The sequence below is a fragment of the Eublepharis macularius genome, chromosome 12 (genome assembly GCF_028583425.1).
Source record: "Eublepharis macularius isolate TG4126 chromosome 12, MPM_Emac_v1.0, whole genome shotgun sequence".
Classification (NCBI taxonomy): domain Eukaryota; kingdom Metazoa; phylum Chordata; class Lepidosauria; order Squamata; family Eublepharidae; genus Eublepharis; species Eublepharis macularius.
In genome coordinates, this window is record NC_072801.1 from 76,983,863 (window position 1) to 77,047,216 (window position 63,354).

Below are 63,354 nucleotides of genomic sequence, written 5' to 3' on the forward strand. Positions count from 1 at the left end.
CATGGAGGGTCTGTGGCTCATTAGTAACGTGCTTGCTTTGCATGCAGAAGGCTCCAGGTTTGAACCCTGACATCAGCGGAAAAATGTCAGGTAGCCAGTGCCGGGAAAGACCTTTCTTGGCCTGAGATGCTGGAAGGCTACTGCAAGGCAGATGTAACAGTAGTGATTAATGGCTCTATGGAAGGCAGAGCAAATATTTTGTCCCAGGCATGTCCCTTAAGAAGGTCTCAGATGCTGAGAAATACCCTTCTCAGTCATTGCAGGGCACAGCTAGCAGAGCTAGAGAATGGCCTTGAAAGCAAGTAGTCATGAAACGCCACAACAGCATGCCCTGAACAGCTGTCAAAATTTGAAATTTAATGACATTCTAGAAGTTCAACCATTTCCAAATTTTCCTTATGAAAATTTCACAGTTGAGGGGCAGGGAATGCTTTAAAATTGTGGCTTTTAAAAATTGTAAAACATTGCCATTTTAATTTTTCTGGACAGATTTTTGGACGTAAGAAAGCAAAAAGAGTCAATTTCTGGTGGGCAGCTGTGTTGGTCTGCAGTAGAATGGCAAGTTTCGGGTCCAGTAGCATCTTAAAGACCAACAAGAGTTTCCGAGTATAAGCTTTTGTGAGTCAAAGCTCAGATACAAAAAGAGTCAGCATGCGTACTTCAATATTTTGACACACTCCATTCTAAAATGCTTAAATGTTAGCAATGAAGTGAAGTTTGCTCAGGCCAGCAAAAACTTCTGTCTCAGTAAGTGTGTTAGTGTTCAAGGTGTCACAAGACCCTTATTTGTCAATCTTAACTGTAATAGAACCCATAATTAGCCATAGTAGAGAAAAATGTGTGTGTGTGTGTGTGTGTGTGTAATTTTGCATATTTTTTGCAAATTCGTGATAGGAGATTCTCTGACTGGCTAAATCACCAGCTCTATTTTGAACCCATTCTGCACTGAAACAGAGGGATGCTCAGAATGTTGCATTCTTTGGAAGGTACCACTTGCTGTATAAAATTGACGTAGTCAAGGATGGGAAGGTATCTGCTTTCCTTGAAAGATTAAACATAATACTGTCCTGATACAGGACAGTAACCACCAGGTGGCAGTAGTGGATCAAGAAGGAGAATGGCCACTAGCCAAGTCAAAAAATTGGGGCCAAAAATGCTTGTTTTGGACAAAATGAAACTTGTTCCCCTAAACTTGGTGCTTGGGGGTGGAAATACTGGGTTAAATGGAGAGAAAGTCAGCTAATAATCGCTCAGCTGGGGTGTTGTCCTAAAGGGAGAAGGACCGTAAATGGCATCCGAACATGGACCCTGCTATCAGTTCAAGATTCTGGCCATTTCCACATGCCCTTAAAGGAATGGCCCACTCACGGAATGCTGCTGACGTTTCCATTTATAAAATGTTTGCAGGCTGTTTGGCTTCCTTTTTTTGGCACCTTTTCTGTGACTGTGGAAAGTGCGTTCCCAGAAAAGGTGCTGAAACAAGGAAGCCAAATGGCTCGCAAACATTTTGCAAACAGAGACTTCTGGATTCCTGGGGGAAAGCAGCCAGCATTCGGTGAGCGGGCTGTCCCTTTAAGAGCGTGTGGAAACGGTCTGTCTAGTCCAACCAACATCCTGTTTCTGATGGGGGACAGCCAGTGGCCCAGAAGCACCACAAAGAGGCACCAGCCCTCACATTTTGGTGTGTCTGCTTCCCATGGTATTCAGCAGCACAAGCCAGAGGCCCATAAGGAATGAATTGGGGGTGGGGGTGGGGGTGGGGGCGAGGATAAAGTACTGGTCAATCTCCCCCTCTCCCAACCCAGGTCTCCCCTTCTAGGGAACTATAAGAACCTTGAACAGGCCATCTCTCTGGTCTCCCCCTCCTTTAATTAAATCTCAAAGTTCTGAACGTGCACAGTTCTCATCGGTTCCTGGATTGGGGGGGGCAGTTAAAATGTTTTTTTCCCTGCATATCTAGGTAAACAGAAACACTGCCAGTGTCTGTGGGTGGGCCCCTTTCTCTGCCTTCACGCTGTTAGAAAAACAAGCTGGGGGCCTGCCAGATTCAGGAGAATAAACTATTTGGAATTCTCACACATATACCGACATGTGTCATCCTCTCTGGGGCTATATTGGGGGCTTAAGCTAGGCCGCTGTTCCACATTCATCTGGTTTAGTGCTTTTTACTGACATTTTGTGCCTCGTGGAGCACGCTTGGTCAGGGTGTCCCCCCAGGGTGTCCCCCCTTTTTCCTTTGCTGTGTAGAGCTAAGTACCCTTGTCTGTGGGTAGCCTGATCTGGCTGCTTTCATCTGCAATCTAAACTCCCCATAAAGTCAATGAATACCATTGCCCCTGAACATGGATAGTTTCAGGTAGGCAGCCATATTGGTCTGCAATAGAACAGCAGGATTTGAGTCCAGTGGCACCTTAGAGACCAGCAAGATTTTCAGGATATGAGCTTTTGAGAGTCAAAGCTTCAGATACCTTTCAGCAGGGCTCATTTCGAGGGGGAATGCGCAGAACGCAGTTCTGGTAGTTCCCCAAAGAGGTCATATGTCAGGTGGCCCCGCCCACTTGACTCTCAGCCATTTTGGGCCTGTTTCAGCCTGGATTGGGGCTGAAATGGCCCAGATCAGACTTCTGACAGGTGGTGGATCACTCTCCCACTCAGCAGTGGCCCGATCCTGAACATTTTCAGCCCCTTTTTGCCATTTTGGGCCCAATTTCGGCACTGAATGGCTAGGATTGGGTCCAAAATAGCCAGGATAGGTGATGTCAGGGGGTGTGGCATAGGCAAATCAGTTATGCCAATGACACACTTCTGGTGATGGCAAGAGGTGTGGCATATGCTAATGAGCTATGCTAATGAGCTATGCTAATGAGTTCCTCCAGCTCTTTTTCTACGAAATGACCCCTGCCCTTCAGATATCCTGAAAATCTTGTCAGTGTCTAAGGTGACACTGGACTCAAATCTTTCTGACCATGAATGTTTCCTTTTACACTTATGGTTCTTGGCCACTGAAAAACCTACATCCACATCTATCCATCTGTGCATGCATGCATGCACACACATGTGAACACACATACACATACAAACAAGTGAATAGCTTGCTGTTTGATGGTCTTTATTTTATGTTTGGGGAGTGGTTCTGATATACAGAGCGAGGGAAGTAAGGAAAGATCTCTCCACTGCCTTTAAGGTATGGAGGTAGGGGCAGGGGGAAGGCGAGGGCATGCGATCTTCCAAGGAGTTACTCCTCATTCAGACCTTTCTGCAAAAGAAGAAAAAGAGAAAGAGAGAGTCAGTGAGTGATGGATGGAAAGGACAGGGCCGTTTCCACACGGCTTACCTTATTCTGCAAAACAGTGAAATCTCGCGCGAAATCTTGCAAGAAGATGCTGTTATTGCACGAGAAGACGCGATTACAGTGTCTTCTCATGAGATTTTGCGTGAGATTTTGCTATTTTGCAGAATAAGGTAAGCCGTGTGGAAACGGCCCGGGAGTGTGACTGGGCTGAAGGAGCAGCCCCCTTACATCGCATTCTCACCTTTGCCCCAATATCGCGGCTCTTGGCCCTCAGCTTGTTGACTTGGGACTCGGCAATGTCTGCCCGTTCCTCGGCCTCATCCAGCTCGTGTTGAACCTTCCGGAACTTGGCCAGGTTGGAGTTGGCCTGCTCCTCCTAGGGGAGAGAAAATGGAAACCAAAGAGGTGGTCTATATTCACACCACCAGGATGTCTCTGTGGGTTGGGTGAAGGGTTTGGGTACACCTCAGGTAGGGCAGGAGCAGGTCCTTGGAGCAGGGGCGAGATAAAAATGTGAGAGGTCACCATTCAACAGCCTTCATAATTTTAAGTATGTGTAGGATGAGGGGAAAATACTAAACAAGAAATACTCCCTATGGTTACCAAGAGACGGGAAGGATGCTGAGGGGAGGCCTTGTATGGGTCTTCTCAAATCTCAGAGCCAGATTATTATGTGTTCCCTAGAATGCAGGGGAAGTGGTGGTGGGGCGTATATTTTAGGTATGTGTGAGGAGAAATTCCAGGTGGATAAAATACCAAACAGGAAGTCCTCCCTATGGTTACCAAGAGATGGGAAGGATGCTGAGGGGAGGCCTTGTCTGGGCCTTCTTGAATTGCACAGCCAGGTTATTATGTGTTCCCGAGGATACAGGGGAAGTGGTGGTGGGGCACATAGAGTGTATTGGTTAAAGTGCAGGACCTGAAGCCCAGGTTCAAATTCCCAATAGAAGAAGTTCTTTGAGCCAGTTTCTCTCTCAGCTTAAATCACCCCACAGGGTTGCTGTGAGGGGGAGAATGTGTGATGTCCTGAACTCTTTGTAGGAAAAGTGGGATATAAGCAAATCTTAGGGTTGGAGCCAACCAGCTTTTCCATCTGTGAAAAAGGGAGGAGGGAACCCCTCAAAAATCCACCCCAAAAGACTGTGTTGGGTTCATGGGACAAAAGCCACATGGGATGCGGGCTGTAGTAAGGAAAAGAATTGGGCAAAACTGAGCTGTCTGGATCCGACCTGTATTTAATAAGAGATCTTCTGGCCACTCACCGCTTCTTCTGCCTGCCTCTTGTATGCTTTCACTTTCAGCTGGAGTTTATCCACCAGGTCCTGGAGGCGGACAAGGTTCTTCCGATCTTCCTCAGTCTAGAGAGACAGTGAGAGAGCAGGTTTTTAATCTGGCTGAGCTCACATTTGACTCACAGCACTGGCTCAGCAGACGCGCTCTCCTGCTGTCACAACTCTGATTCCCATTTCTTTTGCGCTCCATTTTTTTGGCCTCTCACCTCCCTTGGAGTTGTTGTCGAGATTTTAAAAGACAGGGATGATATTCTAAAATGTCTCCCTGAGTAATTGCTTCCCATTTGTGTATGCAGGCTGTATAAGCTACTGGAGACCTCACTATTCTAATCTGGAAATGGGGTGGGGGTAGGGAAGAGAATACCATGCTGGGTTTGTATTCTCTAGCAAATTTCTTGGTAGAATTTGCTTGGAATACAATGTGTGCTTTAGCAATCTTCCATAAAGACAGTAAACCAGACATCTGTTTCCTGCAGCATTTGATTTATGATTGTATATCTCATATCCCGTGGTGGCCTCCCCCATTCAGTTTAAAAACTTTTCAAGAGGAGCTGCACAGAGATATAATTCAGATTTCTGCAAACCTGGAGAATCTTCCTATTTTTCCAGGAAATCTGAAACGTGGATGTTTCTCCAAGTTTGCAGAAATCTCTATTAATCTCTGAGTGTCTCTACACAACACATCTTACACCGGTAGGATCAAGTGAAAGATCTTACACTTGTTCTCCCATTGTGAATACACATGTACCACTAGAGAGACAGAGTACACTCGAATATAAGACCACACAACTTGAGTGTTCCCATGTAAGAAGTCTTGTGTAGAGAGACTCTCTGTTACTAAAAAAAGTGTGTAGAAAAAGAAAATAACAAACAAGCACATGAACAAAAAATTCTCATGGCTGTGCATGTACTAATGTATACTTTATAATGCATTAAGAGGGACACCCTTGTAGGTCACTGTTTGGAGCAATGCGTTCTTGACTAGAGATGGGCACGAACAGAAATATGAATCAAAATTAAGCACGAACCAGGCTGGTTTGTGGTTTGCGAACCACGGTTTGTCAAATCCCATTTCTGATGAACCGCCACGAACGTTTAGGCTGGTTTGTTTGGTTTGTTTTTTGGTTCGTGACTGCAGACAGCCTGGTGTCAATCAATCAGTTTCCTAGGCAACAGGGGATGGACTTCCTGCAGACCTTCTGCTGACCCGGAAGTGACTTTCTGCTGGCCTGGAAGTGACCTTCTGCTGACCCAGAAGTGATTATTTTCTGACCTGGATGTGCCGTTTTCACGAACCAAACGAACCAGTTCGCGAACCAGGGGCAGGTTCGTGAAAGTTCGTGGTTCGTGAAATTTGACGAACCATGAACCGCACGGTTTGGGTTTTTCCCAGTTCATGCCCATCTCTATTCTTGACCAGTTCTATTGAATGTGCCGTAATATTTCAACATGACAATATGATGTATCGTTTGGATTTTGGAGCAGACAATTTTATGCTGTAGGCGCGATATAATTTTAGCTAATGCAAGATCCTTCTGATGGTAGGTAACTCTAGAATAGAAAAAGCCCATTCCATCTCTAGAGACCTTGCCTGATGGATGAACTTGTGATGCAACCATCCTTGTGTTCTGGGTGCAGCTGGCCTAATATGAAAATTCCTTGAGGACAGGTTGGTTCATACTCAAATGAAATTGAATGAGATACATTCTAAAATATTTTTAGGCTGTGTTGGTCTGCAGTAGAAGAGCAAGATGTGGGTCCGGTACCACCTTCAAGACAAACTGGACTTCAACAGCATAAGCTTTTTGAGAGTCAAAGCTCCCTTCATCACATATGAGAAAAGACGAAGGGAGCTTTGACTCTTGAAATCTCATACCATAGTCTTTAAGGTGCTACTGGATCCAAATCCTGCCATTCTAAAATGTGCAATTCAGCACTGAAACAGAGGTGAACATGAGGCCTGTATTCCTGATGAACCCTCAGCAATCTTCCATAAAGGCATCCATCCAGAGCCAAGACTGGGGTAGAGAATTAGGGCATCCAAGCCACCACACCTGGTAAGTGAGCTCCTTGATGCGCCGCTCGCACTTCCGCATGCCTTTGACGTTCTCCGCATTGCGCTTCTGCTCCAACTCCAGCTCGTTCTCCAGCTCCCGCACCCGCGCCTCCAGTTTCTGGAGCTGCTTCTTGCCGCCCTTCAGGGCCAGCTGCTCGGCCTCATCCAGCCGCATCTGCAGGTCCTTGATGGTCTGCTCCATGTTCTTCTTCATCCGCTCCAGATGTGCGCTGGTGTCCTGCTCCTTCTTCAACTCCTCCGCCATCATGGCCGCCTGCCCCATTCAGGACATAACACAGAGACAAGGGGCAAGGTTCACTCGGGGAGAATTCTTTCAATCTGACAACCTCCTGAGTGTCCTTTAAGTCCAGCTTTCAGTGGGAAGAGAAGGAGTTTGTGCTCCCCTTTATACAAATGAACATATCCCGTTTAACATCTCAGCTGCTTGCTCTTGTGAATATTACCCTCTTCACATCCCAGAATGTCCCTGCCGACCATAGAGAGGATTAATACTTCCTCACAGTTTGCAAAATGAAAGGGAGAATTCTCAGCTAGGTTTGTATTAATTCAACTGAACATAATTTACCTTGTGGGGAAAAAATGGTACTTTTGTACTACAGAAGCAAGGCAACGATCCTTACAGAAGTACGTAACCCCTTCTTTCACATTTGCTTGAGTCAATGCAAACAGAACTGGTCCTTTCAGGTTTCTCCTGAATTAGAGACGGATCTTCCTTAGAAAGAAGCAAACCAGCCTCCCAGTACACTCACATCAGTGATGGCTTTCTTGGCCTTCTCCTCTGCGTTCCGGCACTCCTGTACGGCTTCCTCCACCTCTGTCTGCAGTTGGGACAGGTCGGACTCCATTTTCTTTTTCTGGTTGATGAGGCTGGTATTCTGTGCAAAAAGAGAAAGGGGGCAGGGATTATTATGGAAACGATTTCAAATTTTTAGATTTGTGCAGGACTGTAGCACTCAAGGTTAAGATCAAGAGAAGGCCTCTGGACTAGGGTTGCCAGCTCCAAGTTGGGAAATTCCTGGAGATCTGGGGGGTGAAACCTGGAGAAACCTGGAGAAAGTGAGGTTTGGGGAGGGAAAGGACCTTGGCATGGCATAATTCCATAGAGTCCACCCCCAAAAGTAGCCATTTTCTCCAGGTGAATTGATCTCTGTGGCCTGGAGACCAGTTGTAATTCCGGGAGATCTCCAGCCACTACCTGGAGGCTGGCAACCCTACTCTGGACTCACCAAAGTATGACCTTGGAATGGGTGGTGAGTTCTCTCTGCTTCCCTCAGCTTCCTAGCCTGAGGTGGAGGTAGAGTTGCCAACCTCCAGGTGGTGGCTGGAGAGCTCCTGGAATTACAACTGATCTCCAGACAGCTCCCTTGGAGAAAATGGCTGCTTTGGAGAGTGGACTCTATGGCATTATAACCCCCTGAGGTCCCTCCCTCCCCTCTCTAAACCCCATCTTCTTCAGGCTCTGCCCACCCAAAGCTCCAGGAATTTCCCAACCTGGAGCTGGCAACCCTAGGTGGAGGATGATTCTCCATGGACTACTCTTTCTAACTTCTTGCTGGTCAGCCAGTCTTCCACCCCAAATGATTCAACCATCTCACCAAATCTCACACATCTCTAGCCCCTCACCTTCTGGTAATCCCTCCCTGTGCCACAGGTATAAGCAGTGTGGTAGGAATTCCTCACCAAGGAATCACCTTTTCTGAGGGCTCGTACCTGCCTTCCCCACAATCCACATTTCTTTGCATGGCAGTGCTACACTCTAACGGGCAAAGTAGTTTCCTCACTGTGGTTCTCAATTGACACTCTCTGCACCCCAGTTATATTGAAATTCAGCCCACCCCAGATACCAGTCAATCTGCACGTCAGGCAAGTTGTGAGAGGGACTGCCTCTCCCATTATGCCCCCTGTAGGGCCTTGTGCCCAGCAGCAGATAAGCAGCTCTTGGTGATCTGGCCTCAACCAAGTCCAGGGCCTTCTCTGCTCTGGCTCCGGCCTGGTGGAGAACTGGGCCATGCAGGACCTGTTACAGTTCCACAGGGCCTGTAAAACAGAGACGTTCCGCCAGGCCTTTGGCTGAGAGCCAGCAAATTATCCCCTTCCCTGGCTGCCACTTCCCACCTGCGACTGCCCTTGGCTTCTTATTATGGCTGTGCTCGTGGTTTTTATGGTAGTTTTATAGTAGCCATGTACTGTCAGAGGCCCCTGGATTTGGTTTGTTAAATTAGTTTTATATTTTTTACAATGTTTTAATGTATATTTTATATTGTAAGCTGCCCTGAGCCTGTTCGCATGGAGGGCAGGGTATAAATCAAATAAAACAAACAAACAAATGCTGGTCTCTGGTCAGAATGCTCTAAAAAGTCACCATTTTCTGGAAAGCATAGGGCTGTGATGCTCTAGATAATCCCCCAAGAGGATGTTTGAGGATAGCATACAATGCACAAGGTTCAGGAGCACTGACTGTCTTGCAACTGAGGCTCCTCTTGCCTGAGAGTGGAGAAGCTGAACCCTTTCGCTGGCTTCAATCAACTCCTGTTCCGCCAGTTTCCGTGCTCTTTCCGTCTGCTCCACCACCGCACGCAATTCCTCCAGCTCTGACTGCAACAGATTGTTCCTCCGTTCTACAATGGCAATGTTTTCTTTCAGGTCCTCGTTGGCTCGGACAACATCGTCCAGTTGTATCTGGGTGTCCTGGAAAGAAAGAAGAAAGGGATGGGTGAGGTAAAACTGACCTGTGCAAGGACAGAGGAAGGGTAGATTAAGAGCTGAGGGAGAATGAGCCAAGTCTTCTGGAGCAAACTCGCTGGTGGTACCTTGAGGTATCCCTGTAGAGTTTTGACTTGCTTCTGGGCCTCAGCTGCTATGCGGTTGGCATGGCTCAGCTGGATCTCCATCTCGTTGAGGTCGCCCTCCATCTTCTTCTTCACCCTCAGCGCCTCATTGCGGCTGCGGGTCTCGGCATCCAGAGAGGTCTGAAGCGAGTCTACCATGCGCAGGTGATTTCTCTTGGCCTGCTCCATCTCCTCGTCCTTCTCGGCCAGCTTGCGTTCAATTTCAGCCTTGATTTGGTTGAACTCCAGCTGCGCCCGGAGGATCTTGCCTTCCTCATGTTCTAGAGAGGCCTGAGGAGTGTGTATGTATGTGTGAGGAGATAGTATTGGGTACAGAGAGAGAACAAAATGGTTGCATGAGAGAATGGTTCTATGAGGGAAACATGGGCTATACAAAGAAGCTTACTTTTGAGAGAGTGTGTTAAGTATTATTTACCTCATACGAACACATATAAACATCCCTCTTTTCTCTTACAGAACCCAGAGCCTCAATAAACTACTTTCTTAGAGGAAAACCCTTTTTGGTTGAGTGAAGCGTTCTCTGTTTTAAAATGACTGCTGGGTTCGGTGTTCACTCATGTCTGATTCCATTGATTGATTAAAAAAATTACTCCATGTTTGTAAAAAAAATAACTATCTGTTAACTGGTATGTTACTTGAGTGCTTACGAGGCTACTGTTAGGCAAGAACTTTTGCTGTCTGTGTAGCGGAGAATATTTCACTCAAGAAGGGGAACTTTCAACTAGTCAGTGGTATGTGTGGAACTGCAGGGCATTTCTCCCCTTGGAGAAGTAAAAGTATGTGGAGGAAGGAAAAAGGGAATGTGAGACTGAAGAGAGAAAAGAAGGAGAGGGAAAATTGTGTGCAGGGAGAGGGACGCATTCTGACAATGAGGCACAGCATTCAGTCAGCGGGAGCTGTAGGTGCTTCGTGACCCAAGGCCCTCCTTACCTCAGCCTCTACCAGGGCCGACGACTGCAGCTCCAGCGGGAGCTGTACGAGCTCCATGACCCAAGGCCCTCCTCACCTCAGCCTCTTCAGGCCGACTGCAGCTCCAGCGGGAGCTGTAGGAGCTCCGTGACCCAAGGCCCTCCTCACCTCAGCCTCCTCGGGCCGACTGCAGCTCCAGCGGGAGCTGTAGGAGCTCCGTGACCCAAGGCTCTCCTCACCTCAGCTTCCTCCAGGGCCGACTGCAGCTCCAGCTTCTCGGCCTCCAGCTGCTTCCGGATCTTCTCAAGCTCATGGATGTTCTTGCCACTGGCTCCAAGCTGCTCTGTGAGATCTGAGATCTCCTCTGCACGGAGGAATGGGAAAGCAAATCAGCTTCCCTCCAGACTTGGTCAGGGCACCAGAGCACCGCTGTCTTGCCCTCACCTGTTCCGCCAAGAGGGAGCCGGGGGTGGGCTTGTGGGGGGAGATGGCTAAGGGGCTCACCTTGCAAGTTCTTATTCTCCCTCTTGAAGGTCTCCAGGTGCTCCAACGACTCTTCGTAGGCATTCTTCAGCTTGAAGAGTTCGGTGCTGAGCGAACGGGCCTCCTTTTGCGATGACTCGAGCTCCATCTGGGACTCCTCAAACTTCTGCTTCCACTCGGACAAGAGCTGCGGTTGTCAGTGAGAAAGGAGAAGAGAATAAGGTCTGAAGCTGCTGCTCCTATGGGGCTCCGTGGCCATTATTTGCAAATTGGGTCTCCCTGAAGAGGTGTGAGTAGTCGCTAAGGATTCGCTCTGTGTTCTGAGTCTGACAGGTCTGGAAAGTGGGACGGGCACCTCCCTCCCTTCTTGAAGTCACTCTCCTCCTTCTCTTTTGCTCATTCTTGTGCTAGAATGAGAGATGCAGGGGAATTCCATATAAAGATCTGGAATTCATATGGTTGAGATCCATACCGGATCAAAGCTGTCTGAGATGTCAGTAGACCTTTTTAATCAGACTTACTTCCCAACATTCTTCAAACTGGGGAAGGTGGTAATTGAACCCATGAGTGCCCCACTCAGAGCAGTAAACAAAATCAGTGTTGATATTATCCCCACAATACAACTGGGGAGCTGGGGCTGAGAAGAAGGACTGACCCGAGGCCACCTGCTGAGCTCGTGGCAGTAGTGGGATTCAAACTGGCAGAGTGCTGATTTGCAACCCAACCACTATGCTACAGCAGCTCTCGTGATGTAGCAACACACATTGCCCATGCTCTCTCTTCCACTATGCGACTTGGTGTTCATTTATTTAAGAAGTTTAGCCCATCATCTTTCCCTATGAACGAACTGGCCACAGTAATCCATGCAACAGTCACCTCCAGGCTAGACTACTGCAACTCACTCTACACCGGACTGCCCTTGGACCTGACCCGGAAGTTTCAGCTGGTCCAGAATGCAGCAGCACACGTCCTTACCGGAACGCCAGTCCAAGCGCACATTCATCCTGTACTGTGCCAGCTGCACTGGCTCCCAGTGAAGTTCCGGATCCGGTTCAAGGTGTTAACCTTGGTGTTTAAAGCCCTTCACGGACTGGGACCTGCATACCCGCGGGACCGCCTCTTCCATTACATCCCCTGCAGGGTGTTGCACTCTGCAGACAAGCAACTCCTGGTGGTCCCCAGCCCGAAGGACATCCGTCTGGCCTCAACCAGGACCAGGGCTTTTTCTGCCCTGGCCCGGGCCTGGTGGAACGCTCTCCCGCTGGAGATCCGGGCCCTGCAGGACCTGTCACAGTTTCGCAGGGCCTGTAAAACGGAGATGTTCCGCCGGGCCTTCAGCTGAGTGCCAGCGGGTGTCCTCCTTCTTCCATCTAAGACCACCACTTCTTCTGGGGCTGCCCTCAACCATCTGCTATGCCCGTATACGGACTCCCAATATTTGTTTAAACAGCCTGCTCCTGGACTTTTTTAATGACTTTTTAAAAATTATTGTTGATTTTATGTTTTTGTGACTTTTAATGTATTTTTGAATGTTGTTAGCCGCCCTGAGCCCATCTGTGGGGAAGGCGGGGTATAAATCAAATAAATAAATAAATAAATAAATAAATAAATAAATAAAGGCAGCTAAGTTCCAGTGTGCGTGGGACATCAAGTCGCAGCCTACTTATGGAGACCCCTAAAGTTTTCAAGGCAAGAGATGGTGAGAGGTGGTTTAAGGGAGCTCAAAATGTCTTTGAGGAAGTTCAGAAAGGGTTCCATATCACTAGGCGGAGCTGAAGTGCCCTCAACGGTTGTGTGCTGTGTGCCTTCCCCACTGTATCACACCCACTTCCTCCTTTCCATACTTTGTCGAAGTTCCTCTGCTTCTTGTCCAGGGCGGCTGCGGCGGCATTTGAACGCTCCACGTCCACCATGAGGTCTTCGATCTCATTCTGCAGACGGTGCTTGGTCTTCTCCAGTGAGGAGCACTTGGCGTTCACGGCCTCCACGGCCTCCTCAGCATCTTGCAGCCGCTGCGCCAGCTTCTTCCTGACACACCAGGGGCAACAAAGAGTCAGTAACCAATGCCCATGGCCATTAAGCAGGGCTTTTTTTCAGGGGGAACACAGGGGAACGGAGTTCCGGAACCTCTTGAAAATGGTCACATGTCTGGTGGCCCCGCCCCCTGATCTCCAGACAGAGGGGAGTTGAGATTGCCCTCCGCGCCATGTAGCGCGGAGGGCAATCTCAACTCCCCTCTGTCTGGAGATCAGGGGGCGGGGCCACCAGACATGTGACCATTTTCTCCGAGGGCAACCCACTGAGTTCCACCACCTCTTTTCCCAGAAAAAAAGCCCTGCCACTAAGTATGCCTCTAACGCTTTTCCTTATAGAGATATAAGGGAAAACACATAATTCTGTTCCATGGTTTAGTTGGTAAGATGCAACCATGGCCTCTGCCTTCTACTTTTCCATCCAGTGGATGCAAAGACACTGGGATAATTTTTATTTATTTATTTATTTATTTATTTATTTATTTATTTATTTATTTATTTATTTATTTATTTATTTATTTATATTTATAATCTTCTCTCCCTGCAATGAGCTCAGAGCGGAGCACAACATAAAATATGATAGCATAAAACATAGATAAAATGCTCCAATACAAAATTACTTAAAACAGCAGCGCACATAACCACACAACCCACCGACAACAGTAAAATGACAAAAAAGGTATAGAAATTGAATTTGTACAAGCTGGGAGCCCACAAGGAATTATGGGAGCAGGGTTGACCACTAGGGTAAACTGTTTCAGGTTGGTCTGTAGTAGAAGAGCAAGAATCTGGTCCAGTACCACCTTAAAGACCAACTAGATTTCAAGGATACGAGCTTTCGAGAGTCAGAGTTCCCTTCATCAGATGCCTTCCGTCAGCTACACTTTTAAACTGATCTATCTAGCGGTCCCTTTCCTATCAGTTTGATAGGAAAGCAATTGCTGGGAGAATTCATTTAACTTCATGCCGTGAAAAACTTCAACTGCCCATTTTCAGTCATCAAAACTGTATTAAAGGGACCGGGAAACTTTCCGTAAAGAGAGGAAAGGCAGGCATATTCTGCTTCGGCGGGGAGATGAAGCGTAGCGCTATCTCTTGCGGCTGATATGAATGGGAAAGAGATTAGAGGAATGAAGATGAATCATGTGGAGGAAAGATGAGAGAGGTAAGAAAGAGAGGAGAGATAAAACAATAGATAACAGGCACGGGAAAGGAAAGGAACGAACCTACAAAACTGGCGAGTGAAAAAAGCAAAGAACAAACTGTATAAACAAGAAGGTTTGAGGTGAGGGTAGCAACAGGCAAGGGGTTAATCTAATTAATAATAGTAACAGCAACAACATTCGATTTATATACAGTCCTTCAGAACAACTTAACCCACTCAGAGTGGTTTACCTGGACCATTTCCACACAGCTTACCTTGTTGTGGAAAATAGTGAAATCTTGCATGAAATCACGCGAGAAGACGCTGTTATTGCATCTTCTTGTGCGATAAAAACGTCTTCTTGCGTGATAACAGCATCTTCTCGCGAGATTTCGCTATTTTCCACAACAAGGTAAGATGTGTGGAAACGGCCGAAGTGTGTTATTATTATCCTTACGACAATCACCCTGTGAGGTGGGTGGGTGTGCGAGAGCTCTGAAGGAGTGTGGAGCTAAGAGAGTTCTGGAAGAGCTGTGACTGACCCAAGGTCACCCAGCTGGCTTCAAGCGGAGGAGTGGGGAATCAAACCTGGCTCTCCAGATTAGAGTCCTGCTGCTCTTAACCACTACACCAAATGGCTCTGGATGGGATGAGGGGCAGGGGAATGCTCAAGCCTCCTCACTTACTTGGCCTCCTCCAGCTCCTCCGTCCTCTGGATGGCGTCTGTCTCGTACTTGGTTCTCCACTGAGCCACCTCAGAGTTGGCCTTGGAGAGCGATCGTTGAAGTTCTGCTTTGGCCTCCGTTTCTTCCTCATACTGCTCCCTCAGCAGGTCGCAGTCATGGCGGGCCGACTGGAGCGCATGCGCCAGAGCATTCTTGGCCTATGGGGAGGGAGAGACGTCATCTCTCAGTGGCTCTTAATCCCTACCTAATTTCCATCTGCTTCTCCAAGCTCTGTTGATTCACCCATCCTGACCAACAATCTCTACGCATTCCTTGCCTTGGCTTCTTCCTCCAGTTGCCTCTTCAGATCTTCCAGTTGTTGGGTATAAGTCAGCTTCCCTCGTGTGAGCTGATTTATCAGAGCTTCCTTTTCATCCAGCTGGCGGGACAGTTCCCCTAAGAAGAAAAACAATGATTTTCTTTGGAGTGGAGGAATCTATTTCTTCAGATGGATACCGTTCCTTCTATAGTAAAGAGTCCAGTAGCACCTTTAAGACTAACCCACTTTACTGTAGCATAAGCTTTTGAGAACCACAGTTCTCTTCATCAGATGCATGCAGACTACTACAGACGAACACGGCTAACTCCTCTGGATTCATTCCTTCTATGGATTTCATGTTTGCCACCACCCTGGAGAGGCCCTGGAGGGATTCAGCTGGCAACCTGTCCGATCTATCAGCTTAAATTCCAAAACGGCACCACCGAAGACCCACACAAGATTCTCTAGACCAGATTTCAAAATAATAGATTTTATTTTTCATCTTGAGTCAGGAAGGTGGGTTCAGGCCATGCGCATATTTAGTTTTTTGGAAAGCAACACAGTACTATTTCCACTTTTGAATTAACTGAAATCTATTGTTTTGAAAGATAAAAAAGGAGAGATGGACAGAGGAAATTGGGTGGGACAGACAGACAGAATGAATTAATGTAACTGAATGGAGTTTGGGGTGCACGGGTGAGGATGGAGGCAAAAAACTGATGAGCTAAAAACTTCTAAGAATAAAAGCAGGAAGAGCAGTAGGAAGAAGGCAGCACTCCTGACTCGGGAACTCACCATTCTCGGTCTGGAGTTTGGCCCGCTGTGTGGTGAGGTCGTTGGCCATCCGTTGAGTCTCTTCGGACTTGGCCCGGTGTTCATTCATTTGGTCTTCAAACGTGCGGCACATCTTCTCCAGGTTGACCTGGAATTCACCAAAAAGAAGAGTTGGTGAAAAAATTAAAATGGTAGAAAGAGGATTAAGGAAAAAAAACAACCAAGGATGGCTGGATGGGCAATCTGGCAGATACTCAGATGGAAAGAGATAAATAGAAAACTACATGATGGAGAAAGGAAGATGAATGAAGAACAAGAAAACAAAGTGGGAAGGGATACAGTCAAGGAAAGACAAGCAAAGGGAAACAGTCAAGAATGGAGCAAATGGGAGCATGTACCAAGTCAGGGGTGGAATGTTTTCATTTTGGAATGAAGGATGCTGGCTCCAAAATTTACCCGCTTCCCAATTTTGTATCCTGACAAATGTACTCTGAAAGCTTCCTGGTTCCTCCTCCAAATCTCAGTCCCTCCAATAATTTTAGTTCCTCCTCCTATCTTGACATCACCATATTTTTTTGCTCCACCCCAAATATACCCTTGTCTCTCCCTCCTCTATGCACAACCTTGGCTTTCAGCAGCTGCTCCATGTTGGAAGTGACATCGTCCAGCTCCAGTTTGAACTCGCTCTTCTCCTTCTCCAACTTCTGCTTCACCCGCTGCAGGTTGTCGATTTGCTCGCCCAGCTCTGCCACCGAATCGGCGTGCTTCTTGCGCAGGGCTGCTGCCGTGGCCTCGTGCTGCAGCGTTGCCTCCTCTAGGTCACGCCGCATCTTCTGGAACTCGGCCTCCCGCTTCTTGTTCAGCTCAATCTGCACCGAAGTGGCACCGCCCGCCTCCTCCAGCCGCTCGCTGATCTCCTCCAGCTCCCGGGAGAGGTCAGAACGCTGCTTCTCCACCTTGGCCCGGGCTGTGCGCTCGGCCTCCAGCTCTTCTTCCAGCTCCTCGATTCTTGCCTGCACCAGGGAGTAAGAAGCCATTGAATTGGAAGTTCTAGATTAAATTGTTTTAAAAAGGTCTGATCCTAAAAGCCAACATGATGACATGAAGATTCATAATATTTCAACAAGCAATAAATATTTTAGGCCGGGCAACCAAACCATGTGTTCTACAACAGGATTTGAGTCTGGTGGTACATTAGAGACCAACAAGATTTTTACTGTATAAGCTTTCGAAAGTCAAAGCTCCTCAGACAGCTCTGACTCTCAAAAGTTTACAGAGTTTTACGTAGTTCCCGAGTTTTGCTACTACTACTAATAATATTCAATTTATATACCGCCCTTCAGGATGACTTAACACCCACTCAGAGCGGTTTACAAAGTTTGTCATTATTATCCCCACAACACATCACCCTGTGAAGTAGGTGGGACTGAGAGAGCTCCTAGAAGCTGTGACTGAGCCAAGGTCACCCAGCTGGCTTCAAGCGGAGGAGTGGGGAATCAAACCCGATTCTCCAGATTAGAGTCCTGCTGCTCTTAACCACTACACCAAACTGGCTCTCTAAAGTTGGCCTGAAGGCCTACGGCCCTGCCATCCATCTTTTACCTGTAGCTCTTTGAGCTTCTTCTGCAGCTGGATTCCCAACGCTTGCTCATCTTCAATTCTTGCGTTCAGTGCATTGAGCTCAAAGTCTTTCCTGGGAAAGACAAGGACCAAGGCTTTCATGCAGCGAAAGAGGCATGGTGCCACTCAAATCAAGGGGAGTGGGTAATGCACGAGGACACCTTACTTTTTCAGCTTCTCATCCAGTTGTTGTTTGTCGTTCTCTAAATCCATGATGCTCTCTTGCGTCAGCTTCAAATCACCTTCCAGCTTCCTCTTCGCCCGTTCCAGGTCCATCCGGATCTTCTTCTCTTGCTCCAGGGAGCCTTCCAGCTGCGGAGCAAAAGAAACTGAGCAAGAAGAAATGGCGACTCCTAACAGCAACAAGGTTCCTTTACCGCCAGAGACCAGAGCCCTTCCCCTCCGATCCCACTGCTAAGACTGGTGTACTTACATCGTCCACCTGTTGTTCCAGCTTGACCTTGGCTTTTGTTAGGGTGTTGACCTTGTCCTCCTCTGCCTGTAGGTCATCCAGGGCCTGCTGGTGGGCTTCCTGGAGGGCCTTCTTTTCCTTGGTTAGTTTGACAATGATTTCATCCAGACCTGCCATCTCTTCTGTGAGGTTCTTAACCTGTAATATATTGAGGCTTGCAGTAGTAGCTACTGACGCAAGCAACATTTGGGATGGGCAACATAGGAACTTGTTCAACTGAAGCCACTTGGAGCCAACCAGACCTGAAATAATGTGTACAGTTCCTTATGGTTTTTTGTATGGTGTTGAATCCAATGTACTTGTTTTTCAACCGATCCTCCCCTGGGGAGGGGCTATTATTAGCCCTCAATATGAGCCGGGGGGAAAAGATATTGTCTCCTTTTCCCAGGATTAATAACTGCAACAGTTTTGATGGATGAAACTGCACGGAGGAGAGGAAAAAATTAAACCCCCTTTTGCCCTTCCTACACACCGTAGGCCTCGTTGGTTCCTGTATCTGCTATTTCTCTTTTTAAAATACTCGGAATGTTCATTCATGGATCGCCCATCTGGTTTGGCCCTTGGTGACAGAAGTGGTTTGGACCCATCCTGTCTTGTCATAATGCAACTCAGCCCTATTCAGTGAATCCCAATAGTCAGTTAGTCTCAATGCTGAGGCATCTTTCAACCCCTCCTGAAGACAGTCATCCAAACTCAATAACTCACGGGGATGACCCATTCATCTTCTCCAATTTTGGGTGTCTTTCAAACGGTGACCAATAAAACCACAACGGCTTCAAATTCAGCTCAGAATCTCTAACTCGGTATGACAGGCATACAGCCAAGTTTGTTTAAACAACTCTGTGTAACCCAATCAGACTAACTTTAGCCTTGGACATTTCGCCCAAAATGTCAGTGTCCATAAAGGCCGATCTAAGACTACATGCTGAAATTCTGCATTTCAGTCCACAAGAAAGAAACGCATGTAATTGGCACTAAAACCACTTAACTAAACTCAGTGACTACTGGAGGTTTTCCAAAACATTCATTTCTGCAACTCCAAGGACAGTCCACCAGTCCACCTCCACTCAATCTGATTGATGTCAACAAAGCTCCTTGGGCGATGAAGTGCAGACAATTTTGGACTCAGCTCAAACAGCCCCTTCCTTTCTCCATCTCTCACCTTGTTCTCCGTTGCGTGCTTCTCTTTCTCCACCTTGGCCAAGGTCAGTTCCAAGTCATCAATGTCCTTCTTGAGCTCTGAGCATTCGTCTTCAAGTTTCCGCTTCTTGGCCGTCAGTTCAGCATTCATCTCCTCTTCGTCCTCCAGACGTTCCGTCTGTTCCTTCACCTTGGCTTCCAGCTGGATCTTGTTCTTGATCAGCTGGTCGCAGCGTTCTTCGGCATCTGCAAGATTGTCTTGCTCCTGATGAGGAAATAAGAGAAAGGAGAGATTCATGTGCAAAAGCATCTTCACCTCCAAAAGTATTTTGCTTTTGGACGGCTTATTTATCACCAACCAATGTTTTTCTTGCCTGTATGAGCAAACTTGATGTCTTAACTCGCGGAGCTCCAAGGGCACCCCACAACTCACCGCCTGAACTTGCAGCTGAAGGTCATTCTTCTCCTGCAGCAGAGAGACCATCTTCTCCTCCAGTTCCTTCCGACGTCCCTCTGTCTTCTCTAGAGCCTCCTTCAGCCTGGCCAGTTCCTCCTTGAGAGCCAACAACTCCTTCTCGGTTTCTGCACTTTTCAACAGTGGCTTGATCTTGAAGAAGAGCCTCATCCATGGCCAATTCTTCACCACCATGAAAGCTCGGATGTTGTACTGGATTACCAGCAGAGATTCCCTGGGGTGGGGGAGAACAAGAATGGACTCAAATGTGAGCATGCAAAAACTCCAAAATTCCCCCCAGTGCAGTGGAATATCCTGTATCCTTGAGCAGAAGAATTGCATTCCACCAGAAGGCAGCTCACCCACAGAGATTCCTATAAGGGCTGTTTCCAGACGGCTTACCTGCACCTGGGACGTCGCGCCACGTTTCGGATCGTGCTGGGGAAAACGTGAAATATTGCGTTTTCTCGTGCGAGTTTTGCGCGACATCACGCAAAACTCGTGTGAGAAAACGCGATATTTTGCCGGCATTTTGATCTGAAACGTGGCGCGACGTCCCGGGTGCAGGTAAGCTGTCTGGAAACGGCCAAGCAAGGCCATGTTTCTCCTTGGTTACTCAGTTGTACAACTCAAGCAAAGAAAGCTGGATGCAAAATTCAACATCCTGATAATCTCAGCTTCTAATCTTTAAACTGGACTGTGTGGGGGCAACCTCAGAACACGCGAAGCTGCTTTGTACCAAATCAGACCAATAAACCCTCTAGCTTGAATTGACCACTTTGGGTCTCTACTTGAGAAAGGTCTTTTCCTTACGATCTGTTAAGAACCTGTGGGGAAAGGAGAGGGGGTGGGGAGAACTTTTCCAACACTTGCAACCAGAGTTTCTCTCATGATGGATGCCAGAATTGAACCTGGAATATTCTGCATGCAAGTAGGCCCTGTATTTGTAAGCAATGGGCTCTTGCTAGAAGCCAGTACAAGATATGGATTTTCTGTAATTGGGGCTGGGGCTTTGGTGCACTTTGCACCTAGCAGAAATGACAGTATTGCGAAACAAACAAATGTGTTGGATTCAGACTAAAATTTCCACTAACAGAAGAGAAGATGTAATTTCTGCCAATTCCCTCTGCCTGCTGCAGCTCCTGAATTGCCCGTCCTCCATTCCTGAGGGTCTCCTGCCCCCCAGAAGCAGCATTTCAGAGAGATCAGTGGGAGAGAGCGAGGCAGAAAAGTTCTGTTCTGCTAACAGACACACTTTCTGTTAGTGGAGTTTTTTTTCTGCTTCCAATCCATTCTCTGCAGATTTACTTAGTTTACCTAAAAGTAAAAGTCACAGAATTTGGAGCTGCTTAATGCAAAGTTTGGTGCAAGCTTTTGAATTATTAGTATTATATTTTTAGTTGCCACCTCGGGGAACCTTATTTGGCTAGAAAGGCGGCATGCCAATGTTTTAAAATAAACAAATAAAAAGAAATACGCAGTCTGTTACATAATTGTTGGGCAATGGCTGAGATACAGTGTCCCCAAATTCATACTTGGAACTCATCTTCCCACTTCCCCATCACTATACGCCCTCATGCACTCCTAGCAGCCATTTTCTAACAGAGAGAGCGTATTTATGGCTAAGTCCCAAAACGTTGAGGAGAGGAAAGGAACTTAAATATATCAGTGGATGAAGTATCCCCCAATTCCTCCTCCCCCCACCCGCAGTAATGATATCTGTAAATAGCAGAGTATTCTCCACCAGGGCCCTTACTTTCGTTCCATGATCTTCTTGAATTCCAGCCTAGAGAGGACGCCACGGGACTGGGCTTGGATGCGGGTGATAATGCGGGACAGGCGTTCGTCCCTCATCTCCTCCAGCAGCCCCAGAAGACCAGCCTTGAAGAACACCTGAACAGAATGACAGGTGGGTAGACTCAGACTGAAGGAATTGGCACAGACCAGCCCTTGACAGGAGATAAGGCGTAGGAGCCAAGAAACGAGAGTCCTTTTCCTGTTGCAGCGGTTTATGCCAGCTCTACCCCCTCACCTTGGTGTGCCCAAATTTGTACTGGTTATGGTCAATGTCCAGAGAGCCCAAGAGCTTCTCAGCTCCCTTCCTGCTGTCAATGAACTGACCCTCAGGTATAGCAGCTGGATTCAGGATACGGTATCTAGGAAGAAGAAAGGTAAATATCTCTGTCAGCTTCGTAGCGCTTCTCAGCTACTGACACCAACACCTGGCCTTGGGTGTATTCCACAGTTTCACTGTGCAAGAATGGAACTGGGTCTTTAGGAAAAACTGAGCATCCTGACTGCTTAAGCTGTCTCCCATACTTTAGGAAACAACCTAAAGTTTCTCGGCTTTACAGAGGTGACGCTAAAGCTTGGAAGTGTATATGGGCAAATCCCCACATCAGAGAGGGGTTGGGCATGAATGCCCAGGTGGAAAGGAGTGGGATTTCTCATCCCTTGCTGTGGATTTCAGCAGAATAAATTATGGGAAAAGAATGTATGCATATTTGGGTCGCAGCTGAGTTTGTTTATTTCTGAGCAGATTAAACAGAACCCTTGCAATGCTTTGCCGTCTGTTCGGGCCTTTTTCCAGCGTTGCCCGGTAATGTGAAGACCTTCCTCAATGTTATGCTGAGCAAAACATCTTCAGACCTCCACACACACCCCGTCCCGCTTCCCTGCTTACTCATTTGAAGGATAAGCTCACCTTTGCCTGAAGTCCCCGTAGAGGATTCGGTTGGGAAATCCCTTCCGGCAGATCCGGATTCCCTCCAGAACTCCGTTACAGCGTAGCTGGTGCATGACCAGAGGATTGTCTATCACACCTGAGAGAGAGAAGAAACAGAAGAGGATGTTGTAAAAAGACGAGACTGGCTGTTTCCACATGGGGACAAGAAGAGTATAAGGAGCTCTCCTTGTCAGACCGCTGGTTCCCTTGCCCTGTACTCTGGCAGGCAAAAGATGACTAGGCTCGCAAGATGGGGTCTTTTCCAACGCCTATAATCCTTTTGATCAGGGACATTAGGGAAAGAGGGACGGGATCTATGCAGGGCATTTTTTCTGGGGAAAGCAGTGGTGGAATTCAGTGATGGAACTCAGGACCGCACAATGATGTCACTTTGGGTCAGCTGGAACAAGGGGGGAATTTTTTAAAGTTTAAATTGCCCTTGGTGAAAATGGTCACATGGCTGGTGGCCCCACCCCCTGATCTCCAGGCAGAGGGGAGTTTAGATTGCCCTTCACGCCGCTGCGCGAAGGGCAATCTAAACGCCCCTCAGGGGGTGGGGCCACCGGGCATGTGCCATTTTCAAGAGGTGCCGGAACTCCATTCCACCGCGTTCCAGCTGAAAAAAAGCCCTGGATCTATGTAAAGAATCTCCAGTAGGCAATGGGCTCTCTGCAAGGCACATCACCAAAGTAGGAACTGGGGTCTCACCTGGAGACTTTGTCTCATTGGGGATGATGCACCGCACAAAGTGGGGATGGGTGGAGCGCAGGTTGGTCATCAGCTTATTGAGGTTCTCCTGGGGAAGGAAGGAAAAGTAGGTGGATGGGAGGATGGTGAGGAGGAAGAGGAGGAGGAGGAGGAGGACAACAACAACAACAACAACAACAAGAAGTGTGTTTATATACCACTGTTCCAGTCAGACAGTGGGATGTGGGAGGGAAAGCTACTTGGCTGGCTGGCTGGCTGGAAGGAAGGAAGATGGTAGCATGGAGATTGTCTGAGGGAATGGTGTATGTGAACAGGGAAAAGAAAAGGATGGAGTAATAGAGATGACAAACTGGGGAGGGAAGAAGGCCATTCAGTGGCCGTTTCCACACTAATCACCTTCCTCCAGAACAGGGTGCAACATCACAAAAAAACCGCGGAAGATAGCGTCTTCTCATGCGAGTTTTGTGCAACGTCGCACAAAACTCGCGCGAGAAGACGCTATCTTCCGCGTTTTTTTCATGACGTTGCGCCCCGTTCCGGAAGAAGGTAATTAGTGTGGAAACGGCCACAGTGAAAATGGTGAAATAAAGTTTGGCGGAATGAGAAAGGCAAAAATCAAGAAAAGCACATAAATGGGTGGAGGCCAGAAAAAGTAGCTGTGGTTGGGAGAAGGCGAAGACCCAAGAAAGAGAAACAATTTTGTGACTGGAAAAACTCAATAACCCTCTTTGTCCTAACTATGAAACCTTTCAGCAGGTCTCACTGAAAGGAGCAGACTTTATTTTGACAGCCATGAGGCCTTGGCGGAAAAGCCCAGTTTGAAGGCCATATAGGAGTGTGAAAGGAAGAGGCCAATCCCTCCAAGAAAGGGCTGCAGCACAGGAGAAATGGCTTTGCGTGCCATGTCAATGATGGCCTTAGAAGACCAAAATTGTTCAGGGTGTCAGGCAGAAGTTTTGCTTCTTGAGGACCTCAAACCAGAAAAGGTGGGCACTGAACACCAGGCCTTCACCACAGACCCTCTTAAATATAAACCGTGGTGAAGGCAAGCTGTCTACATCTGTCTTCACCCTTGGGCCCTTACCCTGTGCAAAGCAGATACTGTCTGGAACGAGGAGCCCTTCTTCTTCATTCCTTTACCTTTGCCACTCTCAAGAGCTAGTGGAGAGAAAGAGAAGAGAAATGAGGAAACAAAGCTGGGGATTTCTGGCTTAGAATTTATTTATTGGTTGCATGTTTCTTCCAGGATCTCAGAAGGGTCCTACATGGTTCCTCACACACACACACCCCATTTATCTTCACAGAAGCCCCATGAAGTAAGTTAGGCTCTAAGAGAATGGCCGTTGTCACACGGCCATAAATTTAGCGCCAAACTAGCGCCATCTCCCACTGAATGCTCACCTTATTCCGGCTCTCTTGCGATTTTGCCATTCTCCCCAATTCAAGCTTTGTGACTCTTTATGTCATCTTTATCCACTTCCATGTGAATGCCCTGGATCGACTATGAATGCTTTGCAACACCAAAACACTCACTCTCCCCGATCATGTCTCACCTAACACTGATTCTCGTGCCCCACACTCCCACAAGCCCCAGCGCGACCCGCAATTAGGCCTCAAAGTAATTTTTTTTAAACGTCAACCTTATAGCGCTATAGCGCTATAGCACTATTCTGCCATGGGTGGAAAACCTGCTACCTATCACAGTTGGCTTTTGGGTTGGCCCAGCACAACATTGGTATAATAGAAGAGTGATATAGCACAAATATGCGAATTTTTTTTTTAAAAAAGGGCGGGATTTTTAGGGCCCCGTTTCCAGAGGCACTTTAACTGACCGTCAAATTGCACTTTCCCCTTTTAATGTGACTGACTGGAAGTGCAGGCAGTCATCAAAAGATGGAAGAATCCGTTCTAATAACGATAACAGAAGAAACGATTTCTAGTGCAAAACTGACGAAATGAGGGCCAAGTTACAAGTGACAAATGACACTTGAATGGCAAGTGGATCGAGTGGAGAGCAAGTGGAGGGCAAGTGAACAGGGAGAAATACACTTGCCGTTCAAGTGTCATTCGTCAGTTGTAGTTTGGCTCTGAGGGCCTGTGTGACGACAGCCAATGACTAACCAAGGTCAACCATTTGCTAATCAGAGATTTGAACCAGGTCTGCCCAGCCCAGATCTAGAACTCTCTCCACTGCACCACACTGGCTGCACCACACCATAGAGTTACGGTTGGTGACTCGTACCTAAGTCCCTGGGCAAGTGGCAGAGCACATATTTTACATGCAGAAAGTCCCAGATTCAATCTCTGGCATCTCCAATTAAAGGATCATGCATCATGGCACCGGGAAAGACCCCTACCCGAAAGCCTGAAGAGGGGCTACACCAACTGGAGCAGATAACAGTGAGTATATGGGCAGCTTCCTATGTTCTCATCCCTGGCTTGTGGACAGGAATGTGGTTTGCGGGGTTAGAATGAGAGGGGTGAAACCTCCCGTCTCTCAATGACTCCCTTACGTGCATCTGATCCAGTGTAGTTGGCAAAAAGGATCGCTAGGAGTTTGAGGGCCGATTTCTGGTACAGCCCCACCACCGTCTCATTGAGCGGGTCCTTGTTCTTCTGCAGCCAGCCAATGATGTTGTAGTCCACGGTGCCGGCATAGTGGATGAGGGCGAAGTGAGCTTCCGGCTTGCCCTTGATGTTGCGGGGCTTCCCAAAATTGGCTGACTTGCCCAAGTGGTTGTCAAAAAGCTTAGCCTTGAAGGTCATGTCAGAGGCTTTGGGGAACATGCACTCTTCCTCTAGGATGGACATAATGCCCATTGGCTGTGTAGGAGGAGAAAACATCAGGTCGGTGATTAGTAGAATTCGTTATAGATGGATACCATTAGTGGCAGCTTGAGAGAGAGACACGCCATCCCTTAGAACCCATGGTCCCCTTTAGAATTCTGACACAGGGAGATGGTGCAACCACAAAATGGCTGCTATGGGAGGAACAGCCCACCACAAAATGGCCACCGCAGGAAGCAGAGCCAACCATGCATGCGAGAGGCCCAAGTGAAAGGGACAAGAGGAGTAATACACAGGGAAAGAGGAGTGAGTGAGAATACAGCCAACACTGTGGTGGCAGCAGCTGGTGAAACGTTATCTGTAAGCAGGGCTTTTTTTCTGGGAAAAGAAGTGGTGGAACTGAGAGCGGAACTACAAGTGACAAAAGGCACAGGTTGGACACTTGTCAGCTTCCCTCAAGTTTTGATGGGAAACGTAGGGTGAAGCTACAAGTGACGAATGACACTTGAACGGCAAGTGTATTTCTCCCTGTTCACTTGCGCTCCACTCAATCCACTTGCTGTTCAAGTGTCATTCGTCACTTGTAGCTTGGCCCGTAGGCAGCTTGGCGGAATGTTGGACAAGTGACAGTTAAAAAGTCCATTGGACAGCAGTCGGAGAGCCACGCTGCAAGACTAGGATGCCTACATTTCCCATCAAAACTTGAGGGACCTTCACTTGTAGTTCCGCTCTCAGTGGGTTGCCCTCGGAGAAAACGGTCACATGGCTGGTGGCCCCGCCCCCTGATCTCCAGACAGAGGGGAGTTTAGATTGCCCTCCGTGCCGCTTGGTGGCGCAGAGGACAATCTAAACTCCCCTCTGTCTGGAGATCAGGGAGGTGGGGCCACCAGCCATGTGATCATTTTCAAGAGGTTCCGGAACTCCGTTCCACCACGTTCCCGCTGAAAAAAAGCCCTGTCTGTCAGTCAATCAGATCTCTAGTGGCCAATGAGAAGCCCTGCTGGGCAGGCGCCCCACCTAGCCCAACCCACTTCATAAAAACATGGGTGCCAGGAAAGGTGTTGGTGAGTACCATTGCACCCACGGGTGCCAATTTGGGGACACCTGCTTCAGATATTGCTGACGCTGATTTATAAACCTGTCTCTCCCCATGTCCTTGGACGGTCAGGAGCCCACTGGACGCTCTGCATGCAGGCCCAGTTCCAGATCTGGGAGGCCTAGGCCCCCCTCCTCTCCTCTGCATGCTCCAGAGAAGAACTGCTTGGGGGCAGCAGCCCCAGGTTGAGCATAAAGAAAAGGAAGGGAAATGTTGTGACTTGGGGAGGGGAGTCAGGTACCTTCTCGATGAGGTCAATGCAGGCCTGGAGGTCCATGCCGAAGTCGATGAACTCCCACTCGATGCCCTCTTTCTTGTATTCCTCCTGCTCCAGCACGAACATGTGGTGGTTGAAGAACTGCTGCAGCTTCTCGTTGGTGAAGTTGATGCAGAGCTGCTCAAAGCTGTTAAACTGGAGCGGGAGAGAGAGGAAGGAAGCCAAAGACCAATGAGCTTAGCTGGGGAGTCCTGAGAGGAATCCTTTGTGCAGGAGCTTAGCCGAAGACGATTGTAAGCGGGAGCAGTTCCTACAGGCAAGGAGTCTCCTCAAAGCCCTCTCCCAGCCATTCCATCTTACAGGAACTCTTTTTCCCAGCAGGGAGACTCAGCCCAGAAGCCAGCCCCCTCCCAAACGACGACCCTTTCCGATAGCGACCCCCTTCCAGGCAGGAACACCCGCCCTGGGGCCCAGCCCTCCAGCTCAGATCTCTAGTTCGTTCTGCCTTGCGGGTGGAAAGCAGACAACATGGCCATACAGTCCCTTCCCGTGGTGCGGTTTTGCAAGGAGGAATCACTCACATCAAAGATCTCGAAACCAGCAATGTCGAGCACCCCGATGAAATACTGCCGGGGCAGCTTGGTTTCTAGGGTGGAGTTGATTCTGAGAACCATCCAACTGAACATTTTCTCATACACGGACTTAGCCAGGGCTCCAGTAGCATAGGACACCTATTTAGAAAGGAGGAGAGGGGGGGCAGATGAACAGGAGGGGGAAAGAAGGGTCAGGCCCCTCCAAATATCCTGAAAAATCAACTTTTAGGCTTGAACTTGAAAGTGGTGCAGAATTTCCAAATCTGGTTCCAGCTCTTTTTCCAGGAGCCTGAGAAAAACCCTGTTTCTCCAGAGCCGGATCTCACCTGTTGGACATTTTGCCCTTTGGTGACGTACTCGTTGCCCACTTTCACCCTTGGGTGGCAGAGCCCCTTGAGGAGGTCTGCCGAGTTCAGTCCCATCAGGTAGGCCGACTTGTCTGCTTCTGTAAATGCAGAGAAGGGTGCCATGTTAAACCCAGCCGGGGCTGGAGAGCAAAGGCAAACGCGTGGGAAAGGATTCAGAGAAGAGCGGCAAAGATGATTGAAATTTGAAAAGCAAATCCAGGTGAATGGTGCGGGCGGCCGCGCTGCCTTTAGCCTCCCCTGCAGGACAGGGGGCACGCGGCAAGCCGCCCGCACCCTATCCTGCAGGGCAGGGGAAAGGCAGTGTGGGGGGCTGCAAGGCTGCCCGTGCTGCTGCCTGCGCGCTCCAGCAGCTGGCAGCTGCTCCCGGTGCCCCCTCCCTGGCGGAGCCAGGGACAGACTACCCCCCTGCTCCCCTCGATCCGGCCCTGGCTCAGTGTAAAGGTTAGTACTGAGAGAATCTTAGACAATGGCCAGCAGTATATTCACAAATCTAACACCGGTATATGCTATAGCAGTGGTCCTCAATGTGGCACTTATGGGTGCCATAATGTTCTCCAACACCGTTCCTGGTGTTCACCAAGTGTTTTTGGAAAGTGGGCAGCAGCAGGTGGGGCTTTTGCCCAGCAGGGGTTCTCACTGGCTGCAAAACACTGCTTCAGCAGCAGCTGCCGCCACATCACGAAGATCTTCACCACGCGACTGAAGGTAAGATGTGGGTATGCAGGAAAATATTTTTAAACAGTATGTTCATTTTAAAAGGCATTTGCTGGGGAGCTTGAATAGACCCCAGATGCGGAGCTCTTGCCACAAATGCTGAAGAGTTATGATCAAAGTTATGTGGAACTTCACTCCCTGACATTTTGTGGTTGGCTCCACTTCCTGTGGCATCCATTTTGTGGCTGTGCCCACCACTGTTCGTCAGAATTCCAAAGGTGCCCACAGTCTCAAAAAGATTTGGGGCCTCTGGGTACAGACACTGGCTGGTTGCTGTCTGTCCTCTTGTAGAGGTAGGGCTGCCAGGTTCCCCAGTGGGGGCGGGAGATCCCCTACTCCCAGTCCCTGCCCCCCCAACACTTAGCTGGCTGATGGGGGGGGGAAGGCCCAGGAAACAGGCCTGGGAGGCACCCCTTCCCCTCTGGGCCAACATGCAGCTGCCATGCTCCTGCTGGGCGTGATGACTTCACTTCCTTAAGTGAATTTGGCCCCTGTGAGGCACGGAAGTGACATCATCACACCAGGTGTATGGTTGCCAGCCTCCAGGTGGTAGCTGGAGATCTCCTGGAATTACAATTGATCTCCAGGCCACAAAATCAGTTCCCCTGGAGAAAATGGCTGTTTTAGAGGGTGGAGCCTATGGCATTATATCCTAATGAGGTCCCTCTCCTCCTCAAGCCCTACCCTCTGCAGGCTCCATGCCCCAAATCTCCAGGAATTTCCCAATCTGGAGCTGGCAACCCTAGCCTGGTGGCGGTGCACACATGCAAGCAAGTCACCCCCAGTAAGTTCCATGTCCCCCCCTCTCTCGTCAGGAGAGCAAGGGGACCTATATAGAGGGAACAAAGTGCCTCGCGGCTGATTGCTTGAGACTGATTGGTTCCTTCTCAGGCACTTGCTTGCAGGGCGTTTCCAGTCTCGGGTGGAGGAGGCAGCAAGAAGGGACAGGCCAGCCACCTTGCAAGCCAGGACCCTCTTTCACTGCCCCCTCTCTCCACTCCTATTCCTCCTGCCGGGATTGAAAGCATCCTGCTGCCAGGGCTGAAGTGGCCGGCCTCAGGCGGCTGGGCACCTTCCATTTCCCAGCAGAGGAGGCGGCATTAATGAAGCAGGCGGCCGCCTCCTGCAGCACGCACCAGGGCTGGATTCACTGACATACTATGGCCACAGAGACGTTAAGTTGTAGATACGGCAAGGCGGGGCATAAATATTCTACATAAACAGAGAGCTCAAGGCACATGTACGGCGCTCCGAGCCTGACACATGTTGGTCCGCTGCCTTAGTTTTCAGATAGGATTCCAGTCCTTAAGTCCTGGAAAGCGTCTGGTGAAATCTCAGAAGTTTTATTGATCAGAAAGTGCCCAGGAGGTGAGAGGGCACCACTGCCTCTTCAAAACCCTTTTCCGTGAATAGCTGAAACAAATATGCAAATGACATGTCTAATTGGCTTTTTGGATTTGGGTTCCCTTGACTAAGAATTTTAAAGTGGGCCGTTTCCACACGGCTCGCCACTGCTCGTAACAACCTGGAAGATCGCGCAAAAAACGCGGAAGATCACGTTTTCCCACACGAGATTTGCGCGACATTACATGACGTCGCGCAAATGTCGTGTGGGAAAACGTGATCTTCTGCGTTTTTTGCACGATCTTCCGGGTTGTTATGAGCAGCGGGGAGCCATGTGGAAATGGCCACTGTCTTAGTGGCACGTGTGCTCAGTCCTAGGGAGCTTCGCAGCTACCTCGTGGGTGGGACTGACATTGCTCTTGTGTGGTGCGTTCTTTTTCTCATCTTGTTAGATTTCCTGTGGTCTGCTGGCATGAAGCAAGAGTATGCACTCTGGGTCTCATAGCATTACTGATCTGGGTTAAGGTTTCCTAAGAGTGCAGTCTTGCTTGAATATTTTGGGAGTTCAGCCCAAGGTCTATTTCATCTTGACTTTTTCGGAAGAATCTCGACAGCCAGCAGATACTAGATGGCCTGCTGGAAATACACCACTGCTCAGAGCGGGGACTGAATCTGCCTTCAACCCACCATGGAGCAGCATCACCCCCCAGGGATATTCCCATGCAGGCTCCTTCATTTCCTTCTCCTGTTTATAATGAAAGCCAAGTCAACCCACTGCTCTTGGATAACCTCCCGTGCCCTCCTTTCACACCTTCGGTGCCGTCGGGCTCTGCCTGTTCTTCACGCTGCTTCTGTTTGAATTTCATATTTCCATAGTGCATGATGGCACCGGTCAACTTGTAGATGGAGTTTTTCTCCTCCTGGGTGAAGCCTAAGACGTCAAAGGCATTCTGCATTTGGAGAAAAGAAAGGGAAACGTGCGATGCTTTCTCCACGGTCCAAGCAACGACAGCGGTTGGTTCCTCGTAAGCTGTCTGACATGCAATGCAATCTAATCTCATGATTTCAGTGTGTTTAGACTGGAGGAGCTACACATGGGCCGTTTCCACACTACTCACCTTCATCCGGAACGCTGCGGAATGTCTTGAAAAATACGCGGAAGATAGCATCTTCTCGCACGAGTTTTGCGCAAAATTTGCGCGAGAAGACGCTATCTTCCGCATTTTTTTCCACGACGTTCCACAGCGTTCTGGATGGAGGTGAGTAGTGTGGAAACGGCCATGATTTAATTCCGATTACTCACGTCAGTTGCTAACAATTCCTCTGCGTCGTCGATAGATGGCACTGTGGTCTCTCCTTGGGAGATGAAGGCATAGTCATACGGGTTGTTGGTGACCAGCATCATATCTGGAAAGGGAGATAGGATGGGTTAGCCGGGCAGGAACTAAACCCAATAATCTCTCTCTCATTTCTTTCCAATTCCATACCACAGGAATGGCGACTAGCTCATTCTAAGGAGAGTGTCATGGCCCAGTCTGGGCTCAGTGAGAGCGAGGACTCCTCAGGAGAAGAGGAGCTCCATGTAGCCAGCCAGGACTCAGCAGAGGCTGGTAATCAGGAGCCACAGCTGCTGACTAATCGGAGCCTACAGCCAGCAGCTGAAGCAGAGCCATCAGTACTCTCCAGCCCCAGCACCACAGGGGAAGCTCAGCCAGGGACTTCCACAGGGGAAGCTCAGTCAGGGACTGCCAACACCACAGGGGAAGCCCAGCCAGAGGCTTCCACCCCCCCAGGTTCGCCCACGCGTAAAGAACGCCGCAGACAAAGGCTGAGGCTGGAGCTGCAGGAGAGACGGCGCAGTGCTCATCTCCTGAGCCAACGTCAGCTGCTGGAGAGCGAGGATGAGTAGCATCAGGATGGAGCCCCAGCAGCTGGCTGAAAACCACGCCTGGCTATAAAAGCCAGTCAGGAGCGACAGCCAGGCGTGGAAGCAGTGTGTCTACTGCCTGCAATCACTCTGTGTTTCGTGGACCTTGCCTGTGCCTGCTTTTGGACCTGAGGCTATCGGTAACTGACCTTGGACTGTGCCTGACCTTGCTCTGGGACTCTGGACTCACTTCTGGCATTAGCTCATGCTCTGAGCACTGCTTTGACTTGGCTTTTGGCTCCTGAAACTCCCCCTGGACTTGGTGTTGAGGTTTGGACTTGAACCACCCTGCTTGGGCTGGCCCAGCCCGTGACAGAGAGTTACACCAGTCTAGGCCCATTGAAATCAATGGGCTTTGACCGGAGTAACTCTGCTTAGGATTGCACTGTAAATCCAACAACATCAAACCGGGGCTCTTTTTGAGGGGGAACGCGCAGGAACACAGTCCCAGCAGTTCCCCAAAGAGGTCACATGACAGGTGGCCCCGCCCACCTGACTCTTGCCGATTTTGGGCCTGTTTTGGCCTGGATTGGGGCTGAAACGGCCTGGATCAGGCCTCTGACAGGTGGTGGATCACTCACCCGCTCAGCAGTGGCCCAATCCTGACCATTTTTGGCCCCTTTTGGCTATTTTCAGCCCCTTTTCGCCATTTTGGGCCCAATTTCGGCACTGAATGGCCAGGATTGGGTCCAAAACAGCCAGGATAGGTGATGTCAGGGGGTGTGGCATATGCAAATCAGTTATGCCAATGACACACTTCTGGTGATGGCAAGGGGTGTGGCATATGCTAATGAGTTATGCTAATGAGCTACGCTAATGAGTTCCTCCAGCTCTTTTTCTATGAAATGACCCTTGCCCTTCAGATATACAGGCGTCACTGTATCCTGAGTGAAGAGACCTGTATATACAAAGAGTATATAGAGTATACTCTACATCCTACAATAGCCCTGCAGAGAAGATTAGCATATCAAGCACCAATCCATATGCAAAAGAACCTCCTCAGGATACGGTGAAGCCTCCCTCCATTAGCATTCCACACCCTGGGGAAACTCTTACAGCATGTCTCAGCCCAACCCCACCCCTCCTGAGTAGATATAAATGACCTGCCAACATCTTTTCCACACTGTGACACTGAGAGATCTCTGTCTTTTGGTGCTACACCTCTGAAGATGCCAGTCACAGCTGCTGGCGAAACGTCAGGAACTACAATGCCAAGACCACGGCTATACAGCCCGGAAAATCCACAACAACTACCGTTCTCCGGCTGTGAAAGCCTTCGACAATATATCAACTTCTTGACAGTCTCTGGCCAGTCAAAAGGGGAGCTACTTTGGATAAGCCACTGAGGAGACACTTACCTAGAAGCTCTGGCTTCTTGTTGGACAAGATCTGGTAATAGATATGGTAGTTCCTCTCAGCTTTGAGCTGGAAGATGACTCGAGATTTTTCAAGCAGGTCTAAGAAATAAGAAGGAAGGGGGTGGGGGGAGAAGAGATTGAAAGGGATGAGAGAGGTGTGTGGGAACAAGTGCAAAAGAAAAGTTCGTCCCAAAGGGTTAAAAAACAAAACAAAACAGGAGAAGTAAGAGCTAAGTAAGCACATACAGGTTTCTATGTCAGCTGAAGCCAGCTTCCCCGTGGCTCCAAAATGGATCCGGATGAATTTACCCTGAGAAGAAGAGAAATGGGGGACAGGGGAGAACACGTGTAAGTGTCTCGAAAAGACAAAAGGGGTGGATCTCAACCCAGAAATAAACAGGTAACCAAAAAGGTTGCAACCTCTTTAGTATCCAGAAAATAACCAGATACTGTGATACCACAACTCCCTACTAAGCAGCACTCACAAATCGGGATGAGTTGTCATTCCGCAAGGTCTTGGCGTTGCCGAAGGCCTCAAGAGCAGGGTTGGCCTGGATGATTTGATCTTCCAGAGTCCCCTGAGGGTGGAATGGAGGGTTAGAACAAATTTTCCCTTGAGCGGAAGAGTAGGGAGGGAAGAGTCACGGGAGGTAAACCGCAGGGGAGGTGTCCCCACCGGCAGTTCTCCCGCCCTGTCAGCAGGATTCCAAGCTTTGGCTGCCTGGAGGGAGCTTTCAAAGTCCTGAAGAGACAGTGTTGGGCTGCCTTGATGTGACAAATACCATATAACATGCAGTCCAACTCTCCCAGTTGGACAGAGAGTTGGAAGAGCTGCCCACCTTGCCTGTGGCGGCGGCCTGCTCTTTTTTGCTTCGGTCGCCGATGGCAGCAATCACTGCAAAGTACTGGATGACCCGCTTGGTATTCACAGTCTTCCCGGCACCGGATTCTCCGCTGTGGAGAGAAGAGGGAGGTGGGTTATTCCATGGAATGAAACTGCTGTACTCAGATAAAATCATACAGGCGTGTAGAAGGAGGGGTTTCGTTATTCCCACCTGGCAACCAACTCAGCAAACCTTACTAGCTTAGGTGAATTTTTACTACCTTGCCTCTTCGCACATTTCAGCGTTGGTCACTTGTGACCGAAATGAAAGAAATAGCCCCCACCACCTCTGCTGAGCTTCCCTGCCCAGTTGCCTGGTGTTGGCCCTCGCTCGCCCTAGGTGACCAGGTGATAAGGGGCCTGCATTCTTGCCAATCCCCAGGAGACAGAAGCAGGGAAAGCTGAGAAAGGAAAGAACCTAAGAAGAAAATTGGAATGGCGGCCCTGGGCGTGGATGGGTCACCCCAGAAACAAGATCTAGACTCCGCAGACTGGTGGACCAATAGGCGTTAGATAAAATGAATGTTTCAAAGCCTTCGTAGGGGTGGACAGATCAGTAAGACGGAACTTACGTAATCAGGATCGACTGGTTCTCCCGATCTAAATGGAGAATGAGAAAGGGGTCAGAGAAAAAAAATGAGAGAGAAAGCATGGAAGGAAGAGGGAGAGAAAGAAAGATGGATGAAAACTTTGTGCTGCCATTTTGAAAGGCCCTGTTCCTTCCCATGCACCAGGGGCCTCCTGCCTCCACCCACCCCCCATTTACCTGTAAGCATATATTGATAGGCATTGTCAGAGATGGAGAAGATATGAGGAGGGGCTTCACTTCGTTTCTTGCCCCGATAGGCAGCCACCACTTCTGCATTGTAGACCGGCAACCACTTGTAGGGGTTCACAGTCACACAGAAGAGCCCAGAGTAGGTCTAGAGGAGAGAGGGGGCAGAAAGGTGGGAAGGAATCAGGCAGGTGATATTCCAGGTATAACTGATGGCTGTGGAGAATGACTCCACCTCATAGACTGAAGGGCTAAAAACTTGAGGGGGAAGTAATAATTGAAAGCTGAGATTATTGAAACACTGAATTTTTCTCTCTCTCCAATTTGTGGGCTTCCGGGAGACACCTGGGCCGTTTCCACATGGCTTACCTTTTGCTGAGATGCAGCGTGATCTAGCGCGAAATTACACGATAACAGTGTCTTCCTGGTGCGATTTTGCGCGAGAACACACTGCATCCCGGCAAAAGGTAAGCCGTGTGGAAATGGCCCTAGAGGGGCCACTGTTGGAATTAGGATACTGGCCCAGGTGACCTGATCCTACGAGGCTCTTCTTACATCCTCGCTTATATAGCTCCATCAACATACTCCATCAGGAGTATTGGTAGTCTATCTCCTTCAAGGCACAATCCTAAAAAGGCTTCATGATTAGGGCTGTTTCCAGACGGCTTACTTGCAGCCGCTCCATGCCGCAATGTCACGGATCGTGCCGGGGAAAACGCGAAATATCGTGTTTTCTCGCGCGAGTTTTGCACGACGTCGCGCAAAACTCACGCGAGAAAACGCGATATTTCACGTTTTCCCCGGCACGATCCGCGACGTTGCGGCATGGAGCGGCTGCAGGTAAACCGTCTGGAAACGGCCTAGGTGGAGGGGCCATGGCTCAGTGGGAGAACATCTGCTTGGCACAGAGAAGGTGTCGGGTTCAGCTTCTGGGAATCTCCAGTTTAATGACTCAAGAAGTGGGTCATATGAAAGTCTTCTACCAGAGTGAACAAGACCGACCATGATAGACCAAAGGACGGACGCAAGATAAGGCAGCTTTGTGAGAGAGACTGACTGAAGTACGGGAAAAGGGAACCCTCCGCAGAGACTTTTGAAGTGTTTCAGGACTTACATAGATCATCCAGGCCGCATAACGTTCCTTAAGGTTGTAAAGGACAGCCGGTTCATGCAGGAAGGTTAGCATCGCCATGTCCTCGATTTTGTCGAACTTCGGCGGGTTCTGCTGCATGATCTGATCTTCCTTCACGGTCACCGTCTGCCAAGAGCCAACAATTCTCACCTCCAGCGGGACAACCCTTGCCCCCAAGGATGGAGGCCTCTGTTTCCTCCCAAACCATTTCCCCTTTGCTCCTCAGACTTAATCACTGATGGGCATTTGACGGGATGAGAATCCGTGGGAAGAAACGGATGGGAAACTCCCTGTTGGAAGATAACTGAACTAGGAATCCCAGCAGGGATGTAGCCATATGAGGGGTAACATATGAGGGTTATCTAGAAAAATCTAGCGGATACTTCAAGAACGTAACCTAGGGCAGACGTGAGGTTTTGGGGGTTGGAAAGAAAAACAATGTGCAAATAAGGAGTCCCCACAGATATTTGTGGAAAGGAAGAATCAAATGGTTTGGGAAGTTGTCTATTTTATTCTTATGGCTATCTTGTGAGTCTGGCCCAAGGTCACCCAGTAAGTTTTATGATCTCCCTGGTCCTAGTCCGACACTGTAATCACTACACCACACTGTTGGTGGAGAGTGCTATCAAGTCATAACGGACTTAAGGCAACCTCTGCTGGGATTTTCAAGGCAAGGGACTAACAGAGGTGCCTTTTTCTAGAGTCTTCATTGGAGATCCCCCATCCAATTACTAACCAAGGCTGACCCTGCTTAGCTTCCGAGATCTGACAAGAGCAGGCTTGCCTGGGCCAGCCAGGTCAGGGAAGACCACTTTGAGAAGGTTCCTTAAAGGAGTGCATTTTGAGACAACTTGGACAACACTGGAACATGCCAAGAGGCAGTGATCGGGGGAACTACGGGTCATGTTGCAGGATAGGGGGAGTACCTTGCCATTCTCCGTCTCCACGGTGACTTTGCCACCCTCCCTGGAAACGACCTTGGCCTTGACAAACTCCACCTTGTCATCCAACACAAACACGTCTTTCTTCATGTCGAAAGGCCGGTTCTGCGCTTCGATCCTTTGCTTTTCCGTCTGCCGCAAGAAGGGCGCAGCGGCACCAAAATCTGCCATTTCGGAGGACATGGCGGCAGCGAAAGTCTGAGGGTAAAACACAGATGTGCATGGGGCTGCTGGCACACTTGAGCCCCGCAGGACAGTCGAACCCATGACATTACAGTGGTTCAAAAGGGTGTCACGCACCAACTGGCCATCAGCAATGAGAAGCTAAAATGTATGGTGTAATTCACAAAGTGTCCACAAGGGGGCAGCTTCAGGTTGCGCAATCCCAACACAATAATGCCAGAGGGGTAGCCGGGCTCCCGAAAAACTAACAAATTTTTATTCCTGCATCAGTAGTTTCCCAAAAGTTTATGCTAGAATGAAGTTGCATAAGCCTTTAAATTGCCACTACGTTTCTCTCTCCAGCCGCAATAAATGTCTTGCAAAAAGAAAGGGGAAAGCTGCTGATGATCCCAAATGGAGAGGTGGGGGCAGCCGCTGCGCTTAAAATGACCTTCTCTGCCTATGTTCTGTGGGGCATTTGAAATATTGCACCCCTCTTAAAACGTCCCTGATCCCCACCCTAGAAGAGGCTGCATCTGTACTCCAGATAATGATATGCTGCGTATACAGCTGCCTCCCCTCTCCATCCCTACCCCAGTCGTGGCTGATTCTAAAACAAAATCCATGGTTACCTTTTTCTGTTCCTCAAAGGATCTTCCAGAAGATGAGTAATGGGCAGCACGGCGGGACAGACTCCTATCCAGAAAAGGTGCTAAATTAGTACGGCTACACAGGCACACATATACAGTTTTTGTCCTCAGGTTTCAATATATTTTATGGAGGAGAGATATGTTAGGACAGGGACACACACATCTCAGAAGGCAGTAGGGTTGCCAGCCTCCGGGGAGACCTGGCAATCTCCTGGAATTACAACTGATCTCTAGAGTATAGAACTGCTCCAGAGGGTGGACTTTATGGCACTTTACTGAGTTCTTTTTCCTCCCCCTACGGAGTTCTTTTCCCTCCCCCAAACCCTCCCCTCCCAGGCTTCACTCCCTAAATCTCCAGGCATCTCCCAACCCTGAGTTGGCAACCTTAGAAGCCAGGCTTGCTTCAGCCCCATGCAGGTATAGGAAGCCAGACCCTCGATGTGTCTATCTCAGCATTGTCTGCTCTGACTGGCAGCTGCTCTTCAGGGTCGCAGGCAAAGGCAGAGGTGGAATGGGACATAAGAGCCACTCAGGAACAAGTTGGGCCAAGTGATATTAATGGTCCACTCCATTTGGACTTGACGAGCATCAGCTTCACCTATGCTGCTGCCAGCTGAGTCTGACCTGGGCAGCTAGAAGGTCCACGAGACAAGCTCAAGCCAAGTGGCATTACCTGCACTGCTCTGCTTGCTTCTGGCCCTGTGAAGCCCCCTCCTCTGAGAAATTGCTTCCCCCCGCCCACTGAGAAATTGCTTCTTACCTAGGGCCGTTTTCACACTACTTACCGGCCACAGAACATCGTGCAAAGCTCCCGGAACGACAGCGTCTTCCTGGCGCGATTTCGTGTGAGAACGGTTCTCGCACGAAATCGTGCTAGGAAGACGCTGTCATTCCGGGAGCTTGGCACAATATTCCGTGGCTGGTAAGCAGTGTGAAAACGGCCTAGGCCAGCTATTAAACCCTAGTGCGTGCATCGTCCTTTACCTACAACAGTTCACAAGCACACTGCCAATACAGTCGGTGCCTATATGCACTGCGTCACGTGCACCTGGAATCTCTAACATATACACCAGTGATATCTCCCACAGTTAATCACCATTGTATCCAAACAGTGCCTTCCTTTAGGGAGTTTGGGTCAGAGGGGAGACCTGAACCAGGTGCTGCCTGGATCCCAGCTCATACTCTTGGCCAACTCGCTGTATGGGCGCAAAGTAACAGCTTTGCTCGTTTGAACACCAGCTATTCCAAGAGAAGATGTGCATGATTTCTTTAGCCCTTTCTGACAAGGAAGTGAGATATGTAAATGCTCTGGGTCGGGATGGCTAAGTATTTGAATATTCTTCGTATCCAAATGAATTTTTGGCAGGGAAATTCTCAGGCTTCAAATTTGCAAAATTAGTTGGACGCGCACCCATCAAATGAACTGAAAGCGTACTCGCCCACAGGCATACATACGGCCACAGAAAAAGTTCTTACGTGCTTACCTGCTCGTACGTAGGATGACTTACACAGCCGTGTCCTAATTGCACTTCACACTCAATACTTAATGCAGAAAGTGTGTGAAAACCTCACAAACCCTAGCACGTAACACAGGCTTCTGTTTGTGCATACAAGTCTCTTTCCCCAATTGTAGGTTCAATGTGCCCCTACGTAGAACCTCATTCTCAAGTAAAGATGCCAGCACAAATGTACACAGTTGTGTATGCTTTCTTTGGAAAACGTTTATGCTGACCCTCCAGGCACTTAGCCAAGGCAGCTTTCAAAATAAAAACAATAAAAACAAAACATTAAAAGACGTTAATTAAAATCCCAGCCCAGCATTAAAAAAAGATCATAAAAATAGACAGCTGCATACATTCTGGAATACCATCACCTAGACTGTTAAAATCCCCTCCACAATCTCATACTGCTAATTTTCTTTGCAAAGGTTCAAAATCTTCCTTGTGCACGCACAACTGCATTGCCACACATATCAAGAGTCACTTCTACTTATTCATACCCGCAACTCTATGCACACAGAGCTGCCAGACAACATATACCCCATGCATTAACATATGTAGCATAATGTAGATGGGCACAGAACCCTGATTTTCATACACAAAATTTCAAGTCTTATTGCTCAGCTTTCAGAAGACATACACATACACCTGTCCTGCCCCCGAATCATCCACAGTTATTACTCCTTTCTTTCTATATCCCTATCCCAAGATGCTGGCCAAGGTGTGAGGCAAGGGGGGGGAGATGAATGCAGAGAGCTGGAAGCTTGGCCTTACCTGACGCCAGCACAGATGGGGGGGTTCTAAGCAGGGAGCTTAGCCAGAATCCCTTGTTATAAACCCCAATCCCCCCCGCCCTCTCCCACTGGCCAGCCTCATATGGACATCCTCAATCCCCCCCCCCCTCCCCAAGCTTGCCCCAGGAACAATTGGGATCGCTCGTCATTGTTGTGGCATGAAGAAGAAGAACAGGTTCGTGGAGAAGGGAGGGAGATTGGGGGGGACATCAAAATATCTTGGAACAAGAGGGCTGAGATTCCAGTGGGGGGAGGAAGAGGGGTCCCAGGGGGGAAGGAGAGGCACGGGGACACATTTTATGCAAGCCGGGAATGCCTCCCAGCCCCCACCGCGCTGATGCTTTCTCTTGCAGCTCTTACCCACCCTCTCGTAGGCCCCTAAGGAAACAGCGCAAAGAAAGTTAGATGTTAACAGTGACTACACCATGAAGACCCATGGATTTCAGATCAGCAAGTTTCTGCACGTGTGTTTGGGGGTGGGAATATATTTTGTGATTTTAGAAACACGTTTATCCCCCCTCACATACACACTTACAAAATTAAAGCAGACAATGGGTCATTTTTGATGATGGGGGATTGGGTTGCTCTCCCCCACACCACGTATAATTTAGCTGTAAAAGGCAGCCGGGGCAGAATACTGCTTGGGTCAACAGAGGCAGGCTGGTCCTTCCGCTTGCGGGGAAAGTGGCTGGTCTGCCTGGAGGCTGCAGTGGCAACAGGCGACAGCTTTGCCATCCCGTGCCATCACTGCCGGGCATCGCTCTGAGCTCTTTCGACATCCCAGTTTCCCTGCCCTGTCAACGGGGCTGAGTTTAACATTTTACCCCAAACCACTTCCCCTATTGAAAACCACCTCCCCCGAAGTGGCTTTTAGCCTTGCTGGGGACAAAAAAGACAGGCACATTAAAGATACCCATTCTCTCCGCTGGAGGGGGGGGCAGTTAAAGACAGTGTGGCGCAGAGGAGAAATTGCCAATGCCTGGCTTTGTCGGAAAGACCTGGGTTCAAATGCTGCTTGACAATGCAACTGGCTAACCTTGGCTGACCTTGGAGTGATCTCTTCCATGGGGCAAACCAGTGGCGATGCCTAGAATTCTTTCTATGGAGAGATACCAGGTCCCCCCCCCCCCCGCGCGCCTTAAATACCCAGCATGCGGATCAAGGGATCACTTGGGATCAGGATTATGCCATGAGGAGAGCCTCCCTTCCTATATTGTTCTCCCTACTCAAAACAACCTCGCAGGGCTACAGTTTACCTTGCTTGATAAATATATATGTCCCCAAGGGGTGAGCAGGCAGGCTGCATATTCACTCTGGGTATATAAAATAGCACAGCGGGAGGGGGAAGGCTTTAACGTCCCTCTTCTGAGCGGATCCCAATCTTGGTCCCGCATGCCAGGTCTTTAATGGATTTACAGTGCAATCCGAAGAAGAGTTACTCCACTTTAAGCCCAGTGAAGTCAATGGGCTTAGACTGGCGTAACTGTGCTTCGGATTGCATTGTAAAACCATTAGGCATTCCATAGGTAAATCCTAACATCTCATCTGGTTTGGCTCTGAGCCTAACCGGCCTCGTAATGTTGTGGAGAGGATAAAGCAGAGAGGACATAAAAGGAGGGGAGAACTGGGTATATTACCCATTGCTTTTGAGAGGCAGGGTGGGATAAAAGCATATGAAATACCTAACCCCTCTTCTTCGCCAAATACCTTGGCCTTGATCCAGAGGGAGGGGTGCAGTTGCTTTTAGTAGCAGAATCACACACTAGGGTCATCTGATTGTTGATGCGCACCATCTGCCTGAAAAGCCAAATGCAGAACATTTGACGGGCTGTGTTGTGTAGTGGTTAGAACCTTGGCCCGGGATCTGGGAGACGTAGGTTCAAATTACTGCCATGAAATTCACTGGGTGACCTTGGGCCATTCACACTTTCGCAAGCTAAGCTACCTTGCAGGGTCGTTGGGAAGATAAAATAGAGGAGGATCCACGTATGTTGCCCTGAATTCCTTGAAGGAAGGGAAGGGTGAGAATGAACTAGACAGATAAAATAGTAAAGAGTCCCATTAAGACTAACCAACTTATTTGTAGCATAAACTTTCGAGAACCACAGCTCTCTTTGTCACATGCATCTGACAAAAAGAACTGTGGTTCTCGAAAGCTTATGCTACAAATAAGTTGGTTAGTCTTAAAGGTGCTCCTGGATTCTTTACTATTTTGAAACTACAGACTAACACAGCTAACTCCTCTGGACCTAGATAAATAAAGCAGCTCAGCCTGAATAACGGATAAGAACCACGGATCTGAGTGCAGTGGCACCTTAGATTTTGAGAGTCAGAGCTCCCTTCTTCGGATACAGGCTTTGACTCTTGAAAGCTAATCTCTTGAAAATCTAGTTGGTCTCTTAGGTACCACTGGACTCAAATCTTGATGATCTACTGCAGACTAACACAGCTACTCACCTAAACTATCCTCATGGACAAGAACCATGAATGGTGTAATAAAGAGATTAAGCCTGAATCTTGGAGAATACAGCAAGTTTCCCAGCCCCTGTCCCAAACAGCAAACCGGATGTTGGAAAGTTGTCCCCAAACGTATTTTCCTGGCATCATTTTGTATGAGGAAGGGATTAAAACAGCTTTGGGTGGGGTACCCAGTGCAGGGCCATTTTCACACTACTAACCTGCTTCCGTAACGTTGCGAAACGTCGCGCAAAAAACATGGAAGATAGTGTTTTCTTGCGAGAGTTTTGTGCGATATTGCTCAAAACTCTCGCAAGAAGACACTATCTTCCGTGTTTTTTGCGCGACGTTTCGCAACGTTATGGAAGCAGGTTAGTAGTGTGAAAACGGCCCAGGATTTCTCTGTGGGCTAAAAGACTGGCACAGTACAGGAACTGACCCCTAGTCCCAGGTCATTCCAGGCTTTGCAGGCCAAAATCTGCCATTTGAATCTCGTCCAGAAATAAACTGGAAGTTAGGGGGAGATCTTTCAACACCAGTGAAATATGACCGACACAGCGGGTCCCCGTACATAAGGTGGCTGCCAGGGCCTGAACCAGGTGAAATTCTGAACGCTTTTCATAAGCCAGCCCCCAGTACGCACCACCGTTGCTATAATTTAACCTTGGAAGCCATATCTGTGCTATGCGGAGAGCTTCTAAGCATCCAGGAGCTCTTCTCACAATTCACCCCTTGATCCAGTAAAGCAAACGGGAAACAGAGGCATTTTATAAAGGGTGTGTGTGTTCTTCTGAGGATAACCCCTTAATTGCTGTCATTTGCCGTCTCTTCTCTGCCAGTTAATTAAGACTCACACAATCTCCGCCTGTGTAAACAAGCCAAAGGTGAGTTTGTCAATACAGATTAACAACCGCGGAAACAACCTTGGCGAGTCGGGGACAGGCGGACAGACGGCCGTTGCTTGCTTTGGGGATGTGTTAATTGCAAGGAGAAAGATGGAGATCAGGAGCTGTTAGCCGGTTCAAGAAGAGATTAATTTTGCAGCGGGGGTTGCTTCTTCCTCTCTCCCTGTAGCTACTTCCCCTGAAAAGCTGTCAGTGGGGCTTTTGTTTAAAGAGAAATTGCAAAGCAAAATACTTTTCCCCAGCTAGGGGCTGGGGAAGGCAGGCGCTACTTTCATAGGAAGGCCAGGATGCAACCTGAGGGAGGCCCATTTTGCAGCCAGGAACTGAGGCGAACAGAATCTTAGGACCAGGGCCGTTTCCACGTCTTCTCCCCCTCCCGAAAAATGGCGCAAAACTTACGGAACGGTGTGCCTTCATGGCACGATTTCCCGACATGACTTTGCTTCATGGCGCGATGATGTCAGAAAACATGCCACAAAGCAAATTCATGATGGAAAATTGCACCATTAAGGTGCGCCGTTTTGTGAGTTTTGTGCCATTTTTCGGGAGGGGGAGAAGACGTGTGGAAATGGCCTTGGCTTAGTGGAAGGGAACAAAATCTTTTTGTGTGTGTGGGGATGGAATTCTCTTACTGAAGTAGTACATGAGCAAGATTGTTGTAATGAAGCAAAAGGGGCTTTTATTTGGAGACATGCCGTTTGACGGAGGAAATAAAAAAGAGCAAGAATCTAGTAGCACCTATAAGATGAACAAAATTTGTGATAGGGTATGAGCTTTCATGAGTCACAGCTCACTTCTTCAGGTACGAAAAGTCCAGTAGCACCTGAAAGACTAACAACATTTGTGGTAGAGTATGAGCTTTCATGAGTCACAGCTCACCTCTTCAGAGTGAAGAAGTATCTGAAGAAGTGAGCTGTGATTCACGAAAGTTCATACCCTATCACAAATGTTGTTAGTCTTAGAGGTGCTACCGGCATCTTGCTCTTTTCTACTGCTACAGACAAACACGGCTCCCCATCTTGACTGAGGAAATGTAAGTGGTGTAAATTTTTGCCTTCAGTGAGGTAATTTTAGGCAATCTGAGGTGTCTTCTAGAAGGCAAAGATTTCTCTCTTCTTTAAAGAGGCCTGCAGGTGTCTTCTTGTAGCTTCCTCTCTCCACACACACATACACACACCTGTCTTTTCTGAGCACAGCCAAGACTTAAATTGGCCAGAATAGCTGACCAAATACAAAACTGCAACAACACTGAAAGAGAATCTGCATTTCAAAATGTCAACGATGTCCTTCCTCTCTGAGTATGTGTTTATATGTTTCATTGAATTTTTAAAATATTTATATATATTAATTTGTATTTCAACACTCTATTGATGGCTTGCTGCCTTGGGGACCCTAAACTGGGTGGAAAGGTATGTTTGTAAATTAAAACAAAACGGATTTAGAGGTTTGGCGGGCCTTTTCAGTGTCAGGGTTTGCCAAGTTGTGCGGGGGCAGGGGGGGGGCGCATAACTTCTCTACCCTCCGGCTTACCAGTATTTAATTCGGGAAAAATATATAGTCATCATGGGTGTCGGCCTTAGTGGATTTGTAGATATTTGGTGTAACAGTATGAATAGACTAAATATGTACAAAGCCATACTTTACAATTTCTGCATAGTGTATGGCTTTGTACGTGTTTGGTGTATTCAAACCGTTACACCAAATATGTATGAAGCCACGTGTTTTAATTAAACACCATGACGAGCTTTGGAGCTTGAAAACCTCACATTTCACCCCCTGGCCCTGAGTTTGGTTCGTTTCTCCATTGAAGGCTTTTGCCCCCTTTCACCCTATATTGAAGGCTTCCTCTTCTCAGAATGGAGATGGGAAGGCGTCCCCACACAAGATGGGTCTGGGGAAGGGGGATGCTCTTGGGGCCTCTTCCAGACTTTGAGAAAGGCATAGACGGGACTAGAGCAAGGCATGCTGGGAGGCAGGACTCCTGGGTTCTATTCCGGGCCCTGGGAGGGGGCCTGGCAGCCCACAGCTATAATAAGGAGACTTTGTGGAGCGTGGCACTTGCTATATAAGGCCTGGAGCCGGCAGCGAAGGTCAGGCTGCCTTTGTTCTGGACCAAGGGCTATTGTTCGCGTCACCGCCAGATCGAATGACACCAACCAGGCCGGGTGCTGAGGGGGGAGGCGAGGGGTTGACATTTGGGGGTGGAAATGCTGTGGGGGAGCAGACCGTGTCATGGAAGACAAGAAAGGAAGGGGAGAGTGAAGCCAGGGAGGGGGGCACAGTGAAGCCAGGAGAGCAGGGCCTGTGTCAAAGGCAGGGCAGAGAGGGGTTAACGGCCCGGGAGGGGGCAGCTCCTGGCACCCTGCCCAGCCTTGGCTCCTCGCCCTGGCTCGGATTAGGGGCTGGGCTCCGGCCTCCCCTCACACCTGCTCCTGGCTCCCTCTTTGTCTCGCTGCTGTTCTCGCATGTCTATTGTCTGTCTAAATACATGAAGCAAATATAGCCATGTGGAAGAGAAACCGGGCACCCCCCCATGTCTTTTCCTCCCTCCCTCGCCAGCTTGCCTTCCAAAATTGGCCACTGGCTCTCAAACCATTTATTTAAGTGTAAAGGAGCTCTAAAAGGGGGCGGAGGGCTTGGTTCGGGGGGGGGGGGACCCTGCTTTAACCATTGGCACTGCTTCCCACCAATTTACTGCCCTGTTTTCTCCTCAGATGACTTCTGATTTAATGCCCAGAGGAACCAGCACCATTCCAAGGCTGCGCTGGAACTGAGCAGTCATGTCCTTGCTCTGACCTTTGAACAAGCTTCCTTGTCCTCCTGTCTTCTGACCCCGTTGCCCTCCAGTTTTGCTGGCTTTGTTCTACTCACAGAGCTGGGGACAAAATTCAAGAATCTGAGCCCCTGGCTGTTTTCTAGCCCATAAGACACTCCTGCATTCTTTCAAGCAGAACTCGGGAGTCTCGGTTTGCAATATTTCGCTTCCCCACCCAACCCACTAGGCATCACTGCCCCCTTAAATTGCAATGTTGAAGCCAGCAGTCCATGACTGCTCTATGCGACGAGCCAATCCTCTGGCTTCCCCATCTGAGCCACATAAAAACACACACACTCACACATTGGCCTGGTGAGCCACTGATGAGTTTTCACTGCCAGAATTCCAGCTGCGAGAATAATGAGGAGGTAGTTTGGGAAGCCCAGCTGGGAATGTAATTGGCACAGAATCCATAAAAAAAAGAGCCAGCTTGGGGAGTCCCTGGCTTAAGGAAGGGGGGCGGTCGGTCCTGGCTCCGTGCCCCCCTTCACAACAATAGGCAGGTGCACCCAAGTCTCCCAGAATGGAAACTGGAAGTTGGGCACGAGACAATGGGATGCCAGGCAGTCCCTGGCTCGCCCATCAGAATGTGCCTGGCTATTGTTCCTCAGTCAGAGTGGGTCGCTCAACTGAGCTGGAGGAAAAGACCAGAGGATGCTGTGTAGTCATAGAGCCATTTCACACAGTCTAACTCCTTTCCAGACATCTTAGGTGTACAAAGCTGAATGGGGGAAGTGGCTCATAGGTGTCAAAGCTGCCTCCCTTGTAACAGCCCCCTGCCATAAACCATGGAGCCCTTTGGGGAATAAGTCCAAGGGGCTCAGGCAGCTCTCAGGCTTAGCTATAGGGCTGCCAACCTCCAAGAATTCCAACTGATCTCCAGACAACAGAGTTCAGTTCCCCTGGAGAAAATAGCAAGTTCGAAGGGTGAACTCTATAGCACACACCATAGACTCTAGGAGAAACTGAAGTCCCTAACCGGGTCCTGCCCCCAAATCTCCAGGAATTTCTCAGCCAGAGTTGGCAAACTTACTTAGCTAGGGGTCCTCCAAAGGCAGGCTTGTAACTTTGCTACAAGAAGAAAATATTACCACTAGAAAAATACTAAGTCCAGTGAGCATAACACCGCCAATCACTCACCTTTTTCTGAGAGCTCAAGACAGTTTCATCTTGATGTCAGCTGTGGGGGGGGGACCACGAGCGCTGAAAGTGCAGATTCTGCGACGCTGAGTGCTGAGCATGCAGCAAAAGGGGCCACATCACACGGGCCTGCAGAGCTGTCAAAAAGGGAGGCTCTCCACAGGAGTCTCCACACCATTGCAGGCCAGCAGTAAAGGGTTCTTCTCGGCTGGAAGAATGCCGTTCATTGACCGGGTGTTCAGGCAGAACCATCGTTCTCAACACCAAAATGGGCACCAGAGAGAAAATCTGTATCACTGTGCACACTGAAGGGTCGCTGTGCAAAATGGAGATTGATACTGGATCAGTGCTCTCTATCATCTCCATGGACACTTTCAACGATGTGTGCCCCAGGGGAAGAATCGACAGCTCAAGGCCTGTGATCTCATCCTGACAGATTTCCAGGGTCATCAGGTTCCTGTGGCGGGAGCTGGCCAAGTCGTGGTCAGCTATAAAGACTTTCATGGCCCCCTCCGCCTAGTTGTTGTTAAGAGGCACCTCACTAGCTTGTTGGGACTTAATTGGTTTGAGGCATTGGGCATCCAAGTCACCGGAGTCCAACAATTCAACCAATCTGATATCGATGCAGTCTGCACAGAGTTTCCTGCCATGTTCGATGGCTACTTAGGATGCTACACAAGGCGGCCAGTATCCCTCGACCTCGATCCGGCTGTGCCGCTAACTCGTCTCAGGGTGTGTCGAGTTCCCTTCACACTCAAACCACGCATCGATAAGGAGTTAGAGCGCCTGATCGCCCAAGGAGTCCTTGAGCCCATATCGCATGCCTGATGGGAGACACCGATTGTCACGCTCAACAAGGCCAACGGGGCTGTTCAAATTTGTGCAGACTACAAGCGCACAATAAACAAGGTGCTCCAACAGCACGTGTACCCAGTACCAGTTGTCAGCCACCTCCTGGCATCCCTCACAGGAGGAAAGACATTTGCCAAGATCGATCTGGCACAGGCCTACCAGCAGCTCCCTACGGACAACGCCAACGCAGAAGCACAGACCATTGTAACACACCACAGGGCGTTCAAGGTCAAGAGGCTACAATTCGGGGTCAGCGTGGCCCCCGGCATTTTCTAGGCACTCATGGAAGGCCTGCTACAGGGAATTCCGGGTGTCATCCCCTATTTTGCTGACGTCCTAATCGTGGGAGCATCTTCCACCAAACTCGCTGTCCGCCTCCAAGAAGTTCTCCGCCATCTCCAGGATGCCGGGCTCAAAGTCAAGAAAGAGAAGTGTCAGTTTGGTGTCCTGCGAGTTGAATTCCTTGGATTTCTCATTGATGCTGACGGCATCCACCCGACAGACTGTAAGATGTAGGCCATCACCGATGCGCTACCACCTCGCTCTAAGAAAGAGTTGCAAGCATTCTTAGGCCTCCTGAACTTTTACCATGCCTTCCTGCCACACAAGGCATCGCTAGCTGAGCCCCTCCATCGATTGCTGGAGAAGAACACTCCCTGGGCTTGGGGCTGGAAGCACGCCCTCGCATTCGTGAGGAGTCAAGGAGCTCCTGTCTTCTAACTCTGTGTTAATGCACTTCGATGAATGCAAACCTCTCATTCTTGCCAGTGACGCTTCACCATACGGAATTGGCGCAGTCCTGAGTCACCGGATGCCAGTGGGGAGGTCCCCATAGCATACTTTCAAGGACATTATCAAAAGCTGAGTGCAACTATGCGCAGATTGAGAAGGAAGCCCTAGCCTTGGTCGCTGGAGTGAAGAAATTTCACTATTATGTATACGGGCACCAATTTGAAATCACAATGGACCACAAGCCTCTTCTCGGCGTCTTCGTGCCCGACCCACAGACACCACAATTAATGTCCCCCTGGATGCTGCCAGGAATCTCACCCTGACATGCTGCAGGCCCCTGTACAATCCTGGGAGACAACGCGCACACTGTGGACATGGCTCCACATAGACTTTGTTGGGCCTTTCCAGCGACACACATTCCCCATTCCTGGTCGTGGTGGACTCTTATTCTAAGTGGCTGGAAGTCATCCCCATCTCCGCCATGACCTCCGTGGTTGTCATCCGTGCCCTACGGCGCCTGTTTGCTACGCATGGCATCCCGGACACCATTGTGTCCGATAATGGCACAAAGTTCATGTCACGGGAGTTTAAACAGTTCGTGGACAACAACGCCATCCGGCACGTCACGTGAGCACCATTCCACCCATCCACCAACAGGCAAGCGGAATAGCTGATGTGAATGACCAAAGACTCGCTGCACAGGATAGGTGACGGGGACCTGAACCTGCGGCTGATGGAACTACTTTTATGGCAGCATATCTTTCCGCACGCCACCACAGGCCAGAGTCCTGCAGAGCTACTAATGGGATGACGGCTCACCACACTGCTAGACAGGCTTCATCCAGACTTTGCCACGGATGACAGGCGGGAGATGGGAGGCTCTGGGTCGCACAGGAGGTTCCAGTCAGGTGACCTCGTCTACACTAAAAACTATGGGAGTGGTCCAGTGTGGTTTCCAGCAACCATCACTTGAGTCACTGGGCATGTGTCGTACGAAGTGGCCAACTCTGCTGGCAAGGTCTACCACCGGCACATTGACCAGCTTTGGCAACGCTGGCTGCCGCAGAAGCATTGGCAGGACAGGGACTTTCCCCCTTGCTCCATGGACTCTGAAGCTGAACCAGCCACGGCGGCCGAGGACTGCAGCGACCAGCCACCCGTGGACTATAGTGGCCTACCAATGAACTCGAGCGGAATGGAAGTTTCCACAAGGGAATCCTCCAACACAGAAACACAGCCAGTAACGGGCACTGGGCCTTCTGTCGTGGGGCCCCCTGGCACTGAAGATTTGCGCAGGTCCCAGAGGGTTCACCATCCACCAGCCTACCTCGGAGACTATGTTTGGAATGGGGTGTCCCAAGCTTAGGGGGGAGGAATGTTATGTATTGGGCTAGCTTCAATAAATGCTAGGCTCCTAATGTCTCTATTCTTATTGGTGGTTTCTTGTTGGCAACAGCCAACCGGTCCTCTTGAATAAAGACCAATCGCAATCTTGTAAATATGTTATTATGTATATAGTTAATGCAAATCAAGGATTCTAGTTAAGTGTGTTCTATTGGTTGTTATGTAACGGGGGCGTGGCTTGTGTGTATGTATTTGGCTTCTGTTGGGCCCGTACCTTGGCCTGGCCTGTCTGTTCCCGCTCAATAAAGATGTTGCTCTGAGCTGAAATCCTGACTTGCTGAAATCATTATGAGCAGAAATCACAATACATAATAGAGATGTTGGAGGCCTCTGAATTAGGATCACAGATAAACCTTGGGATAACAGAGGTTCCCTTTTCCTTTGTCTGAACAGGGCAGTTTCTTGAAATCCACTCACATTTTAAATGGTTCTTACTCCATATGAAGGATGAACTTATTGGAAGAAAAAAGCACGGTGCCAGGAAGGGCGTCACATTCCTATACAAACAGCCAAGTATCAGTTTTAATGATGGAGATGGGGTCAGGAAGGGAAGGGGGTATGGGAAGAAACTGGGGGCACCGAGACAATGGGTCAGGGTCCATTCTTCTGCTCTGGTCTGTGAGGAGCAGGAATGCTGGTCACAGAGCTATTCTTTGGAACAAAAGCGGTCCAGAATCCTGGGAGGGGAAGGGAAGGAATGCCAAACATCCCTCTGTCTCTCTTGACCCTCTTTCTAGTTTCCATTCTTGGTGGTATGACATCACTGGCCTATTGTTCCAAGAGACCTTGCCAGAGCTGGAGGACTCTCTGCCAGGTGCATTCTCAGCTGGCCTCCCAATGCTACCTGCTCATTGTCTTCTCTGTTGGAGATCTGGCATTGAGAACTAAGGGTAATGAAGAGCTGGGGTTAGGATAATTATGTTTCTCTCTAGGGCATCTTTAGCCTAAAGAGTAAGCGTCTTTGTAGCTTGTAAACTAACCAGGGTATCATACAAAGAAGAGGCTTCCGTAACAATGGGCTAGCTGTGGGGCATTAATACAAGGTACTAGAGAAGTATAGCATTTTACCCAGTGCAAAGATGGAGGGCAAGAAGTGACCAGGAGTTGCTTTTCCTGATGTAGAAAAAAAAGAGGAACAGTTTGATGGAGTTCAGAAAAGTTTATGATGGAATAAAATCTTGTTTGTCTTTAAGGTGCCACAAGACCCCCGTTTCTCTTTTTCCTGGAAGATCCGTGCAGATAACGACGAGAGTGGATGGGTGCCTCTAGGAAGACATTAGTCTATGCCCACTTTTATGATGGCAGTTTGGAACTGGATAATTCTAGAGTTTAAAGGCAAAGTATGCCGTCAAGTCGCTGCATCTAATTGAAAGGCTCTTGCCTAGAAAAGCTTTCCTCTTGCAATGTCTTTAAGGTGCCAACAGAATTGGATTTTGCAACATGGACTGTTCTTCTGGCATTATTCCTGTTAAATATTATAGTCCCTTTAAAAAGGACTGACAGGGATAAAAAGAGAGCAAGATATTGGTCGTAGGGAAGACATACATATATTTCCATTTCAAAATAATAATTAGGGTTGCCAACGATGGGTTGAGAAATTCCTGGAGATTTGAGGGTGGAGCCCGAGGAAGGACATCACTGTTGTATAATGCCACGGAGTCCACCCTCCAACGCAGCCACCTTCTCCTGGGGAACTGGTCGCTGTAGTTGAGTTGTGATCCCAGGATGTCTCCACCCCAGAGTTTCCAGCCTCCAGGCGGGGCCTGAAGATCTCCCGGACTCACAACTGATCTTCAGACATAGATCAGTTACTCTGAAGTCCCCCCCCCCAAACCCTATCTCCAAATCTCCAGGAATTTCCCAGTCTGGAGTTGGTAACGCTCCTCAAGCAAGGTTCCACGCGATGCGCCTTGAATTAGGGAGGCTCTTGGGTTACTAAGGTAACGATCGACCAATAGAAGCCCGCCTCCTGTAGGGAATGAGTAGCCAATGGCACAACAGCGCTGGGCCGCTCGAGCTGAATCCTGTCCAATCAGACGCGGCAAAGGCTACGAGGCGGAAGTCAACAAGGTTCTTTCCCCGCCTCTTCCTATGGAGGGGCTCAGGCGCCGCGACGCGGAAGCGTATCGATCATTGGTTGGAAGCTTCCGCCCTCTAGACAGAAGTGCGCTTTTGATTGGCTGTTCTAGGAGGCGGGTTCCCCCAGTTTTCATAGAGGCGCTTTTCTTTTCCACGCGGGGTCGGCTGCGAAGGCCATGGCGGAGGAACAGCCGCCTCCAGCACTGGACGTGGGGGTGAGGGAAGAGGAGTCGGGTGAGGGTGCTCTGGGGCATGTGCAGAGCGCATTTCTTTGCTCAGGGGAGAGCTTCAGCCGTTCCTTGGGGACTCCTGATAGGTTTGCCAACTCCAGGCTGGAGATATTGGAGAGCGGGGTTTGAGGAGACAGACCTCCGCGGAGTATAATGCCATAGACTCTTCCTTCCAAAGTAGCCAGATCAGTTGTAATCCCGGGAGATCTCCAGGCCCCACCTGGAGGTTGGCAGCTGTAGCTTCTGAGCACACTTTCCTTTGACTACAATGGCCAGATTCAGGGGGAGGAAAGAGAGGCACAAGGGTGCACAAATAGCTGAAAGCCAGCCTCCAGAATGGGAGGGAGGGGAACAGAAAGTTGAGGGAGTGTATATTGAGCCTTTTAGGGTTGCCAGCCTCCAGGTGGGGTCTGGAGATCTCCTAGAATTACAACATTCCCAGACTACAGAGATCGACTCTGAAAAAATGGCTACTTTTGAGGGGGTCTCTATGGCTCCAGCCTCTCCCCAAACCAAAGCACAATTATTATTAAATCCCGCCCTTCCATGGCTCCAGCCCCAAATCTTCAGGAATTTCCCAACCTAGAGTTGGCAACTCTAAATTTTATCCCAGTGGGTGAGGCAGAAGAGGACTCACTCACCACTTCCTATTTTAGAAATTCAGTACTGGACAGGAATGGGGTGGTGGTGGTGGAGAGATGAGCTTCAAATATTGGGTCAGAGGGGTGAAGATGGGAATGGAAAGAGGCTAGCTGGTAAAAAAAAAATTGCTGTCAGGCGTGGAGAAAAGGGTAGAGGAGAAGATTGGGGAGGAGGTGGGTGTGCTGGGAGGTCCCGATGCAGGAGTTGGGTACAGGTGGGAGAGGAGTAGAAGGGACCCGACGACAAAAAGGTGGCTTTGAGGGGAGGAGGAGGAAGGAGCAGCTCTGGAAACTGCAACCTGGAAGATTTGAGCCAAGGGGTACTTGAGAGGAGGAGGTGGATGTAGTGTCTGTTGGGTGGGGGGAGAATGAAGAGGAAAGGCAAAAATTGGGTTGTGTGAAAGTATGGTAGGGCAGAGGATCAAGGGGGTGGCAGGTGGTTGCCCTTCAAGGGCCATTCCTCGACCCTTCAGTGACTGGGTGAAGTCATGAAGCTGACGGATGAGACAGAAGAGGATACCTGAAACGCACAGGACAGGGTCTAGGCAGAAGCCTCAGTGTCTTTCTTTTTCTTCTCCAGGAGAAAGTTGAAGCAGACCTGCCTGCTGCGATTCACTTATTGAAATCCCTCCAAGAACAGGTGAGACCCACACTCCTGCCTCCCTCCCGATCTGCTGTCTCCCCACTAACCCTGCACACTTTGTAGCAGGCATCCCTTTAACATTTTTCCCCCATTGCTGCCCTGTTGGACTAGGTGGTTGCAGTGACCCATCATGTCCAGAGCCTGGCTCAGAAAGTGAGGGCAGGGACCTACCCCACTGAGAAGGTAAGTGTCTGTTGGGGGGGCACTCTTGACATTGTTCCTGTCTTTCTCTGTAGAGGATCAGTGGTTTACTGTAGCAATGTGAAATCACAGTGGCATGTGTCAGCTGTGTTCACTGTTGTGCAGTGAGCTTCGACTTGTGATTTGTTCTGTCATTGAAGGACTGCATGTTTAATGCTCTTCCTTTCTCCTCCTCTTTTTCTGTCTGTGCCCATGGCAGGGACAGCGGAGAGTGGGAGGAGTATGGTCCATAGCTGTCCTGCCAAATTCAGCATCCTTAGAGCAGCATGTCTTGGTTTCCCTCTCCCTGTTTCAGTTTCCGTCTTGTGTGTTCTTCCCTTTGGGCCATTATCCCTTTTGTTGTCTGGACTCCTGCATCTTGATGCTTTTATGGTTCTTCTTGCCTTTCCAGCTGATCCTCTCCTCCCTTCTTCATCCTAGGGTCTCAGTTTCCTGGAAGTGAAGGACCAGATGCTCCTCCTTTACCTCCAAGATCTCTCTCATCTGATCCTGGAGAAAACATCTGGGCGCTCCATTGCTGGCCACCCTGCCTTGCTGCGTTTGGTGGAGACCCGAACGGTATGGCTTTGGACAGGACCATGCAGTGGGCCGTAGGGGGACAAGCAGTGCCTAGTTGTGTCCTCCCTAGCCTGGCTAGAATTGTGGAGTTTGTCGCTCACCGTCAGAGCTAGTTCAGTCTCTGCTGTTTCTGGGTAACGGATCTGGGTAGCAGAGCTGAGAAAGATCAGTGTATGGGGCCTGCTGCCAGTCAAAGTGGACTGGAGTGGGATAGTGGGACCAGGGTCTGATTCCTTCTGCGTTTTGGCAGGTTTTAGAGAAGATGCGGCCCATTGACCAGAAACTGAAGTACCAGGTTGATAAGCTGGTGAAGGCGGCTGTTACTGGGGCCCTGGGTAAGACATCTAACACTGATACCTTCAGGAGGAAGGAAGGGGGAGGTCTGGGGGCACCTATGAAGGGGTCACTCCTCCTTATTTCTGTTCCAGGTGAAAATGACCCACTGAGGTTCAAGCCAAATCCCAGCAATCTGATGAGCAAGGTAAGGGAGGGGGGAGGCAGATGTGGGTGACCGTGGTTCAGGGACTTGGGCTTCTGGTCCTTCTAGAACCGAGGGTGGGCCGAGGGTTCCTTTCAAACACATGTCAACATGTGCCATCTACTTTGAAAACAGATCTAGATTGCTGGTTATTTCTTACGACTTCTTGATTCTGTAGAGCAGAAGTGAATCCCTTAGGAGAGTCTTTTTGGTATTGGTGCCAACTCTCCAGAATTCCTTTCTTTAGGGATCTTGGAGAGAGCGCCTACTTTTAGTACGCATTCTGACACCAAATGAAGGCCATACTTTCTATGGAGACATTTGCCAGTTTTATTCCAGTTTGGGGCTCTTTAAAATTTACAGCAAGTTTAATGTAAGGACCTCTTTTTAATGTGGCGTCGTGGCTTTAAAGCTTTGCTCTTGCATTTTGCCATGAATGTGTGTTTACATAACAGTGACTGTTATATGGTTCTAATTAAATACATAACTTTGGCACTATTTACCAGTTGAACTGTAATTTAACTTGGTACATGGGCTTTCTCTGTGGTGGCCCCTACCCTGTGGAACGGCCTGCCTGAGGAGGTCAGGAGAGCCCCCACGGTCCTGGCTTTCCGCAAACAATGTAAAACCGAATTATTCAAAAAGGCTTTTTACTCAGATAGGAGTAAAAACATGCTTCATGTTGTCTAATGTCGGTCCTAAAATTAATTATGTTCTGTTTCAGCATTTCTTCTACTCTTTATTGGATTCTTGGTAATGCCATGTCTTTGTAAACTTAAATATATTTACCCTATGGCATAGTTTGTGGAAACGTCCTTGATACTGTATGGAAATGTACTTGATACTGATTTTACTAATCTCATACTGTAATCCGCCTTGAGTCTCAGTGAGAAAGGTGGACTATAAGTGACATAAAATAAATAAACAAACAAACCTGCCCTGGAGCTTCGGAAATTCACGATCAAACTGTTCTGCCTTAGCTGCCTTTGCAAGGCACCCCAGTAAACACCAAGAAATGGTCAGCAGTCCTCTGGTGATGCCTCCCTTGCTGGAGCTAATGTTTAGGTGCCTAAAGTGAGCTTGGTGGAAATGCTTCCGTCAGGGTGGGTTTGTCTTGTATAGAGCAGGAAATGGGTGGCAGTAGGAAATTGTCATAAGGATGAGAAGAAGTAGTGTTTGATGCAGGGTTTCTGTCTCTTTCCTCAGCTTAGTGAGTCAGAGGAGGAAGAAAGTGGAGAAGCTGCCACTGATGCAAAGAGTTCTGGGAAAGATACATCTAAAGGAGGGAGCAGGAAATACGTCCCACCCCGCCTGGTGCCTGTGCATTATGGTATGTGAGATGTTGGACTGGGGAGTGAGAGGCCTGGTGCAGCCTGGAAGCCAGGGCACCCAGTTGTTGGGAAAGCCCCATGCCAGAGGTAGCTGGGCCTTAGCATTGGTAGAGGGTTCCTTTGGCGTCGCTGACGGCTGCCTCTTTGTTGCTTCTGTGTCTCAGATGAAACTGAGGCAGAGAAGGAGAAGAAGATGCTGGAGCAAGCCAAGAAGCGAGCCCTCAGCAGCTCCATCATCCGGGAACTGAAAGAACAGTACTCGGATGCTCCCGAGGAAATCCGGGAGGGGCGCTACACCCATGCCACCAGGCAGAGCCGGGAGGATGAGCACAGGTATGTGGCACAGGGAAGGAAGTGCTGTGGATGTGGGGTAGGGGTGGCTGGGAGCAAGCAAATAGAAGCTGGGAGCCATAGGCTTTCTGAAAAGAAGCTGGGCACAAGGGCTTCTGGGAAGGTGGTAGAACTTAATGGGCGTCTGTGGGGCATGCTGGGGAACTCTCTCTCTTGTTGAGAAGGTTCTGGTGCAATAGAAAAGAGCAAGAGTCCAGTAGCACCTATAAGACTAACAAAATTTGTGATAGGGTATGAGTTTTTGTGAGTCACAGCTCACTAGAACCACAGGTTTCTGATGGTTAGAGCAGAAAAATGAGAGCTGGATCTTTTAGTGCAACGTGTTACTGAAGGAAGCAGCATTTGGCTGAACTCTGCAGTCTCCAAATATTTTAGGGCGCAGCGAGCCAAGATTTTTGGCTCCAATTATCCATTTTTGCGGGTATTGGTGCAGCTCACAACTGGAATGGTCTTGGACGTGCGTCACCCCACTCACATCTTGCGCTCTTCTCTAATTGTTGCCCTCTGTTGCTTCCTTGATTAGGACCAGCTATGAGGAGAACATGATGGTGCGTCTCAACGTCACTCGGAAGGAGAAGGCCCGCCAGAGGCGTGCTGCAACCATGGCGTCCCACCTCAACTCCCTTACCCACTTTGGGGACATCAGCGCATTGACCGGGGCAGCGCCCCCACTGGATGAGGTGAGTCTGTGGCTCCTGTGAACTCTTGGTGTTGGAGGAAGGCTGCTGAATGTTAACAGGCAGGTTGGGTGACTGCAGTGGAAAAGCAGGGTAGGAATAAAAAAACACAGTAAGCTGTGAGGTTCGCCCGGACCCCATCTGGGACTGCAGCTGTTTACCATGTTAGTAAACAAGTTGGGGGATAGCTGTGGAATGTTCAAGTTTGCAGGTGATTCAGCGTGGGTGAGTGTGGTGTTGGCTTTGCGTGTGTTCCAGTGGCAACGAGTCAGGAAAGATTTCTTGATGTCATAATGGATAATTCAGTGAAAATGGTCAGTCAAAGTGTGGCAGATGTGAAAGGGCAAATTCTATCTTGGGGTGAGAGATGTATTAGAAAGGAAAATAAAAGTATGGAGTTATTTTATGCTTTTGTACAAAGTTATGGTGTGACAATGTTAGAAATGTTGGGGGTGGTATAACTGACAGTATGGAGGCTCAGTGCCCGGTTAGAGTACTGGCTGTAGACCGGAAGGGCTCGAGTTCAATTCCCATCCTTACCCACATTCTTCATTGGGTGACCCGCAACCAATTCTGTTCTGTTGGATCTACTGCGCAAGTTTGTTAGAATAGGGGTTGAGAGGCCACCACAAGCTTGGACAAAAGGCAGAATGAAAATGTAGTTTGATAAAATCCTGTTGTCGTTAAATGAGAAGACGTGGGGTTTCTTGGACAAAGGAAGGGGAGAGCATAATTTAGAGAAAAAACAAAGCCCGTTTTTTCCGCTTGATGCTAGAATTTGGGGTCCTTTAATGTCATCAATGGGCAGGAGAAGCGGACATAGTCTATACTTAGCCATTTCCCTCCCACAAAGATGGCCCCAACTTAGAAAGTTCATGAGACGGTGGATCAGTTCACTGTTTTACTGACAGTGGCTAAGTAAATGGAACCTCCACATTTGGAGGCAATTTGCTTCTGCCTACCAGTTGTTGCTCTTGCCTTCAGGTCAGAAACATCTGGTCAGCCACTGTTGAAAACGGCATTTTACGGGATGGATCATTGGTTTGATCCACAAAGGCTCATTGTATGTTACATCGCAGTGCTGGCTGGCATGTTCCAAAGGAGCATTGCAGGTCATATGGCAAAAACTGAAGTCGTGTAATACTTTTGATTGGGTACCACCAAAGTATCATGAAATTCTTTTGCACTCTCTGGAGCTCTTCATCGAGCACGATGTTCGATTAAGAAAAAAGAGCAACAAAACCTTGAGAAAGTTCTGAAGAACTCTGCGTGTTGTACGCCATTCCATAAACTTTCGGCTCGTCCTAATGCAAAGCGTTATGTGTCTTTGTATCTGGAATTTTTCTGTGAGGCCCTGGTTGTTGCCTACAACCCAGGTCACGTGCCAGTGACAGACCTTTCACGTTGTGATGTTGCTTCTGTTGTCACACTTCTCAGTGAAGATGCTTCACACCTTCGTCCAGTCCCGTATGGTCATGTGTGTGAATTGGCACTTCCGAATTTTGGGGTTGCGGAATAAGTGAAGGGAGGACGATAGAGATGCGAGACACAGCCGCTTTTGCTGTTAACTCAGTATTGGGTAACCTGCCCACCCTTTTGTTTACAAGTGGAAAAGAGAGGGGGTGAAAATACCGGAGATTCTGTCCTGCCATCACTTTGTGCCGGAGGCAGTTTGCTGGCCAAAGAAGCCCCTGACCTTCCAAGGAATCCAAACTTGTTCAAAACAGGTTTGTAGTTCTCAGCCTTCAGTAAATGGACCAGTCTGTTCATTGCTGGAAAGGGAGCGTGCCATGAAGCAAGACTGAAACAAAACGTTGCAACCCCAGTGAGTCCATAACCTTTGAGCCACGCTTTGGGAAACATTCTGAAAGTGTCTTTCTGTGTTTTTTTTATTCTGGTGTGTTTTTCTGCAAGACCTTTCATATCTCTTGTTCTTTATCCACCGTTCAGGATTTGAGCCCCCAAAAGAAGAGAAGGAAGAAGATCGGCACGAAAAGCGGCAGGAAGAAAAAGGGTGAGTGTGTGGCTCTTCTTGTTAGCAGGCCTTGTGTTGACGTGGCCTCTCAGCACGCACCCATTAATGTGCAGGCAGACGATGAGGTGGTGGAATTGTCCCTGGATCGTAGCAGTCCAGTAGTCAAGTGATGGTTGAAGACTTTGCCGTAGAGAGGGAGGAAAAATTGCACACAAAAATGATCTCTCTGGCAGTACAGCTTCAGGAAATATTTGATCCTGAAAAGCGCTCAGCCCTGGAATCCTTTGCCTGGAATGGTATGCCCCAGAAACGGGTTTGCTCTTTGTGCGAAGTGGGCCTTGGCTACAGTGTTCAGTCTCTTGAAAATTCTCGCAGGAACGTTGTTTTGTGGCATCTGACACGTTCTTCCCTCCCCTGCCTTCCTTCTTTATGGCCAGTTCCTCAGAGAGGTCTAGCCCCATTGAGATGCAGCATGCATACTTTCTCTTATCCTGTCCTTTGCTCTACACTTGCTGATTCTCTCGTCTCTCTTTTTTCTTCTTCTCCAATTCTTACAGGTTTCCACAGGAGGCGATAGCCTTTTCCCTCTCCTCCCTCCCCTTTCCAGAGCTCTGGACTGATCCCAACCAACTCCCAATATCTTGGACTGACACACAAACACGGCCATGTACGGGGAGGAAAGGGGTGTGCGTATGCAGAAGAGACTCGTTCACAATAAACCTGAAGTGTTGGCTAAAAACTCTCAAGGGCTTTTTTTTATCCATTGGTGCGTCATTTATGCGAGTTGAAATGGAGGAGCTCCCATGCTGCTCTTCATTCACTTTAAAAGCCCCCTTCCTGGTGGAAGGGGAAGAGATTCCCTAATGGAGATCACCAAAGATAAAAATTTCCCCAGCCTCCGTAGCTGCTGGAAACTTGCTAGTTACCCGCTTGGTAGGGAGTTTCCCCCCCACTCAGCAGGTCTGTATCCCCTTTGGGGTCTCCGTGAAAGAGCATGGAAGCTTGCATGTAGCTCCTTTGTTTTTTTTCTGAGCAAGGAAATCTCTCTTAATATGGGAATCCCTGTCTCTGTCTCTCTCCCCCCCATCTGTTTTAGCGCTACTGGCAGAATCAATGCCATCGACCTGGTTTGAGGGGGGGGGGCGGCGAAGCAGGGGAGGGAATCCTCCGCTGCTTTAAACCCTGATCGGGCTAAGTGGAATCCAATAAACACGAGGAGGAAATCAATTGCCCGACACGCTCGAGGAATTGGCGGGAGGGGGAAAGAGTTTGCCAGCTAGCGGAGTGGAGGATTCCGTAGCGGAAAGGTTGGAGTACTGTTTGTGCAGGTTGCTTGGCTGCCAGTAGGGTGGTCTTGTGCCTCCTCCCTGTCCCTCTTGCAAGCTTGGGCAAAACCTTTGCAAATATCCCTGCCATGACCTTTAGCAAAGGCTAAAGGAGAAAGAGATTAATTCATTAGCACATCGAGAGCAAGGGGAGGAAGAAGGCGTGGGGTGGGGTGGGGTCCTTCGGGAGTGAAATAGCGAGGGATCACAGGTGTAAATTTTAATGGCATGCCATGTGGAAGAACCAGGCCTTGAGGTGTAAATGGGGGCAGGGGCGCGTGCGCGGGGGGAAGTTCCAGGAGTGAAACTGCACGGGGAGGGGTGAACGGTGCCAGATTTGAAGAGAATGGGAAACCAGGTGGGGGTGGGTGGGTGGGAGGGGAAGGGTGTCAGCAGCAGCGGTGGTGGGGAGGGATTGGATCTGGGGTTGCAGCAGAGTTTTGCAGATAGAGAGAGGGGGTTGAGTTTGACCTCCTGCCTTTGTGCAGTGCAGACACGCCTGCTTTCCCTGGCTGCTTTTTTCTGAAAGGACCCCCCCCACCTCCTTTAATGCCGAGCTGCTTCCTTGGCCAGGCCTCCAGGTGGCGCTGCTGCAGGGCCCCCATCCCAACTCTCTTTCTCCGCCCTCCCCCCTCATTTTCATTCCATCCACGCAGCCTCCCGCTCCCCGTCCTCAAATTAATTTGGAGTTGTGTATTGCTGCAGTGTCTCTTGCTTGCATCCCTTTCCTACGCCCGGTTCTCCGCCTTTCCGCCTGCTTTGCTCTGTCTGTTGGTTCCCCCCTCTACATGTCTCTTTTCTCCCCTCCGTATATTCTTTACCGAGTGTGGTTTTTCCCCCTCCTCCCTCCCCTACATAAAATTCCCCAACTGAGAAAGCAGTTATGAAGCAGGGCAAGGAGGGGGCGGAGGGGGCAGGGCTGTCGGGGTGGGGGTGGGGGGAGGCGGCAGCGTGATCAAAAGTCATTTTATAATTTATCAGCAGGGCCACGCAATGCCCTGCAGGATACCGTTGCCTGCAGCAGGCTTTGCCAATTTTGTGCTTAAAAACTGCTCATCGCTGGCGAGGTGTAAACTCCCCCCTTCCCACATCCCAGTTCTCTCCCCCCTCTTGACGGGTTCGTCTCCCGTGGATTCTTCCTTCCATTTTGTGGGAGTGCCTCTTTACCCACCCGCCAGAATTCCTTCCTCCTGGGGCCCACACACGGCTGCGGAATAAGGTCTCATCCGTCCGCTGGGCAAAATGAGTCTTGAGCCTGCCTTGAGGCTAAGATTCATGCCTCCAGGAACCGTGGGGTTTCTTGGAGGAACAGTCAGGCCGGGCAGGCTGCTTTGAAAGAAGGCTGCCCCCCCCTCCCCACGACAGACCTTCCCTAGCTGTGGGCAGCTGCAAGGGAATCTCGGTGACATTCTAGGCTATGGCTGAGCCCACGCTCAATGACCACGGAACCCTTAGTGCAAACGGAGAATGCTCCCTAAGGTATTTCCCATAGTCCTCCTGTGCCATGGAACTTTGGCATGCTGCAAAGGATTTGGGGCAGTGGTCGTGGGTGCATGGCTACTTCGTGCACGGCCCCGGCCCGGCCTGTTGGTTCTTGGCTTCACCCTGTGTGGAAAACCCTTCCTCAAATCCTCTCTGGCATCTCTGTGACCGGTGTAGATTCTGTAGATTACTCCCCACTAATAATATTTATTTATTTATTTATGTTATTTATAGTCCGCCTTTCTCACTGGGACTCAAAGTGAATTACACAGGGTGAGATTAGTACAGTCAGTATAAAGGACATTTCCATAAATGATGCCATAGGGTTAATAAATACAAGTTTACAAAGAATACAGAAATGAAGAAATGCTGAAACAGAACACAAACCAAGGCTGACATTGGACCACATGAAGTACAGGTAGCTCATAGGAGCACACGTTTAAAGCAACAGAGTGTACGTAAGGCAACATAGTGGTGAAGTCTATGGACCCTAACTCATTAGCGAAGCATCTCAGACCCCCTTCCTACAATACAGCCCTGCTATCTGAGTAAAAAGTCTTTTTGAATAATCCGGTTTTGCATCATTTGTGGAAAGCCAGGAGCGTGGGGGCTCTCCTGATCTCCTCAGACAGGCCGTTCCACAGGATAGGGGGCCACCACAGAGAAGGCCTGTGTATGAGCTGCTGATTTCACCCATGTGCAAGATGGCACCTGCAGGAGACATTTGATTTATAGACCACCCTTCAGGACAACTTAACGCCCACTCAGAGCAGTTTACAAAGTGTGTTATTATTGCCCTCATGACAATCACCCTGTGAGGTGCGTGGGACTGAGAGAGCTCCAAGAAGCTGTGACTGATCTAAGGTCCCCAGCTGGTTTCAG

At 49.1% G+C, this 63,354-nt stretch overlaps 2 protein-coding genes across 2 annotated transcripts; one reads left to right on the forward strand and one right to left on the reverse strand.

The window, feature by feature from the left end:
* Nucleotides 1–3,092: 3,092 nt before the first annotated feature.
* On the reverse strand, nt 3,093–40,197 carry LOC129340474 (myosin-7). The gene is made up of 40 exons (XM_054995295.1): nt 40,177–40,197; nt 37,886–37,949; nt 37,077–37,289; nt 36,133–36,276; nt 35,010–35,166; nt 34,816–34,843; nt 34,200–34,314; nt 33,846–33,938; nt 33,607–33,670; nt 33,361–33,459; nt 31,379–31,482; nt 30,887–31,025; nt 27,976–28,094; nt 27,638–27,787; nt 27,081–27,251; nt 25,470–25,779; nt 24,041–24,114; nt 22,957–23,044; nt 22,228–22,345; nt 21,556–21,679; nt 21,280–21,416; nt 19,503–19,758; nt 19,092–19,334; nt 17,891–18,067; nt 17,624–17,769; nt 17,440–17,530; nt 16,461–16,850; nt 15,859–15,985; nt 15,082–15,200; nt 14,766–14,962; nt 12,747–12,930; nt 10,924–11,089; nt 10,659–10,783; nt 9,472–9,780; nt 9,146–9,349; nt 7,411–7,536; nt 6,639–6,914; nt 4,555–4,650; nt 3,534–3,668; nt 3,093–3,256 (listed from the first exon to the last, which is right to left on the reverse strand). The coding sequence occupies exons 3-40, from the start codon at nt 37,272–37,274 to the stop codon at nt 3,236–3,238; spliced, it is 5,820 nt and encodes a 1,939-aa protein (XP_054851270.1). The 5' UTR covers nt 37,275–37,289; nt 37,886–37,949; nt 40,177–40,197; the 3' UTR covers nt 3,093–3,235.
* Nucleotides 40,198–52,689: 12,492 nt separating this feature from the next.
* NGDN (neuroguidin) lies at nt 52,690–60,398 on the forward strand. Its single transcript, XM_054993406.1, has 11 exons — nt 52,690–52,795; nt 54,032–54,091; nt 54,206–54,277; nt 54,716–54,853; nt 55,104–55,188; nt 55,282–55,334; nt 56,538–56,661; nt 56,827–56,995; nt 57,537–57,693; nt 59,641–59,704; nt 60,223–60,398. The coding sequence occupies exons 1-11, from the start codon at nt 52,757–52,759 to the stop codon at nt 60,240–60,242; spliced, it is 981 nt and encodes a 326-aa protein (XP_054849381.1). The 5' UTR covers nt 52,690–52,756; the 3' UTR covers nt 60,243–60,398.
* Nucleotides 60,399–63,354: the final 2,956 nt, after the last annotated feature.

Excerpts from the sequence above, each read along its gene's own strand:
- NGDN (XM_054993406.1), top strand. The coding sequence starts at position 52,757 with ATGGCGGAGGAACAGCCGCCTCCAGCACTGGACGTGGGG. Across the intron at positions 52,796-54,031 it reads CTCCAGCACTGGACGTGGGG|GAGAAAGTTGAAGCAGACCT; the intron begins GTGAGGGAAGAG and ends TTTCTTCTCCAG. Across the intron at positions 56,662-56,826 it reads CCTGGTGCCTGTGCATTATG|ATGAAACTGAGGCAGAGAAG; the intron begins GTATGTGAGATG and ends TCTGTGTCTCAG.
- LOC129340474 (XM_054995295.1), bottom strand. The coding sequence starts at position 37,274 with ATGTCCTCCGAAATGGCAGATTTTGGTGCCGCTGCGCCCTTCTTGCGG. Across the intron at positions 17,531-17,623 it reads CTGGATGAGAAGCTGAAAAA|GAAAGACTTTGAGCTCAATG; the intron begins GTAAGGTGTCCT and ends TGTCTTTCCCAG. Across the intron at positions 16,851-17,439 it reads AGAAGCTCAAAGAGCTACAG|GCAAGAATCGAGGAGCTGGA; the intron begins GTAAAAGATGGA and ends TCCCTGGTGCAG.